General features: G+C 33.2%; 6 protein-coding genes and 1 pseudogene across 11 annotated transcripts; 2 read left to right on the top strand and 5 right to left on the bottom strand.

Annotated features, from left to right (window-relative positions):
• Positions 1-336: 336 nt before the first annotated feature.
• Positions 337-4934, bottom strand: LOC129901407 (DNA repair protein XRCC4). The gene is made up of 5 exons (XM_055976560.1): positions 4687-4934; positions 4476-4618; positions 3413-3541; positions 978-1100; positions 337-764 (listed from the first exon to the last, which is right to left on the bottom strand). Exons 1-5 carry the CDS (start codon positions 4823-4825, stop codon positions 534-536), a joined length of 765 nt encoding a protein of 254 aa, XP_055832535.1. The 5' UTR covers positions 4826-4934; the 3' UTR covers positions 337-533.
• Positions 4935-10194: 5260 nt separating this feature from the next.
• Positions 10195-15062, top strand: LOC129901445 (protein WVD2-like 3). 3 transcript variants are annotated; one of them, XM_055976622.1, is made up of 8 exons: positions 10195-10335; positions 12268-12753; positions 12993-13078; positions 13186-13273; positions 13482-13553; positions 13700-13810; positions 14028-14325; positions 14683-15062. In XM_055976622.1, the coding sequence occupies exons 2-7, from the start codon at positions 12274-12276 to the stop codon at positions 14316-14318; spliced, it is 1128 nt and encodes a 375-aa protein (XP_055832597.1). In that variant the 5' UTR covers positions 10195-10335; positions 12268-12273; the 3' UTR covers positions 14319-14325; positions 14683-15062. The 3 variants fall into 3 exon arrangements, with proteins under 3 accessions (XP_055832597.1, XP_055832598.1, XP_055832596.1); XM_055976623.1 differs by having other exon boundaries at positions 14688-15062; XM_055976621.1 differs by lacking the exon at positions 14683-15062 and having other exon boundaries at positions 14028-14542.
• Positions 15063-46243: 31181 nt separating this feature from the next.
• LOC129899426 (uncharacterized) lies at positions 46244-54072 on the top strand. Of its 2 annotated transcripts, XM_055974393.1 has the most exons (7): positions 46244-46813; positions 49926-50012; positions 50927-51086; positions 52558-52734; positions 52840-52923; positions 53209-53290; positions 53404-54072. In XM_055974393.1, exons 1-7 carry the CDS (start codon positions 46386-46388, stop codon positions 53841-53843), a joined length of 1458 nt encoding a protein of 485 aa, XP_055830368.1. In that variant the 5' UTR covers positions 46244-46385; the 3' UTR covers positions 53844-54072. The 2 variants fall into 2 exon arrangements, with proteins under 2 accessions (XP_055830368.1, XP_055830369.1); XM_055974394.1 differs by lacking the exon at positions 49926-50012.
• A 447-nt stretch (positions 54073-54519) lies between these two features.
• On the bottom strand, positions 54520-59076 carry LOC129899104 (uncharacterized). 3 transcript variants are annotated; one of them, XM_055973912.1, is made up of 3 exons: positions 58912-59076; positions 58661-58723; positions 54520-56549 (listed from the first exon to the last, which is right to left on the bottom strand). In XM_055973912.1, the coding sequence occupies exons 2-3, from the start codon at positions 58713-58715 to the stop codon at positions 55012-55014; spliced, it is 1593 nt and encodes a 530-aa protein (XP_055829887.1). In that variant the 5' UTR covers positions 58716-58723; positions 58912-59076; the 3' UTR covers positions 54520-55011. The 3 variants fall into 3 exon arrangements, with proteins under 3 accessions (XP_055829887.1, XP_055829890.1, XP_055829889.1); XM_055973915.1 differs by lacking the exon at positions 58912-59076 and adding an exon at positions 58145-58257; XM_055973914.1 differs by lacking the exon at positions 58912-59076 and adding an exon at positions 58077-58257.
• A 1157-nt stretch (positions 59077-60233) lies between these two features.
• Positions 60234-67461, bottom strand: LOC129900012 (protein STABILIZED1-like; annotated as a pseudogene).
• On the bottom strand, positions 60469-63703 carry LOC129900011 (probable protein phosphatase 2C 33). The gene is made up of 5 exons (XM_055975002.1): positions 63449-63703; positions 63242-63359; positions 61680-61837; positions 61142-61497; positions 60469-60661 (listed from the first exon to the last, which is right to left on the bottom strand). The coding sequence occupies exons 1-5, from the start codon at positions 63701-63703 to the stop codon at positions 60469-60471; spliced, it is 1080 nt and encodes a 359-aa protein (XP_055830977.1).
• Positions 67462-69130: 1669 nt separating the features above from the next.
• Positions 69131-70276, bottom strand: LOC129900013 (probable F-box protein At1g65740). Its single transcript, XM_055975003.1, has one exon. The coding sequence runs from the start codon at positions 70274-70276 to the stop codon at positions 69131-69133; it is 1146 nt and encodes a 381-aa protein (XP_055830978.1).
• Between the last annotated feature and the right edge of the window lie 1813 nt (positions 70277-72089).

Below are 72089 nucleotides of genomic sequence, written 5' to 3' on the forward strand. Positions count from 1 at the left end.
AAGTAATCTATATTGTATAATCAGTGTATATTTTCTATAACTTTTGGCAAGATATATTGTATAGTCACTATATATTTTCTATGATTTTGGCTATTTTTTTTTATGTAAATAAAACATGATTATATTTGTTGTAAACTTATTAGTTTATTATATATATTTGAAATTGTCCCTAATTTTTTTAGGCTCAGATGAAGCCCTTGTTAGAATTTGTACTGATTTTCTTACCTTTCGAAGTGAGAATGACATTAAAATTTCCAAGCTCATGAAGTGTGCGTTCAGTATGTAGCTCATAGGTTCGTTCTCATTGCTAAAACATTTTCCAAACTTGCAGATAAATTTGCTCAATTATGCTCTCGACTTGAACTATATGCAGAATTTAGTACCAATACCTTGGGCAAAATGTCTAATGTTTGAAATATTCACAAGTTCAACAGTGTATATACATCCTCATTCTCTATGAAAAGGAAAGTTAAATTAACAGCTATTAGAAAGAGAGGATGATCAAAAAGATTTAATGGTGTTACTTAGATATTTTACTTTCTCTTTCGACCCCGGCCCCTTCTGGCTGGAACATCTTTGGATGAAGAAGTGCCAATATCTTCCTTCTCCACCTCTTCCCCACTTATTTCCTCCTCACTTCCCTCATCAAAGGTCTCAGTTCTGTCGGTAGATTGTGCGTCCTCTTCAACAGCGGTTCCCTGTTTCGAGAGCTTATCGCGAAGTTCTCTGAGTTTTTTCTTCTTTGAGTTCAGAACTCCAAGAAACTGGAAGTAAGAGGAACACGGGTCACGACTAATCATGGAAGAACTTTTTGGGGTGTTCAGCTACCAAGCCTAATTAAACCATTCCAGAACAAAGAGTAGCAGAAAGAGCTTGGAATACAAATACAAGGTTAAAAGAAAAGAGAAATCATAATAAATCCGAACAAACCCGTGAAAATAATAAACAGAGCTTAATGCTTGGTCTGAAAACAGCACCTTTGCATATATTGCAGATTCAAATTCTTCTTTCTCTTTGCTGAGTTTCTCGCTTTGTGTTAAACATTTTTCTGCCTCCACCCTCAGCCTCTCAAATGACTCAGTTTTCATGACAACCTCATCCTATTTATATCAAATAAACTCGTCAGAATTTGAATCAAATAAACTTATGCGAGTTTTCAAACTGCAGAACCATGTACATAGCTCTTCAGATGAAACAAACAGACAATTAATATTTTTCAAAACAGTATCTCAAAGTGAACTTCTACAACCTCGTTCCATTTCACTCAAATAAAAAAAACTGTGAATGCATACCACACTGCAGAACCATATAGATTGCTATTTAGTTGGAAGGAAACTTAAGTGACAAGATTTTCTAAAGCAGAGATAACAGATATCATATAGCTTGCTGTTTAGATGGAAGGAAGAAGAAGTAACAACATTTTCTAAAGTTGACATATCAGAAAATCAAGATGAAAGGAAAGAAGACATTCAATTTAGAATGTTGAAGATGGGGTTGCATCAGGGATCAGCTCTTAGCCCGTTTCTATTCGCCTTGGTGATGGATCAATTGACGAGACAAATACAAGGTGAGGTGCCTTGGTGTATGTTGTTCGCGGATGACATAGTCCTGATTGACGAGACTCGCAACGGAGTTAACGACAAGCTGGAGGGCTGGAGACAGACGTTGGAGTCTAAAGGATTTAAATTGAGTAAGACCAAGACAGAATACTTAGAGTGCAGGTCCAGTGGCCTTCCGCGTGAGGCTGACGGGGAAGTGAGGTTTGGTACACAGGCCATTCAAAAGAAAAGAAGCTTCAAGTATCTTGGGTCTATTATACAGGAAGATGGGGATATCAACGACGATGTTTCACACCGTATTGGTGCAGGGTGAATGAAATGGAGGCTAGCCTTCGGAGTGCTGTGTGACAAGAAAGTGCCACCAAAACTCAAAGGCAAGTTTTACAAAGTGGTGGTTAGACCGACTCTATTGTATGGGGCGGAGTGTTGGCCAATCAAGAAACTTCATGTTCAGAAGATGAAAGTCGCGGAAATGCGAATGCTGCGGTGGATGTGTGGGCACACTAGGATGGATAGAATTAGGAATGAAGATATCCGAGAGAAGGTGGGAGTGGCATCGGTGGAGGACAAGATGCGAGAAGCGAAACTGAGATGGTTTGGGCATGTGAAGAGGAGAGACACAGATGCCCTAGTGCGGAGGTGCGAGAGGTTGGCTATGGACGGTTTCAGGAAGGGCAAAGGGAGGCCGAAGAAGTATTGGAAGAAGTGATTAGACAAGATATGACACAGTTGCAGCTCATTGAGGACATGACCTTAGATAGGAGGCTGTGGAGGACTCAGACTAAGATAGTAGGCTAGGTGGCTTATCTTTTCTCCATATTAGTCGTAGTTTTGCTCATTTGTCTATTAACGTTTGATTTCTGCATTTGATTACTACTTACATTTGTTGGTCCGGTTTACTTTGGGTATTCTATTTATCTAGAGTAGTTAATGCTCTTTCTTTCCGGTATTTCCTACCCTGACTGTCTCGCTCTCATTATTCATATTTTTATATTGTTTTCGATATACTTGGCTCTACTGACCTATGTCTTGTTTTCCTTGTTCTTCTCCTCTTGTTCTTCTCTCTTAAGCCGAGGGTCTTTCGAAAACAACCGTCCTACCTTTCAAGGTGGGGGTTAGGTCTGCGTACACTCTACCATCCCCAGACCCCACATGGTGGGATTATACTGGGCTTCTTGTTGTTGTTGTTGTTGTTGTATATACTAACTTTTCCTTGCACTGGGAAGAAAAATAAGGGAAAATCAATAACGGAGAGGTAGGCTAACACCACCTACAACAAAAAATGTCTTCAAATTGTTCTCTTTATATATGAATATACTCATAATGGGGATGAACTTAGTGATCTCCTGATAGAAGTCTCATATGGGACAGATTCACATTTTTTTAAAATGCTTAGGCATATTGAGATTGAAAAGCATTGCAACGCAGTGTCCACTAAGAATGACACATAACAAAATACCAATTATATTCACATGTCACGTTGTAGGTGATCTATCATCTAGAAGCTGCAAACCAAGATGATTCCACTTTCATGCTCCAAGATAAAAATGGGCACAAAGCTCAAATCAGCGGCAGATCTTAGGAAACCAATCATTGCCGCAATATTAAATCCATAGAAAGTATGAAAGGGAACTGTAGGCACAGATACTGAACTATTACATCCTCCACCAACATTTCTAAGAACAGATTTCCAAACATTCATGTGCGTAAAAGTTTCTTATCACGTAAGTTCACTGATTATCAGCGAGTAGATTTTAAGACGACAGATTGATAAAAATTCAAGTAAACTGAAAAAGTTCGTGGAGTAAATTGTAACTTTAACTAAGAGTCAGCACAGCAATCAAGATCCTTACACTCAGTCTAATATTAGCATCCATGAGGAAGTCCAAGATATCAGCTGTAATTTTTTTGCTATTAGGAGATGGTTGGCACTTCCACCTCCATTCCAGCTTTGTGCCTTCTTTCTCAAATGTCCATGAGAGCTACAAAGATCAAAGGAAAATAATGGGATACGTGGAAAGCCCATCACACCGTTTCAAACATGCAATAATAAAAGATATATCTATTACATCGACTTCGCCTGGGATAATTTTTTTTCTCTTCAGAACATTCATTAAGCAATTAATAGCAAAGATGTGCTAGAGTTGAATATAAAGCTGTGGAACACCACAATAGACTTTAAGAAGCAAGAACAGCAAATCTAAGCAGTTAGTGCACATGGCTAAGATCACACTTTTAGTCAAGGCTCCAAGCTTATTACACCCTCTTGTGCTATTGCGTATTTGCATTTACAGATGGAAATAGTGCGGTTTTGCAGTTTGGACAATATAGTTAAAAAGAATCATACAACTCTTTAGCTATGTTATGAACACAAATGAACTGGGTTTGAATTTCAACTCTGATTGACTAGATCTATCCAGAATAGGAAAACCCAACTCATCTATGTAGATTTAGAGTCGATCAGAATAGATATTATATATGAAAGGTGCCCCCCACAACCACCCTGCTAAGAATTTTAAAATGACTGTTTCAACCTGCACCGCCCTTGCTATCCTGCTCTTTGCACTACAACTGCTAGCTAGCGTGTTCCCCAACCCGTCCTCCGTAGGACTTATCTTATAAGGCTAATGCAACATCTCAAATCAAATTGACTAACTCATGAATCAAAAACAACAATTGTTCCTATCATATGCTCAAATTAACATAGAAATGATAAATATCTCTTTAAAAAAAAACTGCAATATGGGGTTTCATTAACAAGTCAAAGCACGCGGCGGGTCACATGATTAAGCTAAAATCTCATCTTTAGGGTGCCTTTCTGTGCATTTAAGAAACTACTCAAAGCATAGATTGTCACTTTAGGAAATAATCAAATGTGCAATAGACTGAGTTTAAATAAAATCAAGAAAAGCTGACCCTTTTATGCCCAGTACCAGCATCATCAAACCCATAAATAGAACCGGGCTGTTGAAATCCTAAATACTTTTCACCCAAATCAATATACTCCGAAACGGGTTGATCCCACTGAGATGCTCTCTCTTCAACCTCTTCCTCCGACCCTGCAGAAAACCCCCATAAATTACACAGCAAAAAAAGAATTTTCAAAAACAGAAAAAGGGAAAAATACCATGGCAAGTCCAAGATTGGAGGCCATCAGTGATGAAGAGGTCAAAGTAAGAAGAGAACCATGTGCCTTTCACGAATATTTGTTCCTTATTAGGAATTTCCAGTTTGAGGCATGTGTGTTTCGGACTTGCTGAACCCATTCACAGCAATGGCTTCTCCTTCTTCAACCAAGCTTTCACAAAATTGAAACTTCCCCCGCGCCTTATTCTTTGACTTCTAGTTTTCTACTGCGCAGAAGGAACCTTTCAAAAAACTTATTTTGTGTTATAAATATAGAGAAAATGTCATAAATTAGGTATAAAATACTCTTTTAATTATACATTTATCGAATTTATTTCTTTAATTATTTAAAAGTTATTAAGTTGGTCCCTAAACTATATATTAACTATAAACTTATCGATTAAAAACTTATCATGTTTGGTCTCTGTCTAATTTTTATACAAATTATTAAGATTTATATTAACGAAATTCATGCCTCCATAATATTAAATCTTTAACCCATTTTTCCAGTTCTCTCTCTCCATTATTTTTTCTTCAAATTATTCTTATGAAAAGAACCTTAACCACAATGATTCAAAATAAAATTCACAAGTAAAGAAGAAATACATCCCGACATTATTCAACAGAGGATATAATAAAGCATATTATTGCTACTAATGATTTTTTGAATATGCTAAAACTATTATAAAAAAAAATATTAACTGTTATGTGTTAGGAGAGATTTAATTTCGCGGAAGCATGAGTTTTATTAATATAAACCTAAATAATTTATATAAAAAATAGACAGAAATCAAACATGATAAGTTTTTGAATATTTAAAGGACTAAAATCGATAAGTGTATAGTTAAGAAACTAAAAAGATAAATATATAGTTAAGGGATCAAAATTAATAATGTTTTAAATAATTAAAGAACTATATCTGATAAATATGTAGTTAAGAAACTATTTTAGACCTACTTCAATAGTCAAATGACCATTTATGACTTTTTTCTCTCTCTCTCTAATAATGAAGGTCTATTTTGTTTTTTTTACAGAATAGTTAGTTAGTTTTTTTCAAATTAAGTTAAAAAAAAATATTTATAAAAATAAATAAGAGAAAAAACATAAAATAACATATAAAGTTGTCCCGAATTCTCGACACCTTAGTAGACGTCTTATTACCCCTCACAAACCACTTTGAGAAACTTTACTTTTAAAAACGCCACGTGTCAATTCTTTCTCTACTATTTAATTACTTTCTCCTTAAATACCTCATCTTCCTTACTTTCAATGTCTCCATAACCACGAATATCAGGAGCAATAGCTCTGTAATTTTTGTTAGTGGCGCCATGAATACCATAAATCAAGGAAGCCATGTACAAATAGAAATGCAGGACCTTCACCAATTTCTTCTGTATGCATTTTTATTCCATTAACGGATATTTTTGTGCTGTATTTTCTCCATTTTACTCTTATTTTTTCCTCTTTCCCTTCTGCTTGCTAATTGAGATTCGAGGGGAATCAATCAATGGGGAACACTCCCCACGTCCTAACATAACTAACACTGAAAGCCCACTCAAAATCTACTGAAAATTATAATCGGGGAGAATTCCGGTGACGGATCACCGGCGAAATTTTCAAGCAACGAGCAATGCCAAAATCAGCACTAGAATGAACTTAACACAACACAACAAAAAGGCCCAATTGATAAGCTTCCTAACAATTCGAATTTGCAAATTATAAGGGTTAAGGATAAGCAATCTGGAGAAGTCTCAGGCGAAGGAATTGATAAGCTTCATGTTCATACTATTGAAGCTGCAAGCTCAGCGTTTCGGGTCGGGTTAAATCTGTATTTTATTAATATTTAAATTTAATTAATTAATTAAAATAGGGGTGTGCATCACGCGCATAGGATTGATGAGAAAATGGATTAACATGGACAAAGGTATTTAATATTTTTGCGGACTAATAAGACATCTACATAGTTAAGATGTCTTTTTGAGAATTCGGGATAACTTCAAGTATCACTTTATGTTTTTTCTCTAAAAATAAATTGATTATCATTCATTATATTTCATCCATCAAGAAAAAATAAGAAATCCATCGGTGGCCCTCTAAAGTTGGCACCAACTTTCACTTAGACACTTAAATTAGGCTTTGTTCATTTTAGATACCTCAAGTAAGGCTCCGATGTATCATTTTGACACTTTGTGCTGACTTGGCACATTGCGTGTGTTGCACACATTTTAAGTGCGTGAAAAACGTTTTTTTTAAAAAATATATTTTTTTTTGTTCTTTCTTCTTCATTTCTGCCATCATTTCTTCTTCATTTCTTCTTCTTCTTCTTCATTGCATGTTCTTCTTTTACAAATCCATTTTACAAAACACAATCTTTCTCCATTTTCTTCAGCACTCATTTGCCCATAAACCACAAACTCCCCTCCCCCAATCTCTCCAGAAGATTCAGGAATCGTTGATAGATTTGTTCACATATTCACTAAGCCTCTTGATTCATCAAAAAGCCAAGAACTTGATGAGTTGGGTTCAAAGGTTACTACTTGTATTGTTGAAATTGTTTTTACAAACCTGAGAAATTGGAGAATAGCTCATTTGTTTTTTAATTGGACTTCGAATTTTGTTGTGGGTTCTTTAAGGTTTGAATTCTTTAACAATTTCAAAGAAAATCATTTTACATTTGTATTAATCTTGCCGAAAAAAATGGAGGTTCGTCGAATTTTTTGATCCAATTTGATTTATATAATTTTTTTTCCTAAAACTTGGTTCTGCAATGTCTTCTCCCAAAATTGTCTATAGACCAAATGAAAATTACAGCTTTCCAGCATTTCAAACTAAAAAAATGGACGTTGTGCCAGATAGAGATTCACAAAAGCTAAACACGACAAAATGCAGCCTCAATAACAAATTCCTCACCGATGACACAGTGTCAGATACACTATGTCTTCCTCCTTAGGCTCTTCCTTAACTTCTTCAACTTGTGTTTGTTCATCATCTTCTTCCTCTTCTTCTTCACACTATCGGCCTAAATCTTATGTGACTCATCATCAACAACGTTATATTCCTCAGATGAAATCAATCCATTTTGAGAAACTGGATTTAGGAAATTCCCAAAAGAAAAGCTTGGGTAAAACCCAACATTCGATTTCGAATCCGATGTTCCTCCTTGAAAAAAACATGGGATTTGACCAATCCTACTAGAAGAAGGATGATGGAACATAGGTGATGTAGGTGTAGGTTTAGAGCTGAGGATTGTGGTGATTCTTGCGGCTGATATAAATTGATTTTGCAGAGATTTCTGAAGAATTGAAGCCATTAGAGGCTAACAATTGCTAGATTTGATTTATATTTTTTTTTCTCTTTAGATAATAGTTGTTAATTTTTATTTTTTAAAAAAAATATTATTTGGATAAAAAAATGCAACGTGTCATTAAATTATTGATTATTTTTGACACGTCAGGCGAGTGCATTACACACACTTAATATATTTTGGTAATTATCAAAAAAGTGTCAAAATGACACATCGGAGCCTTACTTGAGGTGTCTAAAATGAACAAAGCCTAGTTTAGATATCTAAGTGAAAGTTGGTACCAACTTTAGGAGGGCACCGATGGATTTCGCCTAAATTTTCTCTATACCTTTTTGGCATTTATCGACATGGATATTTTGCCTTGAAAAGTGAAAACTCAGTTTGAAAAGATCTCAGGAAAAAAATTTAAGTTTTTTTTGCCCCAAAAGATGTATTATTTAATCGGAGAAATGATCTATTGGCAATATTGTTTCTCTCAATATTCGCAAAATAATAATGAAGTAGATATGATTTCATGATGATAAAAGGTTACTATATTTTGATATCTATGTCTTTGTTAATAACGATATTAGTTGTCTATGAATTTGAGGGGCGACTTAATTGATTCACTTAGTTTATGCTTCATATTTGTTCCAAAAGAAACAGTATTGTGAAAATAGATAATGATATTAGTTTCATATTCAGAATGAGAATTTGCATGAAATATATAATCACTAGAAGTGATAGACTTTTTATAATTACAATTGAAAATATATTAGAGAATTTCTCTATGATATATGCAAACCTCGATTTGCTCTCAAAGTAGCAACATCTTAAAAAATGTTTTAAGCTATCATAGTTTAATATAATTAAAGAAAATTTAGATTATTATGTTATAAATGTTATTCAAATGTGATCTCTGATTCCTCTATTTATGATGTTATGACACTGATCATGACGGTTATGAAAAAAGATTAAGAAGGAAGGCTATCTTTGTGGGAGTTAATATCATAACAATTATCATAATAGTTAAAAATAATAAAAAAATTATTTCTAAAATAATGAACATCCATAATAATAGTTTCATAACACTAAGATTAAAATTATGTACATTTTTTACTAACATATAAGAATCTGACGAGACTAAAGTACTTTGGGCAAATGTTGGTATAATTAATGGTCCACAAAAATTTCTTATGAGATCAATTGTTAGTGGAACCTCCCTCTTAAATATATATATATATATATATATATATAAAGAATCAAAAGAGTTATTAGAATAAAATGAAAAGGGTGGGATTGAAAAAATAAAATTAGAAAGAGGTTGTATGACTTTATCAAAAGGGTTAGCAAATAGTAATCAAAGATTGGAAACAAATTAAAGCAATGATTTATTTTCGACCTTCTAACTATTTATGGTTAAAGAGTCAAGTTTCAGGAATTTTAGCTGTAATCTACTTGGGTTTGTCAAGATTATGCTAATATTATTCATATTTTCTTAATAAAATTCTTATACGTTAATCATAAGGTTTTCCATAAATTAAAAGTATTTGATAATTTATATATACACAAATTTTTTATTAAAGTAATATAATTTTTCAATAAAAATAATTTAATCGAACCTCCATAATAAATAGATTGTCCCTTACCATAATGCGGATACAACCCTTGCTAAATATGTGTGTATTTCAACCAATAAAGAAAGCATTAGAAATACATGTATTATTTAAATATATGTTTCTGTAATTTAATTATAATGTATATTTTTGGTTTATATTAAAAATATATTATATTTTGATTATTTTTAAAATTATATTATCATCAAATATAAAATAATTAGCATAAAACATCAATAATTAAATGATTTGGAATATGATAGTTTATTAAATTTGCAAAGATTCACGGCAAGAAGGGTTAGAAGTGTCTATGGTAATCAATAGAAGATTAATATGTTAAATAAAAAATTAAAATAATCAAAATCAAAATTCAATATTTAAGGATTAAAAACACAAATTTTATGCGGATTTTGAAAGGTAATTTGACAATGTAATCTCGTTAATTGCTTTCATTATAATAATCTTTTCAATCAAGTGATAATTGGTCTTCCCTACTCATTTTCTTAGCTATTCTTTTTCTAAATATATATACCAACTTTGTTATTATACCTTTCCTTTTTTGTTTGAATCCATAAATAAAAATAGCATAAAAAGCTCCCCTTTTTTTCTTGTTCTTTCTTTTACCTCCTTCTTTCTGCTATATAAATAGCCTAAATAAATAGTTTCTTCTGTCTATTTGTATTGTAATAAAAATTACTGCATATATTTTCAAAGGCAGGAAACAGTAGCAAACAAATCGATCTTTTCAAAGGTAAGATTTCTCAAAAATCTTTGTATTGATATTGTTAGTTTGAGTACATTTCTTTTTATTTTTGTGAGACTATGATCTGTTTACATTATTGGATTTTGATTATGATGTTATGTACATTCTGCGGTAGATCTATATGGAAAATCTATTACATTTTCAGCTTTATTTTGTCTGGTTTTAAGGATTTGAGTTGTAATTTGGTGGGGTTTTTGAAAATTCTTGAAATGTGTTCTAAAAGAATATCAAGATGTCTGATTCTGATTTTCTGTATAAGAACTTGCATTCAGCGCGACCTACAGGGAACGGGAAATTCTTTTTATTGCGTTCCCTGAGATAGGTTGTCTTGGCTCCGTAACATGGATCTTTTGCTCCCTTTTCACTATTTGTCCATTTTTTTGTAAATTCATGTTTCAAAGTGAAGATATTTCAAAAGTAAGACATAGTTGATACCTACTGTACCTTTTCATTTTTTAGATAAGTTTTCATTTTCTATGTAATGCATCATGAAGTTTGCATAATATCTGTTCTGTGATTGGCATTTATACAAGACCCCCTTTCACACTATGTTTGTTTAGGTTTCTGTATGACATCCCATTGGGGTGCGGCCCTTCTTTGGACCCTGTGTGAACATGGGATGCTTTGTGAACTGGGATGCCTTTTTTTTTTGTATTTAATGTATAAATATATAGTTTCTGTTTATAGTTTTGGACTCACCAATGCATGGAGGTGTTATGGACTCTACTTTCCTTTCTGAAGCTTTGTAGTATCTATGTTCTCCTTGTTTCATTAATTATTGAGAAGCAAAAAGTTCTGGCTATTTCTTTTATTTAAAATTAGGACGCCAATCCATATATCCTAATTCGACACTGTTCAGCATTATTTTTAGTATTACAAGGCTTCTCCCATGCTACTTTTGTTAGAAATGTCTGCTTGAAATGATCTAATTTCAAACACACAATATCAATTACCAGATTCTGGAGAAAGTGACTCAGCAACTTCTGCTGGAGAGAGTCCATGTTATACTGAAAGCAAATGTTTCTGTGCAATAAGATAAAACCACTTCAGCTTCATCTGTATTTGTTCATTAAGGAATTGGACGAAATTAAACTTCTAATATAACCTGGATCTTGGGGAAATTTGGTTTACTTTCATGAGATTTCATTGTGTAACAATCAAGATTTTTAATGGATATGAAAGGACTTCAATCATTAATTATCGCAGAAATTATGTAGAGCATTTGTTTTCTCGGAACAATATGATTTGTCCGCCTTGTTTGACAATGTACATTTGGTGCATAAGCATGCTGGCTCCTAGTACCTAAGAGTTAATCTCAGTCCTTTTTTGCTACTTCACTGAGAAGCCTAACATGCTTCTGGAGATGGGCATCTTTCAGTTCATTTTATGCACAACTTAGTGAGTTTTGGCGAGGATAGATGTTCCTCTAACTGCAAAATTCACAGTGAACTGTTGCTAGATTTTGCCTATGATTATTTATATAAATCCAAGTTTCCATGCACTTGCTTATTCAGTATGCATAAGTTGTTTAAACAAACAATAAATAGAAACCTTGATATCAATATATCATCGAATATGCAGGAAAGAGGAAATATTCAATTGTTATTTTGATAAATAACTATTTGACTATCATTGAGAGGTCCTATTTCTAAAGCAGGAGTCCTTTTGATACTAGAACTTACTATCAATTTTTTTTCCCGTTTCACCAACTGCATTGAGACCATTCAAACATGTTTGGATAAAGAAATCTATGTAGTTTTTGTGCAGAGTTATTAACACATGAAGAAACTAGCAATTTTTCTAGGAAAACAAATAAATCAAATTACTTTACCAATTTTGATAATGGACTCAAAAGATACTGTAGCATGATGAAGCCCTTGGCTGTAAATAATGCTTTCTAATTTTATTGATTTTTTTCAGAGGTTGATGGGATTAGAAGTTACAGACACCTGTATGGAAAAGGCGCAAGGTGATACAATGAGTTACTCGGATGGTGTTTCTCCAGATTCAAGTTACCTGAGAGACGGTAATCAAGATGTGTTGCAGTCATCTGAGTATGGGGTGCAGAGAACTGATATGCTGAATGAGAATGTTGAAATAAAGGAGCATGAAGTGAAGGACTGCACAGCTGAAATGTCAGTTGAGAGTAAACAGGAACAAGATCGGCCAAGCTCAAAGGTAAAAGATGATAATGGGAGATCAAGAGCTTCAGTAAAATCAATAACCAAATCTGTTGCTGGAAGCTGTAAAACAAAGTGCACTGTTCCCCAGCCATTTGCTCTGGCAACTGAGAGGCGTGCTTCTCATGGAACACGTCCTGTTAGGAATGATGCAGGTGACGTGAGTGCTGTACAGAAACCATCTGAAACAAATAATTTGCAAGCCCCAAGATCTGTACAAAACCAGGTTATTCCCCCATGCTTCATGTGCTTTTTGACCACTATCTACTGGGTTATGTCATTAAAGGGAGAGGATGAATCTAAAGCTCTTGATCTTGCAAAGGACAGTCCTCATGTTTTATTTTGCTTCTGCTTTTGGTTAATGAGAAAACTCACTTTTCACTGAGAAGTCAATGCATAACTATTGGAGTTAGGGTCTATAGATCAAACAGCATGTTCATCTGTGGCTATGATATTCTCTTTCAGGTTTCTTCATCAGTTGCACTTAAGAAGCCACTGCAATCTGATAACAAGAAATATTCTGATGAGGAAGACTCGTCAATTGCCTCTTGGTATGATCTTTCTCCTTTGTCTAACTTGACAAAGTCTTCACTTTCTCTGATGTGTGTCCTTATTGAATTCTGCTTTGCCATTTGATGATTTCCTCAACAATGAGAAGTGATGTGGTCTCAGCAAGAAAATCCAGGGTCACTGTAGCGGCAGCCCCAGTATTTCGGTCCTCTGAACGTGCAGCAAGAAGGAAGGAGGTAGCTGTCGATTTGTGCTTCTGCTTAGGACTATCGAAACTGCTAGTTCTAAATCTTCACCTCATTGTTTCCTACTACTTGTCCCCTCTAAATGATCAAAACAAAAAAACAAAATAACAATAGAAAAGGAACTTCAAGTTCTCCTTGAAGTGAAAAATCTAAAGCTTGGCTAATTCTGTCTTGCTTTCTGTTTTTCCCCTTCTTGCAGTTTTACTCAAAATTAGAGGAGAAACAACAAGCTTTGGAGGCTGAGAAAATTCAATGTGAGGAAAGGACAAAGGTACGTGCCTGCCTTATGTTGCTGTCACCTGATTCTGGATGTAATAATGGAATGCAGATCAGTCAAAGTTATCCTACAGGTACTGAATCAATGAATGTGTTATCAATCAATATAATTTTTGATTTCGTTTCATCTTCCAAACTTAGGAAGAGAGAGAAGCAGCTATGAAGCAAATGAGAAGGAATTTATTGTTTAAGGCAAACCCGATGCCGAGTTTCTACCATGAAGGACCTCCACCTAAGGCTGAACTGAAAAAGGTACTTAATTCTCATTACCAGTAACTTACAGTAACTTCAACTTTTAGTTGAGGATTACCATAATTTTAATCTGCTGTGTCATTGTGATGTTTTTTTTCCCTTTTGTGACCTTTGATTGTGTTAAAGAAAGTTCACATTAGGTTACTGATCTGGTGACATCCCCTGCAGTATCTACTTAACCATCTTATAATTTAATTTCCTTTTCTTTGTCCTGCAGCCACCACCGACTCGTGCAAAATCACCAAAATTTTGCAGAAGGAAGAGCTGTGGTGACACAGGTGGCTTGGATAAAGATGTAGGAGCTTATGATCGAGGAAGTCAGCATGTTCTTAGTTACAATGCAAATACCACCTTTGCTTCTAGAAATATTAAAGACCGTCTCAATAACCAAAGGGGTTCTGCTACTTACAACTTTAACGATGAGTCCAATCATGCAGGGGAAACAAATGAGTCATACATGACTGAGATGCAAGACGAAATGAATATGGATATAAGTGTTCATTCTTGAGCCTTTGGTGAGTTATAATTTAAGAAAGCGAGAGCCATTATCTTCTTGTATTTTGCCTGTTGTGACAGCTCTAAGGGTTGTCCATTGACTTCTTATTTAAACTGCAATACCTTTTTTTGCAGTAGTCTATGTAACATTGATTTATAAGTGTAAATTTCTGTAAGTTATCCCATTCCTGTGTAAAGAGACTAAAAATTTTATATAATTTTTAGTATATTGGCTAACGTGCTCTTCTTACTTATTTAGAATATCCATCGTTTGTATTGCAATTTGAATAGTAGCATTTGCATATTATTGCTGCTGTCTTGCCATAGTAGTGATTCACTGTTATTTGTTTTCGTCTAATCTTACAAGTCATTTGCAGTCCAGCCTCATAGCATGCTTGACAATGAGATTCCAAAAGGAAGGTTGTGAAGAAAGTTGGATGGTTTTTTTTCCATATCAAGTGCGGGAACGAACACAAGGTGAGTGGTTGTACTTAGTGAGGGAATACAAAGTGAGAGGCACAGGGTCCATTAAGATGTGCTTTAGTGGTGCAGAAAACTTATGTTTTCCTCAATTGGGTAGGAGTAATGATGTAAAGTTTGGAAAGCAAAAGGGGAATATGTAAATGGAGCGTAAAGCAAGTTACGCTCAAGTGTTCGTGTAGATATTCTGCAAAATATGACTTTTGAGTTAGAAAGTGACTTACATATGTGGAACCAAAATCACAGTCAAAAAGGTCCAAATCTTAAAATTTGTGTATGCTTTTCAAAATCTTGAAGTTAGTGTGACTTTTAACTTGGTTATGTTATTTATATTACAATTTCATTTTTATAGTATTGGATTTTTTTAAGAGTTGACTCTGGCCTATATTATTTATCCTATTTCATCTTCTTATGTCACTTACTATTTTCATTTGGTAGGTGGGATGGAATAAACAAAGATATTCTTAATTGAAAACATAACGGGAGATTCATGAATTTAAAATGGAAAAGGAATGTCACATTATTAATGTTTAACAATGCTATAAAGCAGGTAATTACTAGTATATTGTTAATTAATAGGTCATTATTTGAACTGTTTTTTAGATCTTGTAGTTAAGTTGGGAATTTCATCTCAGCTAAATGCAGTGCTGTTACATTTCAATGTGGACAACAATGAACAAAGCCATTCCCCTCCTAGTCATCTGCCAAACTTTCTTGAAAAGGGTAGCACTTATAACAATATATAAAATTTAGTAAATAGCAATATGATATACAACTCCCTCAGTTTCATTTTACTTAAAAGGGCAGCCCGGTGGACTTAAGCTCTCACTATGCGCAGAATTCGAGAAAGGGCCCGACCCCAAGGGTCTATTGTACGCAGCCTTACCTTGCATTTCTGTCAGATGCTGTTTTCAAGACTTGAACCCGTGACCTCCTGGTCACATGGCAGCAACTTTATCATTTTACTTAATATATACTAAAAAATATTTTTTTTATTTATTTGTGCATTTTAGCAATTCAAAAGAGATTTACTATGTTATTTTGATATTACTTTTATCATTAACTAATTATACAAGTAAATAATAGTCAAACTTAATTCTAACAAACCCCTACTAAGTAGTTTCTCAAGCGAGTAACTAAATGCAATGGATAGATTAATACGTCAGATGTGTCGATTATTTGGATTCATATATTAAAAAAAAACACTTGTCAATATAGACACTATGAAAATAAGGTAGCAACGAAAAATTTAATACTCCATCCTTTTAAAAAAAAAGGACCTATTTTTCTTTCTGGTCTCTTTAAAAAAGAATAATCCTTTTTCTTTTTTTGGTAAATTTCTCATAATCTCATTTCAGAAAGTCAGGTCGAAGGCAAATGGATTTCCTTGCTTGGGCAATAAAAAAGTCTATGATTCTCATCTCATAAAATTTTAACTTTTCAAATAACATATTTAAAGTCACAAAATTAAAAAACATTTTGATACATTTAATAGCTGATTATTGGCATACAAACACAGCTCTAATTTTGTGTGTCAAAATCATAATCATGGGAATATATGGCATAATTAAAGTAAAGAGGAAACTGCAAATCATCTGAGTCACAAAAAAGGACAAACCCCGTTGCTCACGTCACCTATATAAAGAGCCTACCAACTTGAGTTATATACGATGTAATAGTTGTGATTTCTCTATTCTTAAACAAAAATTTTAGGGTAAAATCTCTAAGAATGATAAAAATTCTATTAGATATATCGTCTCCAGAAATAAACTCTATAATATGTAAATTTGTATTTAATTGAGCTCTAAAATGAACATCGATTTGATGAAAAAAACAATTATATATATATATATATATATATATATATATATATATATATATATAAATATATATAAAAAGAGCCTAACTATATATATGTGAAAATAAAAGTAATGAATGCATATCCGATCCGTTAAGCAACCAAAATGAAGAAGCTCTATTTCTGTCTGTGTCTCTACTATTTACTTCACGACTATATATAGTCCACCCCCTTAATTCCCTCCATTCTTGTTCCAAAAGAAAGAAAGAAAGAAAAAATTTGTTGAGGGGAATGCTGTCTGGTTCGACATCATTCAACCAATTAAAGTCGATCGCGATGATCGCTCAATTGAATGATTTCGGACCAGGCTTCATTCCCCCCAACTCAAGATTTTTTTTTAGCTTAGCCTACATATTATGTAGCCATTTTGCCTATAGTTTGAAGTTCATGATGATCCCGGCCTTTTTCCTCTCTGATCTCTCTCTCAAGCAGAGATCTAAGATAGTTCTATTATATATATTCAATTGAATTCATTATTTTTGGATCATCAGTACATTTATTCTCGCTCTAAATTATGAATTCGTCTCTATGCATATATGCAAACACACATAGGCACATGGTTGTTTCTAGCAGGTGATCAAATTCTGCAGCTATCTAGCTACTAGCATTAGAGCAACCTCTGATTTTAATTATTTTTTTTATTCTTCAAATGTAGTCTTTTGTGATTCTTTTTCTATTTGTCAAATTAGATTTTGGGCCTAACTTACATTCTAAAAGTCAGTTCAAAGAGAGGAGTATTGTCCAAACCTTATAAGAAGCTTAGGAACGATGTCAGATTCATTTCATTCATTACTATCGATGTGTAGTGTGATAGTAATAGTGGTTTTTTTCATCATGATTTTTTTTAACAGATTTCCGAAAATGAAAAAATGTAAAGAGAAATATAGTATTTATTGCTTAATTATAGCCATAGAATTTTGGGTCTTTTTTTGTTTGGCACTCTTTTCTGAAAAAATGGATCACAAAATATAGACATACGCGTTTTTTCTTTTGTGAACAGTACAACTTTAGTCCTTTATCTTTAACCAAATTCGTTGAAAAACATATCGGTGTGAAATTATGACTAAGTGAAGATTGAAAGAATTATTATTATTATTAGAATAAAACAAAGTTAGGTTTTCACCTTTTCATACAGTTGTGGAAAGATCTTTTAAATGGAGTTTGCTTGTAGAGAGTTGCAAAGAATATTGTATGTTGTTTGATTTAAGGCTTTCCTAATTATCTCTATTGCACTTTATGTAGTTTTTGCATGAGAGATGAATTATCAATCAAACCCCTTTTCATCATTAACAATATTTTTGATCTTTTATCTACAGTTGCATGTGGGTCACTTTTTTGCATGAAAATCCTATCCTACCATGTGCCTTTGCTCCATACCATATTTTTCCTAACCCACCTTTCAACCACTTGAGGGTAAATGTTCACTTATATGCAGTATAATTTTTTTATATTCACTATTATTGATTTTTTTGATAAAAAGTATTCAACTAAGCATCATTAGCTTTATGTGGCTACACCACTGCTTTGGAGCTTTGGCTATTGTAGGTGTTAAAAAAGCTATATGAGTTTAATTTTATGTTTTAGGCAAGTAATCTATTACCATATGTTAAAACACGTTAATAGCTTAATTTATATAAAGGAATAATTACCAAAGAAGGAATTTATATAGATTTGGCCCCAAGTTGTTATTACAATATACTCCCTCCGTTCAATAATATTTGTCCACTATTGATTTTGCACACTTCTTAAAAAATTATAAATAGAAGAATAATTTTATAATCAGATGATTCAGATCACCTTTTGATTATAATAAATATAATGTCTTGAAAAATATAATAGGAAAATGATTATAATTAATGATGAGGATAAATTAGGAATTAAGTGTAAAATTATCTCTTGTTTTCATAAATTGGACAAATATAGTTGGACATCTATTTTTAGTATAGTGGACAAGTAAAGATGGGGAGAGGGAGTATATTTAGGAGTTTTCTTACGCAGGAAAAAAAACCTAACTATACAAATTAGGCACCTAAATTACTCCTATATAACAATATTTGATATTTCACCAACACAACAATAGAATCTTTACAAAACTGAACCAAAAAAATTCAGAATTAGGCAAAAATAAATAATGCACGATTCATTATCAAATTGGATATTAATTTCGTTTTTTTCTCCATTCAATTATTTAACTTCCACAAATATCTCAATTATTAGTTAATGTTTCTCTTTCATAAACCTCAAAAGAAACGTATTATAACCAAAAGTAAACTATCTATCTCCTGTTAAACTTGTTTCAATAGAAGAAACTAGAAAGCAACAATGTGTCATTTACAAGTATGTATCAATTAATTTAGTTTCAAATTATTTTGTTATAATATATAGTTTGATTTTTTTTTAAAAAAGAAATGTCGTTTTTTAGTCTGAAAATTTTCTTTTAAAAGGTAGTTTGTTGAATTTTTATGTAAATCGATATTGTTAATCATAAAAAAAATAATTATATTTGTAAACTAGTTTTGATGATTAATTCGTCCGTTGATTGGCAGTATTGTTATTAATTTGTGGGTTGTATTGTAGGGTTGATTGGTAGTAGTATTATAAAACGGAAAATGTTAGTTACACTGTAGGGTTGCACATATAAACAAAACCAAAATCTTACACCATATATAAAATTAAATTGTATAAATTAATTTGATTATACCTACAAGTTTGATAAATTCTTGGTTAGTTCATACTTCATAGTTTATGTGTTGGTATAAATAATTTATTTTGCATAAAAGATTGAGCAGTATACCATCATTTTCCCCAAAATATACACCAATCGTTACACTATTCATGTACAATATATAATTGTTATATTTATTTATTTATTATTTGAATGGAAAAAATACAGGTATTTGAATAGTTATGTCCCTTTAGGATTATAAAAAGGATTCTTACAGGAGAAACAAACGCATCTTTTCATTCTATGCAAATTCAAAAGAACAAACACTTTTTCTGTTTCTTCTCTTTCTTCTTTCTCCAATTCTTGTAAAGTTTCGAGTGAAGATTCATGTGAAGATTTCTTCTACGAAAAGCGTTGGAACTATTTTGTGACAAGGTACGATTCATAGACTATGGCTTTATGTGGTGTAGTTCGTATTAGTATGTGATTACACTGTTAGACTAGTGAAATATTATTCAATGATCCTGCAAACTATGTGTTTGATTAGATTCTTCATTCGCAACACAACATAGATTTTTTATTTTCCTAGTCATATTTTGATTTTGAAAATTTCTGGTCGTATAAATTTTAGATTCTGTGTTAGTTTGGTTTTGTGTCGTGCGTTATTTGTTCATCTGTATCATATTAAAAAAAGAAAAGAAAAAGGGAGGAGACTGAGTTGACCCATACGGCAGAAAAGAAGAAAAAAAAAGGTGGCTGGCACAGTGAATGTTGTTGAAAAAAAAAACAAATGTGGTTTTTTTTTAAATGCCCTCAAATCTTGTCATGTTAAATTTTTTTTATATGGTCCCTCAATTGAAGTTGCAGTCAACATCTTTCTTGTCCATTTTTTTTATGGAGTGGTTTATATTATAAAGAATCAAGTAAGAATTTATAGCCTCACTCTGTTTTTGTTTAACAGTGATTTTTTTTATTAAAAGGATTAAAAGAAAAAAGTTGCTGCACTGTTTAAAATATATATACATATATATATATATATATATATTGAGGCAATTTGATATTTTTAAATATTTTTTGTTTGCTTCTGCGTTTTTAAGTCTTATTTGTTGAGATTATTAAAAGTAACTTTTCTCAATCCTTGTAAAATTATTTGCAACAAGAAAGTGGGTTTGTGTTAACTCCATATTTTTTGACAAGGTAATTCTTTGTTAGTTGTCAGATTAAAATTATATAAAAAAGAATGACTTGTTGGTGATTTTATCGTATGTGCTACTATTTCGTAAATAATAATACTCAGTAAGTCTCTCCTTTGTGGAGTACTTTGAGTGGAATGGCTGCACATATTTGTCCCAAATTATCATAAATTTTGAGAATAGTCGTAATCGAGTTTTTTTTAAATCCCACACAAGACTTCTTTTATATAAATTATTGTGTAATTATTTTGTTACATGGTTAGTGCTAATCAGTTTTTGTATGTGTTACAGAAAATCATGATAATGATAAGGACACCCAGACGAGTTTCCACAAAGCAACAGAAGGATAGGGTGAAAACTTTGATTGACAATTTGGTTAATCTTTCGCCAGAATCCAATGTTCAAGATGATGATCTTACAAGATTTGTGAAACACATAACGAAAATTAACAAGTTAATTCAAGAAGTTATGTGGGCCGAGAGTTTATTAACCGTGGAGAAGAAATATATGGCTTTACAGTGTGCATTGCCTGATGATTTTCAAGAAATTACTTGACAAATTTTGGCATAAGTTACATCTCAAAAAGTCGAGATCTTACAAGGCATTGGTCCAACATTTTATGAATAAATGCATGACTTGATAGTTAAGAAGACTGTATGTCATTCTCATTGGTTGCCTATAAGATATAAATTATCTATGGACTTGCATATAGATTTTATTTTATCTATTTCTGTTCACAAAGAAATATTACAATGATAATGTGTATATTATTTGTATGTTGTAGTTGTATGAATTTAAATTTATATTATTTATGCAATTACATTCTTAATTGAATTTTTCTATATTTGTTATAGAATCATGCACATTTAATCTTGAATTATGTGATTTAAGATAAGTGGTTCCTAGATGATTGATTGTGTTAGATTTATGATATATTAGAATTCGGATGATGATTGAGAACTTAGTGAACTTTTGAATCTGAACCTAATGTGAAATGAATATTGACATAGTTAATTATCTCAACAACAATTACGTATATGAATTTAGGCTATAATTTGTACATAGTTGTCTCACATAATTTTATACTTGTTTAATTAGTATGTCAACTACTGCAAAAAATATTGTTGTCGAGCTTAACAAAAGTGATAAGCTTAACAGTGATAACTGTGAAATATGGAACATGAAAATCAATTATGTTCTGAAAGAGCATGAAACTCTTGAAGCTCTAAATGTGTCTATGACACTTTCTGAAAATGGTAATACGCTTCAACATGTGAAAGTCTCAAATAGCCCTAAAATTAATCAACAAGGAGAAAAAAATATTTCTACACCAAAGATTTATAGGAATATGGCTAAGCTTAAGTGCTATAATTGTAACAACAAGGGACACTTTGCTCGTGATTGTCCTGAGCCTAAAAAGGTTCATGACGTTATGAACAATTTACATAGTGATGTAAATATTTCTTGTTCTGTCTTTTTAACCGAGTCACTTCCTATGTAGATTGTAGACTCGAGAGCCACTGAACATATAGCAATGGAAATAGATGCTTTCTAGATTACCGACAGATCCCACGAGGATCCAAATGGCTGTATGTAGGAAATAACTCCAAAGAGGAGGTTAAAGGGACTGGTACCTGCAAACTTGAAATGCGTAGTGGCCAAGCTGTGCTCCTACATGATGTGTTATTCGCTCCATCAATTCGTCGTAATCTAGTCTCTGTCCGAATGTTGATTAAGTTAGGATTTAATTTATTCTTTCATGAATATGATAGGGATCTGTATTTGGACAAGACAAAATATGAAACTGGTTATTTTTACGATCGATTCTTTGTATTGGATGTTTGTCAAGGTCCAAATAGTAATGATATTAGTTTATCCTTATTTACGTCTTCTAATTGTGAGAATGATGTAAATACATGGCATGCTAGGCGTGGCCATATTGGTTAGCAAAGAATGAACCGCTTAGCTAAGGAAGATTTGCTTGGCACAATAGATAAAATAGAATTATCTACTTGTGAATCTTGTCTAGCTGGTAAAACTGCACGAAAACTATTTGGGAAAGGTATAAGAGATGATACTCCATTGCAATTAATTTATTCTGACATCTATGGTCCAATGAATGTAAGGGCAAGACATTATGCTATTTACTTCATCACTTTTGTTGATGATTTTACTCGATTTGGTTATGTAATCTAATTTCTCACAAATCTGAAGCTTTAAATTGCTTCATTAAGTTTATGAACTTAGTTGAGAATCAATTAGAAAGAAAAATAAAAGCTCTAATAACCGATCGAGGAAGAGAGTATTTGTTTGATGAGTTCAAACGATTATATGAAGAAAAGAAAATTCAAAGACAGTTAACTACTCCTTATACTCTACAACAAAATGGTGTTGCGGAACGACGAAATAGAACGTTGTTAGAAATTGTTAGGTCGATGATGACGCAAGCAAAATTGTCAATCACTTAAGAGGTGATGCTTTGCTCATTGTTACATTTGTACTTAATCATGTCCCTTCAAAATTAGTTACAACTACGCTATATGAGTTATGGACTAAACAAAAGCCTGATTTGAGCATTTTGAAGTCTTGATGTTGTGCTTCTTTTATTCATAAACCTTCTTCCCAATATGAAAAACTAGGTCCAAGGGGAAGAAAATGTATCTTTATAAGATATTCTGAACAATCTAAGGGTTATGTGTTCATAGGTGAACAAAATAGTGGCAATGTAACTAAAATTGAATCAAGTTCATAGAGAATGATTTTTCTAAGTAGGGTAAGATAGGTCAAGACTTATCTCTTTATGAAAGTATGGATCAGACTGTTTCCATTGTCGAAGTTCAAATAGATTTGAGTAGGAGTCATTTTAACGATAATGGATCAATTCCTATTTCCACAGATACACCATCTGAATCAAATCCATTTGATATTGCTGATCCGAGTGGGAGTAACATATCAATTGATAAATTAATTTGTCAATCTCAACCTCGATGAATAAGTCATCCACAAATTTTCTGTCATCGATTTAAAATTGAAGGATAAGCATTTATAGTTACTCCGGATGATGAAGAGACAAGAAATATAAATGAGTCTCTTACATGCCCCGCTAAATAAAAAATGGTTAAAAGCAATGGATAAAGAGATAGAGTCGATGAAATCTAACCAAGTGTGGAAATTGGTTGATCTACCTATAGGCCGAAAAACAATTGGAAATAAATGGATTCTTAAAATCAAGCGTAAGGCAGATAGTAGTATCGAAAGATTCAAAGCTCGCCTAGTAGCTAAGGAGTACACACAACAGGAAGGAATTGATTATGAAGAAATTTTTTTACTTGTTGTATGCTTTACTTCAATAAGATTAATTTTGTCTATAGTGGCTAAGTTGGATCTTGAATTGCATCAAATGGATGTGAAAACTGCATTTCTCAATGAAGAACTAGAAGAAGAAATCTATATCGAACAACCGGTAGGTTTCATGAAAAAGGGCGAAGAAAATAAAGTATGTCGACTTCAAAGGTCGATTTATGGCCTTAAACAATCTTCTAGACGATGGTACTTACGTTTTCATAATGCGATCATATGTTATGGATTTGTTATGATTCATGAAGACCATTGTGTGTACATCAAAAGATTCAAAGATAAGTTTATAATCTTATCATTGTATATAGACAACATATTAATAGCTGCAAGTGACATTGATTTTGTAAAAGAAATAAAAGAGTGGTTATCATCTACTTTTGAGATGAAAGATATGGGTGAAGCAGCATACATTCTTGGAGTTAAGATTTCAAGAGACCATTCGAAGAGATTGTTATCTCTTTCACAAGAACCTTACATTAAGAAAATTCTTGAACGCTTTAATATGCGAGACTGCAAACCCATAAACTCTCCAATTTCTAAAAGTGAAGCATTGAACCGAATGATGTGCTCTCAGAATCCACATGACAAGGAACAAATGATAAAAGTTCCTTATGCCAATGCAGTCAGAAGCCTTATGTATGCTATGATGTGTACAAGGCCGGATATTTATTATGCCATTGGGTTAGTTAGCAGATATCAATCCGATCTAGGACCACAACATTGGAAAGAAATTAAAAGGATATTGAGGTATCTCAAAGGTATAGTCGATTATTCCTTATGTTATCAAGGAAATGATTTACAACTCAAAGGCTACACTGGTGATGATTGAGGAGGAGATTTAGATGAAAGAAAATCCACCTCTGGATATGCATTCTTTCTTAACAATGGCGTCATATCATGGAGTAGCAAGAAGTCATGCATGTCCTTGTCTACTATGGAAGTTAAATTCTTAGCACTTTCATCTACTGTACAAGAAGCTATTTTGCTTAAGCATTTTCTTGTTCACTTGGGTGTGTATAAAAATATTGTTGAGCCTGACACAGTCAATTGTGATAGTCAGACTGTAATAGCCTACACAAAAGATCCAAAGCACCATGAAAAGATAAAACATATTGACATAAAGTATAGTTTTGTAAGAGACATAATAGCACAAAAAGAAGTGAACGTGAAATATATATCTACACATCAAATAATAGCACATTCCTTAATAAAACCCATATCATGTGATGCTTATGAGAGACATGTGAAGTCATTGTGTTTACGTAGATGCTAGTGTATTTATATTTGTCTTTCCCAAACATGTTCATGTAAATTTACAATATTGAAGTTAATGTTGATTTATGCCTAGTTTTCATTCATATTGGTTCATATACATATATTATTTTTTATGTAGTATGAATAAAATTCTAAGGATAAAAAAGTATGTCCAATAGACAAAAAGATTAGCCTATTCGCACAGGCAATCGCCTCTATTGTCTAAGTGACAAGTAGAGATGAGACAATTATAAATTAATTATTGTCAAAAGTGGTGTTAATAGAGAACTGAAGGTTTATAATTAGAATGTCGTTTGTTAGTTTGTGTTTAATCATATGTGATTAAAAGTGAGTTAGTCTATTTCTAATGCTAGATGTGAGTTCTGAAGAATAAAATGATGAGTAGATTTGTGAACTCAAAGTTAGACATGTGTTGTCTGAACTATCATCTGCACAGTATTTATTAATGAAAGACATATACTTCATGGGAAAGGAGTTAGTACTGTGATACATGTTTCATACCATGTATGCATATAGTGATCCATAAGGACGATATAAGTTTAGTCTCTACTTGCTATCGTGTGAAGCCCTGACACATTGTACCCTCATGACTTTAATTAGTTTCTTGAGATTCAATTTGGTGTTTACTATCTTAGTATGTTGCCAAGAGATTATGTTTGATTCGGTTTGACAGGACATTTCTAGAAAAGCATATCACGTTGGATTAAAAAATTCATGAGATGAGAAAGATTATTGGATATTATCATATCAATTGTGTTCATTGACGTCCTTTATGTATGTCTATGAGACAAATACATAATGATGAACTCAAAATTAAGAAAAAGAGATTATGAGAAGTATGAATGTGATAAATGATCTAGGGTACTGCATACTATAATCTACTCTAAATTTTATTGATCGAGATGTTGTATATTCCTAATAGATGTATAGCAACGATGCACTGGTCACATGGTCTAGTCGTAATATGAAAGTTACAGAATAGGAATGAGAGTTGACCCACTATGTGTGAGTGGGATATGAAGAAAATTGGATTGGGTCACCCATGCGGGTCAACCCAAATCCATATTAATATATAAATAATATATAATTATTATATTTATTTATTTATTTATTGAATGGAAAAGACACAACTATTTGAATAGTTGTGTCCCTTTAGGATTATAAAAAGAATTCTCACAGGAGAAACAAACGCATATTTGCATTCTCTGCAAATTCAAAACAACCGACACTTCTTCTATTTCTTCTCCTTTGTCTTTCTCTAATTCCTATAAAGTTCTGAGTGAAAATTTCTTCTACAAAAAGAGTTGGAGCTATTTTGTGACAAGGTACGATTCATAGACTGTGCCTATATGTGGTATAGTTCGTATTAGTTTGTGATTACACTGTTAGACTAGTGAAATAATATTCAATGATCCTACAAACTATGTGTTTGATTAGATTCTTCAATTTGATATGTTGGTGTTACTTTGTAAAATAATACCATAAATATAATACTTTGTCATTTAATTTTTTGACGAAAGAAATTTTTACTAGCACTGGTGATCTTTTCATATATGTTGATATAATTATTTATTAATTTGATGATAAATATTGATTGATACTAGATGATATTATGGTGTAAGGCACTATATAGTTGGAATATATAACAAAAATCAATTTTATAATTATAACTTTTACTTAGTGTGAAATTTAATTATTTGTTGGTGTAAGTAATTCGTTGTGGTTAAAAATAATTGTATACCAAACTTAATCCACAATGTACATTATTTAATACACTTATTTTGTAAACTAAAATTATAAAATGATGCTTTGAATTTATAGTGTATAATAGGAATGAAATTTGATTATATTTTGGTTAAGTTATTCATTATGGTTACAAAAAATATAGGAAAAAACTAAGTTCATGCCTCATAAAAGTAAATAATTACAAACAAATACTCCTTTACAATTCATAACCCCCCCAGCCTGAGACTCGCGATCAAGATACCATCGCAGTATCAATATACTGACATGGTATCATTGACGTTTTGTTCAATCCTTAATGATACCATCACAGTATATCTGTATACTGTCATGGTATCATTGATATCTGTTTTAATTTTTCAGCGACATCACCATGATACCATCATATACTGACATGGTAACATTAGAGATTGTTTCATATAATCAGTAACACTCCTCAAATCATATATGATACCATAGCAGTATGTGAATATCAATGATGCCATCACATAATATCATATCTAATAGAATGGTATCATTCACTAACGAGTTGTTCTTCAAGTATATATCATGTAGTGACATGATACAATCACAAATATTGAATGATACCATCATAGTATATATATATATATATATATACTATGATGGTATCATAAAGGTTTTTCTAAGTCATTCGATATTACATGAATGATACTACTAAGGTATATTCATATATTATCATGATATTGAAAATCCTTAATGAGACACTTTTAAAATCTTCAATGATATCATAACAATATATTTATTGTATATGTTATGGTATCATTAGGGAATCAAGCATTTAGGAAAAATTGCACAAATATTGAATGATACCATCATAGTATATATATACTGTGAAGGTATTATAAACGTGAATTGGGCCTAGACTAAAGGTGGTACAAGGGGTAATTAGTTTGGCCGAATGAGTACTGGAAGGAATTATTTAGGGGTGGGGTATGAGGTGATAAATAGTTTCAAAATTTTATCCATTTTGTGTAGTTTTTCCAAAAAAAATGATCACCAATGTTAGCCCAAAATGTGTAACTTTTAATATACTCATTCCTTTTTTTTTTTAACTAACATATATAAAATTGAAGAGAGAAGTAAAAAGAGATTTGTTCATAAGAATTAAAATAAAACTGAAGAGAGAGAATTGTTTTTTAAATGTATTTAATTAATAAGGAATGTGCTTAATGGTAGACATCCTATTAATTAGATAATAGATTCTCATCCCCAAAAATAGAATCAAAATCTAAAAAGTCAACAAAAAAAAGTATGTGCGTGAGAGATAGAGAATATTTTTAAAATAATTATATTAACTAAGAAAGAGAAAAATAAGAGAGAGAAACGCATCTATATAATTGTAATTGAATTTTCAAAAAATAAACAAAATAAATTATGAGTCCACAAAGCCCACTAGCCCCAAAAAAATAGCTAAAAAACATGTATAGCCTTAGTTTTAAAAACTTCTTCATATTTATAAGGAATAATTTCAGAGATATCCCTTTAAGTTTTTCTCTATAACACTCATTTCTTTTGTGGTTTATAATATTATGTCTACCTTCTCTAATTTGATTTTTTTCGTAACATTCTATAAATCTATTTAAAATAAATATAAATTAATTACATTTTGACAATTTTATCCTTCTTTAATTTGTATTAATTTCTTCATATTAATGCATATTATTTTTAAAAAATAACATATTTAATAAACACTTTAAAAATAAACCAATACAAATAAATATTATTATCATCCTTTAGAATCGATCGAAAGTCCTCTTCACTCCAAACTTTTACGTTTTCATTCAATTTCTCTTCATTTTTCTTGGTGAAAATGATGGGTTACCATGAATTAAATCGTATTAGTTCACTTTAGTTTGCAAGGACCTTCAATTTTTGTTTGATAAAAAGAACATGTGTATCTATATATAATATATAATAGTACCAACTTATTTGTGCTAATTTATTTTTAAAGTATTCATTAAATATTTTATCTTTTTATAATATACTTTAATATAAAGAAGGGCAAACTTATCAAATCGTAATTAATTTATATTTATTTTAATAAATTTAAAGAATATTTATAAAAAAAATTAGAATAAGAGAGGTAGGTGTAATCCCATAAACCACAGGGGAGGTGAGATTTATATTAAAAACTTAATGTTGTAAATAAAATAGAGTAAATTTATATTATATAAATTAATATCTTAAACACAATATTCTGATAATGGTTCCATATCAATATCTATATTGAAAAAGGCAAAACCGCGACCATTAGGATCTATTTGGAAAGCCACCTGATAATTGTAATTGGTGTAATTACTAGGGTAGTAATTACTAGCCTAGTAATTACACAATCTAGTAATTAGGATGACCTGTTTGTTTGCCACAATGTAATTTCTAGTGTAATTATAATTGTTCTGTTTGGTTGCACAAGTGTAATTACAAGGTTATATTAAATTTTAAAAATAAAATTTAATTTTCTAAATTTAAAATTTATATTAGACAAATAAGGATATTTATAAATGATATTAAATTAAATATTAATTAATAAACATATGTTCTTAACTAATATTATAAAAAAAATAATTTATTTATATTTTTTAAATTAATATATTTTAAATAATTTAATCAAATAAACTAAAAGTATAAGATTTTTATGAACATTATGAAATGTATGTTTGACAAAAATGTTAATATTATAAATATAATGTCATAAAATTATTAAAACACTTGACAAAAAAATAATCTATCAAGTTTAACTAAAACATAAATGTTTTCCAATGTTAAATATCAAGTCAATAGTACTAAAACAAATGAAATTGAAAATATGGCATAAATCCTAAATTCAAAATAAAAAATTTAACATAATGCTCTTATATCAAATTTTAACACAAAGTACATAAATATGATTTTAAAAATTAGAATAATAACAAAATTATTTTAAAAAAGAAATGGAATAATAAATAAAAAAATAATATAAAAAATTGCATGGAATGAAAAAGTAAAGATTGAGATTGAGAATGAAATGAAATATAAATTTTAAAAAATAAAAACTATATTTTGAGAAATTATGAATAATAAAAATATTTTTTAAAAAAATAGTAGAAATAAAAAATAAATTAAAATAAAAAATATAAATATAAATTTAATTTTTTTTTAAAAAAAGATTCATATAATTACATGATGTAATTACACCAATTCTTTACCCTCCTTTGGGAATTGAAAAATGTAATTACTCTCCTTCAATTACACTCAATTTCTCTCTTACCAAGTAATTCCTTGATTTACCAAACATGCCAAAAAGTGTAATTACATTCAATTACACCAAATCTCAATTACATTATAGCTTTCCAAACATGCTCTCAGGGATTTTGAGTAGTTTGCTTTCATGATTATTTTTATACAGTTTAGCCAAAACTATTATGAAGGAGATCCTAATTAATTAGTTTTGGTAGGGAGAAGGGAACAACATTTTTATATTTATATTATATATATAATATATAATATATAATATATAGTAGTTGTAGTCTGGGACCATATAAAATTACCTAGCCTCTTGTATAGTACATTGTAGTTGTATCCATATATATAGCAATATATTGACATGATGAATTTAATAGAATAGTTTGAAGGTAGCTCAAACGTCACTTCCTGAGAGTGGAAATTTGGTACTGCAATTATGGAGAATTAATTGTAGAATTATTCAGATAATAATTAATAACTTTTGCTGCTACTAAGTGTGGTCCATTAATGGACCATATAAACTATTTTATCCGTTTCATATTGTCATCTTAGCAAAAAAATAAAAATTACTAGTATGTTTTTCGATCATATTTATATTTTATTTTTTTAATAATATTCAATTTTTAAGAGATATTTATTAAATAAAAGTATTTTAATAAATTACATATTATATTTATTTATTTATTTTATTATGAATATGATTTTTGCTAAGATATCGGCTCATTTATCTATTTGGAGGGTATAGCATTCATAACCTTCAAGTTCTGCATTCTTCTCTTACTGGTTGCCGTCATTCAATAAATTTATGTAACATATTGTACTTGGTACATGCATGTGAATGATCTATTTCCACGATCAATAAATAAATATTTATTTGGTGGTCTAACTATAATTTGTCTATCCCAAATTAAATGCATAAAAATGAGAATAATAGATAAAAAATTTCGTAATGATTGAGTATAGCATCCATTATTGTGGTAAAAGCGGCCAAATAATGAATCTATATGGTAATCAGTATGAAGAAAAAAAGGACAAAATATCCAATTAGTTTACTGTTGATTTACAAGAAAGTTGCTCAAATCAAAATCAACGTGAATGATGGTGTCACTCACCATATGTAACTTTACTTTATAATGATGCATATATATATATATGTTGACGAATTTTGTGACTTATTTTTTTCGTACAAGGAAGACAATCTATATTACTTATTCGATCGCACCAAATATTTACGTCAAATTAATATTATTTATGATAGTTAATTTTATATATATATATATATATTATGTTGAGGAGTCAAAAGAATGGAAGAGAGACAACTTGAGTGTGTGTGAGGCAAAAGCAGTCCATTTGCTGTATAATGCCCAATCACGAAATGAAAATGGATTGGTTCAAAACACTTTTAAGTGAACTTTCTTTTTTGCAAGTGACTTTGACTATACTTACTAATGCAAAATCTGAGGGGTAAAACGGAAAAAAAGAAGAAGCATTTAAAGTGTAATTTTTTAAAAAGATGAGAAAAGTATATTTGGAAGCTTGAAAGAGAATTTATGTTGCGTCTCAACAATAAAAACTAAGATTATGTTTGGATGCACTTATAAAAGTAACTTATAAGTTGAAAATTATTTATAAGTTAAAAATAAATAAATAGGTGTTAATAAATAAATAGGTGTAGTCAAACTTTTTTTTTTTAACTTATAAGTTGTTTTCAACTTATAAGCTGTTTAAAATAAATTTATTCAAACAAACTCAATTATTTAGTGGAGCTTATTTTAAGCACAAATGACTTTAATTTGGCTAGTCAAACATTCAAAAAAACAAAAAACAGCTTATAAGTCAATCCAACGGGCTCTAAAAAGCTTTGATTTAACTTCTCCTTTTTCTTTATTTCTATATCTTACATCAGCATGATGTGGTACATGACATAAAGTCATAAATCAATAAACTCCTGAAATTATTCTGAAGGCATAACTGAATGTGTGCCGCTAATATAGATTCGTTACTTTACTTTGGACAAATTATTTCAAGAAAAAATAAAAAAAAGAGGAATTAAATCATGAATTACATGAAGCGTAGCTTCACAAATGAAATTTGATAAGATTTTTGGAATAAAAATTAAATATTTGTGTATTGATTATTTTGATCTCAAACGTCAAGTGAACCGTGAATTGTGAAAAATATTTCTAGCTGAGAAAACATGAAGCTTAAGGTAAAACAAGACTTGCTAACTTGGTAAATGGGAGTTTCTAACAAAACTTATAATATTAACATGTTCCACAAAATGCCTTAGATATTGTTCTTATTATTTAATGCAAGACCCTAAAAGTTGAAAAGTCAAACAAAAGAAAAATTACAAAAAAATTCTGCTTTTTGATTTGTACGAGGTTCTTTCACGGACCGTATAAAAGTTTACGGCCCGTGGAGACCAACTGTAGAAAGGCCCCTGTGAGATGTTGGCCAAGTGACTTTGTACAAAAGGTCTTATAGTCTTTACAAGGTCCTACGGACCGTAGACACAACCGTAGAAAGGCCACTATAAAATGACAAAAGGAAGAGGGTTCTATGGACCCTCATACGGACAGTAAAAGGAACCACGATTCGTAAAGGAGTTCCATGAAAATGAGGTTGGAAGTTGGAAAGTAAGGTCGGGTTCACGATAGGATCTACGACCCGTAAAACCCCATCATGGAAAGGGGGGTTTCAGTGTTTGCTTAAGGGTGTCTTCATGGGGACATTCTACAACCTGTCATCATTGCACAATTTGTAAACCCCTCCGTCAAAGTTCACCTCACCCAGACCCTGTTTAGTTTTATTTCTACGGACGCCTATACGATCTATAGAAGTTTATACTAACAGTATAAGTGGCCCGTGAAGTCGACTCGTTAGTTTGATGCCAATGGTATTTGTTTTTTTTCTATTTAATTAATACCTATATTTGGACGTTTTGGAGTATATTCCTAAACTATAATTGATTCTCAACCCTCATTCTCTCAATTACTCTACCAACCAAAATTCTCTCTCTAAAAGAATTCTCTCCAAGGCAAGAACTAGCTCTCAAGTCTTCAAGCTTCCATTGAAGGAACTAATTCAAGCTTTTACTCCAGGTATGTGGAAATTCACCAATGGATTCGATTCATCCATTGGGTCCAAAGGAATTTCAAGTCTTTAATTTAATTTCATCTAATTCTAAAGGGTTACATGTCAATTCTTCATGGGTCCTTTCTATATTTGATTCAATTGATATTGTTTCACTAGATTAAGCATGATTTTACATTGATTTCACATGGATCCATGCAAAATGTTATGATTTCCAACAATGAACCATGAAATTATGATCAAGGATTTATGAATGAAAAGTTATGAACTATATAGGTTTTCAAGTATGAATGAATTGTGAAAGGTTTTCTCACAATATGAAGAAATCATGATTTAGATGCTTAGAAAGGTAAGTGCCTCTATGAATATGGTATGATCATGATTTTCAAGGAGTTATTCTTATGATGTATTTTATGAATATGGATTGGTACTCGTTTGCCTTTCCTAATGTTAATGATTTAATATTCCGTTGGGATTAACTAACCACCGAGAGGACTTTGCGGTGGAGACTTGGTAAGAGAGTCTCTAGTAGCAACCCCTAGTCCCAAACTACGTTGCCCCCATAGGTTGCCTTAATTGGCCCAGCTAGTGGATCCACACATAGCACATGTTATGATTATGATACGGAGTCTACCTTGGCAAGTAGTCTCTCTCTTCTCGATGTGGGATTTACATCGAATTTCATGTTATAGCTCACATGGTCTTAAATGTCCGTTAAGGTTAGTATCTCACAAAGTACTATATTCTTCTTATAAGCTCTTATGATGTTTTTATGATGCATTGACGACCTCATTAAATGTTTTCAAGTTTTACTTCATGCTTTTCAAGATATTTTGTCATGAATCACATGTTTATATTGATTATGTCTGTTTATTCATGTTTATGCATATTTATCACATACTTAGTATATTTCATGTACTAACACACACTTTTGCCTACATTGTCTCATAATGTGGGATACGACTCTCATTCTTCCACATGAGGCTAGCTCGGAGATGTATTCTTAGCTTTGATTGGTGAGTCCTTATATTTTGGGGGCATAACCACTATGACTTTGCTTCATATTTTAGACTATTTCTTTCCTTATGTTTTGGTGAGCTAAGAACTTATCCTACGCCCCGTCTAAAGTAGTAGAGTCATGTCTAGACTTATGTGTCTGCTTGGTTCATTGACTATTATGTTCGAATTCTCTTATTATCGGTATTTCATCTTTGAGACGATTTTCGCATTTCAAGTTTATCTTCTATTTCATGTTTTGAATTTTATGTTATGTATGCTAAGAGGCTTGGTTGGAGTCCCTCGAAATTCTAATCGCTGTGTCATGTATAGAGAATAGCTTGGATCGTGACATTTAAGCTTCAAGTCTATTCTGTGTTCATTCAATTTTGTCCAGGGATGTTCAAAACTGAACTGAAATAGATAAATCGAATCAATTTTTTTTATTGATTTATCGGTAATGAGTTATTGGTTTAGCGGTTTTAGTAATAGTTTTAATTTTTTTTATTATCAGATTGTTGGTTCTTAACGATTTAAGGTTTTTTTATTAACGGGTTAACCGATGACCCGATAGTAACTTAATAATTTATATTTATTACCATTCAGTGTATAAATTATGTAACGTCCCTAATTATATAAGATAGTATTCACACTTTGAAGGAACACTCTTTAGTAAATATATTATGTTTTACTCACTTTTTATGTACTTGAAATTTTGAGAGATTTTAAAATTTGCTTACCATAGATTGCGATTGTAGTTTAGGGAATCGTATTGGGATATTTATGTAAACTACTAATTAGAATTACCCTTAAAATAAAAAGGAGCTTATATATAGATATATATGCATATATGTATGCATTTGGGCTGCCCACTATTACTTTTTGGGCAACTATTTTTTTATTAGGAGATGCCAAGTGCTAAATGTCAATTTGGAAGACTTCTTTTGCACCTCCTCTCACAATTTCAGTTTCTTCAAGATAAGTAAAAACTTTGAACCCTCTTATCTTGGATAGAGGGTTCAAAGTCTTTACTTATATTGAAGAAACCGAAATTGTGAAAGGAAGTGTAAAAAAGTCTTCCAAAGTGACATTTACCACTTGACATCTCCTAATAAAAAGGTGATTGCCCAAAAAGTAATAGTGGGCAGCCCAAATGCATACATATATGCATATATCTCTCTATATAAGCTCCTTTTTATTTTAAGGGTAATTCTAATTAGTAGTTTACATAAATACCCCAATACGATCCCCTAAACTACAATCGCAATCTATGGTAAGCAAATTTTAAAATCTCACATAATTTCAAGTTCATAAAAAGTGAGTAAAACATAATATAATTACTAAGGAATGTTCCATCGAAGTGTGAATACTATCTTATATAATTAGAGGCGTTACAAATCACTCCACTTAGTTTTCATACTTTTATTTCTTGTTGTCTCAAACTCTTGGTTAGTCTATAATGTTTTGCATTTGCTTTTGAGCAAGACACAATTTATTGTCACGACCCAAAATGGGACATGAATAGCACTCACACTTAATCTCCTAGGTGAGAGAACCAACGAATCCAAACCCCAACTTATTAGTTATTCAACTTATAAAATGTGATAATAATGCCGAAGTTCAGACTTATGAAAGTAAGAAATAACAATCCACAAGAGTACTACATAACGTTTCCCAAAATTTGAAAGTCAACACTTCAAGAACATCTAATTCTAAAATGCTAAGTCTAAAAATATCAAATACCAGAACAAATAAATAACTTAATGTGTCCGACAACTAAGGACATCATGTCATGTCCTAGAGAATCCAACACGAGCTAGAAGGAATAGCTCACCTTGGAACCTGATGTGCTGGACACTAGCTAAAGCTGAGGTCGAGTTGAAGTCGATGGAACACTTACTACACTTCATAAAATAAAACAAAGAAAAATACAAGTAGGGGTCAGTACAGGACAACATGTACTGAGTAGGTATCATCGGCCGACTCAAAATAGAAATCAATATGCATAAAGTAAGTAGGGAATCAACTATAACACTTAACAAATGGCAAACAACAAGATCAAGATCAAGTGACAACACAATGAAATAGTTACGTAATCAGTCAACAATATCCAAAGTATACATGAAGACTCAGGCTTCCGCACCACGCTCTTTTGGAAAATGAGTTATTTGAGATTGGATAACATTAAGTTATTTTAATATGTTTTCCTTTAATATTATCGTGTTGAAACTTGACATCCGATCTAATAATATCGTGTCGGAATGTGATACTCAGTCCAAATATATCATGTCAGAATGTGACACCCAATCCAAATATACCGTATCAAAATGTGATATTCGATCCAAATATACTGTGTCGGAACATGATACCCGATCCAAATGTACAACCAAAACCACCTCCCCCCATTATTGTTAACGCAATATGTACGGCTTGCACAAAACATTTACTATATATTCATAATTATTGGAAGAAATTATAGATATATGACAAGAGCTGTAAAATAGCTTCATTTTGTTCTCCTAGAAGTGTCGGAATGTGACACCAATCCAAATATACCGTATCAAAATGTGACACCCGATCCAATAATATCGTGTTAAAACGTGACACCCAATCCAAATATAATTAATTTATCATTCTTTCTTATCACTTTCCACTTTATTAACAATATTTCATCAAGTCTTCTTTATTTGAGGCATCACTTTTGATAGGGTAAGTTCAATATTATGAATTTCACAATCTTGAGATTGCAGACCAATCACAACAACATGTCAACCATTCAAACCACAACAATGAAATACATAGTAAACTTCACACATTACTTAATGACTATCAATTTCTATTAAGAGTCTATCTATAATATAAAATAAACCATAACTTACCTCAACCGAAGCCAAGCTGGCTAATTCACCAATGCTTTTCCTTTTTTTAATGCCTCAAAACATTTCCAATCTATCAAATGTACAATATTCATAAGCAAACGGGTCCGTAGACACCCATATTACTATGTGTCTAATCTAAACCAAAAATTCACCCAATTTTATGACCAATTTCTTAAACCTCAAGCCTAGGATTAAGTCATAACTCCTCCAAATAACATAACTCTAATGCTATTTATATAATATAATTCACTCAATATTTAATTACCTATCTCAACATATCAACACTTGAATCATATTCTCATAACCGAAATCACATGTCCAACAACATCCAGGACCTTAACTTCCCTGCAAACCTATTTAATATAAATAATTTGTAATTTGTAATAATGATACATCAAGTGCCAATCATTCTCAATTGTTGCCCCAATCAGTAATCATTAGTTAATAAACTTCAAGACCTTTTCCCCCAAAACCCTAAACCAAAATGCTATTGCTACTAAACTTTGAAATTTCAGTTTCCTCTCCAACCTTAATTATTAAAATAATAAGTTTTCACCCAACAAAAATATACACAACAAAATTTGAGTTTGCTTACCTGAGGCAGTTTGGTCGCTCTCCTACCGCTTCTGAAGGTAAGTTCTCTTTCTCCTTTTCTCTTTTCTAAATTAATTAAGTATTAAAAGTGACTAATTCCACTAACTTACTTTAATAAATATGTGGAATAAGTGATATAGGATATTAAATAAATTACCATTTTAGCCCATTAATTAAATTAGTTATCTAAAATTACTCCTCAACTAAATAACCGTAGTTATCGATTAATTCAAAATACCCATTAAAATTTTACGGGATGAGTCTTATATAAAATAAAAAGCTCTAGTACACAAAATGACTTAATAGGTCGTTATATTTATCAACTCATATGCATGGTTCATTTGATTTGTCACCTTATTTCTAAGTTATTTTCATTTTTTTGTGTCAAATCTTAATGGTTAAACCGACAAGTAAACTAATAATGATCAACAATCGATAAACCGATAACCGATAAGTCAATGGCATGTCTATAAATAGATAATTAATAAGTCAAACCAATAAACTTCAAAATCGAACCGAACCAACCAATACGCAACCTTAATTTAGTCCCAAGTAAAAAATGCATGAATCATGCATGCATTTCTAGCGAGTTTGCATAACTTCCATGATCTATTTGTCTTAGCTTTCGAAGTAATACATGTCTACATGAACAATGAATCATCCAGTATATCATATATATTTGTGTATATTGATGAAAATATATATGCGATATACAATACATAATATATATGATATACATTTTGCGTTGATGCTTTTTTGTTATTTTTCTCTGAATTTTGACTCAAAATCGATGCAAATCATTAAATCTTAAAATTTTATATGTAGATTTTCACGTGTTTCCCATGAACTCCAAGTATACCTAATTAAAAAGTACAAAAATTATTTTTAGATAGAAACGTAAAACCAATCTGTTATTTAGTTTTGATGATCAACAAACTACAGGACATGATACACGGACTTGGTCGACCTGGTCCCATGAGCAAGTCAAGTTGCAAATCGGCCAGCTGTAAAACTGTCATTCTCTATTGGGGTTGGTAGAGCCAACAGAGACAGCAGACCTGGAGCCAATCAAATGCATCCTAGGTTATGGATCTCCAAGGTGTATATAAAAACCTTGGACAACTAAGTTAGCAATTTTTTCACTTCAAGATTTGACAATGAGACACCTTTGGTCTTTGCATGAATTGAGACAATACTTGTACTGTAAAACTTATGTCTGGTCTGGTAGTTGTTAAGTACAACAACCTGCCAATAAGCCTTTGATATGCAGTGACATTTGTATATAAAGGATCATCTATCTTTCTTGTGGCTTCATCATAATCAACATATGTCAACTTGATATTTGCTTCTAGAGGATTACTTGCTGGCTTTAAACCTCCAAGACCACAATCAAATATTTATTCTAGTGCATATTTTCTCTAATTGAGAACAATACCACTCTTGGATCTTAATACCTCAATTCCAAGGAAGTACTTCAGATCACTAAGATATTTCATCTTGAAGTTGCTATGTAGTGTGGCCTTTAATTCTTAGATCAATGTGTTACTACTTCTTATTATAAGTAAATTATCCACATAAATCAACACAATAGCAATGTCATTACCAATTTTTTTTGTAAGGAGTGAATGATCATATGGGCTTTGAGAGTATCCAACTACGGTTAAGGCTTCAGTTAGCTTGAGGTTCTATTGTCTAGAGGTCTGTTTCAGGCCATATAGTGACTTCAAAAATCTACAAACCTTATTCTCCCCTGCCTCTGAAAACCCTAAGGCAATTCCATGTAGACTTCTTTAGAAAGATCACCTTGAAGGAAGGCATTATAAATATCCATCTGGAATAAGGGTCACTGATGAGATGTTGTTACATTGATCACAGTTCTTACCGTAATCATTTTAACTACTGGAGAAAAGGTTTCATAATAGTCAAGTCCCTCTTATTAGTTATAACCCTTGGCTACCAATCTAGCCTTGTACCTTTCTATTTCTCTATTGGGTTTGTGTTTAACTTTATAAATCCACTTTGAACCAATAGGTTGTTTGCCAGGTGGTAAATCAACTACTGTTCATGTATGATTTTGTTCTAATGCATCTATTTCAGCTTACATGGCATCTATCCACTATGGATGCTTAGAAGCATCCTTAAAGTTTGTAGGTTCCACAGCTACTGAAAAGATTTAATATAATGCTAAAAAGAAATGGTTAGATGATCATAAGATAAGCAATTAGCAATAGGATACAAACAAGTCATATTGGTCTTGTTGGGGACTAAGTAGTCCTTATGCCAGAGTGGGGGTTTTGAGATTCTATCAGTTCTTCTAGATGGAATAAAAGCTTCAACAGGAGAGACATTCTCTAATGGTAGCTCAGGCGTGATATCTGCAGGGACATGAGCATTTTGTGGCAGCATAAGAGCTTCATGGATGTCAAAATTAACAACCTGATCAGCCTGAGTGACAGTCTCTAAAGTAACATCTGGCACCTCCTCTTGGGTAGGATTGATAGGTTCCACCCGATCATTATTGAGCCTATAAGTGAGTGGAGTAAACATGTTCAAATGCATAGAAAAATCATAGCTCTGTGCTAGCACATCGATAGAGCTAACTGCTGCCTCCTTAAATAGGAATATGTGTTCCATAAAGGTGAAATTCCTACTTACAAAGAAGCAACGAGTCTCCAAATTCTTGATCTTGTATCCCTTTTGAGTTTTTGAGTACCCCATGAACACATACCTCTTGGCCCTTGAGGCAAATTTATCCATTCATGGTAAGACTGAGGCAAAACACAAATATCCAAATACTCTCATGTAGTTTATATGTGGTTCCTTCCCATATAACATCTCATATAGAGACTTTCCTTGTAGAGCTGCAGTAGGGATCTTATTAATTAAATAAGCTGCTGTTTTAACACAATTTCTCCAAAATCTAATAGGCATCCCACTCTGAAATCTTAAAGCTCTTATTGTCTTTAGTATATGCTTGTATTTTCTTTCAAGAGTACCATTCTGCTGAGGGATGTATGCACATAAACTTTGATGAATTATTCCAAGAGAAATAACTAATATGTTGTATTTAGAGTTAAAGAACTCTGTTCCATTATCAGTTCTTACAACTTGCACTTTAACACTAAATTGTGTATTAAGTAGAAGTAGGAAATCTTTCAAAACAATATACACATCAATTTTATTCTGAATCAGACATAACTAGGTAAACCTACTGTAGTCATCAATAATTGTTACAAAATATTATTTTCTATCATAGGTGGGAACCTTCTAAGGTCTCCAAACATCAACATAGATAAGCTAAAAAATATGACTTGACTTAGACACACTAACAGAAAAAGTCAGTCTAGTCTGCTTAGCCACTGGACATATTTGACAATCATGATGTGATTTGGTACCTAGATATTTTCTGAGAAAAAGAATATGCTCCATTGCTTTATTAGAAGGATGTCCAAGTCTGAGATGCCACAACTTATTCAGACCTGTATGCTTTAGTGAAGCTGAACCAACCATAGTAATGATCTCATTCTTTAGTAAGTACAATCTATTACTCAGTCTACCAATCTCAATCACCTTGCCACTGTAGATGCTTGCAACACACAAAAATAAGAAAAGAAACTCACATTGTAGGATAAGTCCTTGGTGAGCTTTGCTACTGAGAGTAGATTAAACTTGAAATCAGGTAAATAAAGAATATTTTTGACGGTCAAGTTCCCTAGAATAATTGAGTTTTCTATGATTTTTATATGTGCTTTACCTCCTGTTGGTAATTGAACTTTTCACTCCTTACACTTTTCAGCTCATTCAACACTTCTTTATAAGAAGTTATATGATGAGTTTCTCCCGAGTCTAATATCCAGTCATATGTAGAGGATTCAGTCATCAAGAAAACATTACCTACCAAGTTTGCCGTGCAATAAGTTGATTCCCTATTGTGTAACAAGTTTTTAACTTGATTATGCTTCTCTTCTGTGAGTTCATATTCCTTCTTTTGTTTCTTAGCGGATATATTGTTGATTTGAGATCTGAAATTTTCAGTTTGATCGTAGGATCTTGATCTGAAACCTTCATTATTATTCTGATAAGATCCACTTCATGATCCCTGCAGCTTCCTTTTACTCTTAAAATCAGGAGGATATCCAACTAGTCTATAACATTTCTCTGTCACATGATTTTTGTAACCACAGATTTCACATGCTATATTGCCTGAAATTGGCTTTCTTTCTATAAATCCTCGTGCTTTTCCTGCCATCATAGTGAGTGGTTCCTTATATGTGTCCACTACACCTAATACTCTTTGGCTTTCTTTCTGAATTACAGTTGCATAAGCATGATTCACAATTGGCACTTCAGCCTTAAGCAATATATCACTTCTAACATGACTATAGGTCTCATTTAGCCCCATTAAGAACCTCATCAACCTTTGTTGATGTAGATGCTTAGTATAGGGCTTAGCTTCAGAACACTCATATGAGGGAGAGGGCACTAATATATCAATCTCATCCCACAAATTCCTCAATTTTGAGTAGTAATTTATTACAGAATTTGCACCTTATTTTAGAGTAGCTACCTCTGTTTTATCAAATCTCTCTTTGAAGTCATCCCACACTTGCTTGGCATTTGATGCATACACTATTGTTGTTATCAAATTGCTTGCTATTGTGCTACTTATCCATGAAAGCACCACTGCATTACATCTTTTTCATTGTGCTGTCAATTCACCTTTGTTCAAGCTTTTCAAGCAAGTTCCATCTATGAAACCTACTTTATTTTTCACCAACAGTGCTAGCCTCATTGATCTACTCCGAAGTGATCAGTGCTACACTAGGTGTATATGAAGACTGCAGGGACAACGGATGATTATACTCAAGTGTTGCTATTGTTGGTTCTGTCACGAAGGTTGATTCCACCATGGCTAGACCTTGATTGAGAAGAAGAATAATAATACAACTTCACAGAAAGCTTGTCCTAGCATCGCTTACTCTGATACCATATTAGATTTCTACACACTGATGGAGCTGAGCTCCATTGATGCTCAAACACTAAGAGCTTCTACATGAAGGAACTGCAGAGAATAGAGAAAATAAAGAAGAATAGTTTTATTCATTGTGAATAGAAATGTATATGTACAACTTCTTTTATAGAGGTCACACACACCATGTGAATACATGTGCTTTTGTAACTAACTTGCCGGCTAAGCATAACTAACTCCTAGCCACACTTCACAGTAGACTAACTACCTTCTAATAGAATTAGATAACTACCTTGCATCACTTTCATTATTTGTTTTAATAATATCTTATACCTCACATCAAAAATTGTTATGCCTTATACCTTATAATTCTCATTTGGTGTGTGGTATAAGGTTTAACAATTTTTGGTTAATGAAACAACACAATTAGAACTAGCATAATATTTTTTTTAGGTGATCATCCGTTAATCTAAATTATCGATGTTAATAAAAAATTCAAAATACTTAGTTTAGATAAATATAAAGAACTTAATATACACAGAATTATATTTACAAGACAACTTTAGGCTTACTTTCAAATTTAAGGGGCCATTAATGTTTCTTATTCTTAGATCTTCTCTTATTTTAATTATTATCATCTGTAAGTTTGCTGTTTGCTGTTTGCTTCATAGATATAACTTGCTCATTTAAAAAAAAAATTAAGTTTGGGTCGTTGGCTCAAGGCTGGAAACAGATAATGGGTCATGTTCTATCCATATAGTTAGCCTTTTGAATGAATTTGGTAATATTATTTAAAAAAAAAAAACAGTATTTAAAGTTTAAATTGAAAAAGTGTTTAACAATTAAAAATTATATTTATGTATGCATTTAACTTGAACAAATATATGTAAAATCTTTTGAAAAAAAATTAATTTTCCTTGAAAATAGTCAGAATTTAGAACCAAATAAACATTTTAATGTATTAAAACTCCGTTACAAATTTTAATTATTCAGATTATTTTGACTCATTAAGTAGTTGAAGCATTAATAAAAAGTACATTTGATGATTAAAATATGAGTAATTAAAATTTGAATATAAAAAATAAATAAACTTAATGATTGAGATATGAGTGATTAAAATTAATACCTTTGTTGTGTGTAAATAAATGAAATTTGGTACGTTAATAAATAAAATATCAATATAAAATAAAATTACCATTAAAAATAGTATTGGTGAGGGACCAAGACGAAAAAGCTTAATTTTTTTTAATTTATATATAATATATATTAAATTTCTTTTAATATTGTTTTATATTTACTCGTTTATGTTTTGTATTTTTAGTTGGTTGTCGGTGAGAAACAGACAAACAGTTATCAGTCAAAAAAACGTGAGCATTTGATCCATCGTATATCTTCAAGCGAAAGAGCATCTTCTTCGCTAAGTTCCAAAATTATATCCAAATTCCAAAATATAATAAAAACACAACTTAGATTCTCGTTTGGATTGACTTATAAGTTACTTATAAGTTATTTTTACTTTTTTAGGATTTGACTAGCCAACTTAAAATCATTTTGTGCTTAAAATAAGCCCCAATAAATAATTGAATTTGTTTAAATGGACTTATTTTAAGTAGTTGAAAACAGTTTATAAGTAAAAAAGAAGAAGTTGAGCACCTATTTTTTTTTGAACTTATAAACAATTTTTAGCTTATAAATTACTTAAAATAAGTCAATCCAAACAGACTTAATGTTCAACTTCTACTTTCGAAATAGACTCATTTTCTCTTTGAAAATATATACAACATCTGTGTCTAAAGAAATGATATTTTTCAATTAATTTAAATTTTTTTAGCTAAGTAAATTCTATGTGATTATAAATTTTAAAAATATTCATTTCTTTTTAAATTTCGTGCTCAATTAAACATGTAAATTAAAATAAAAGGAGTAAGTGTTAACGATAATTGGAGAATCAACAAATGATAGAATTGGTTGAACTCCAAAGAGTAGAAACCACAAGAGATGTTGAATAAACATGGTTCAAAATACCTTTTGAATATGGTGTATTTTAGTTTAAGTACATTTTAAATGTTATCGCACAAAAAAATTATAAATGAACAAACAAGTTTCCACACAAAATTAAATAGTTACCACTCATACCCCAAACCTATTAATTTTTTTAGGCCGGATAATTATAAAAGTTTTGCAATCTTAGACAATAAATTTTATAAATTTCTAGTGAAAATTCAGATATTATAAGGAAATAAGGTGATTTTTCAATATAATAAGTGTATAAATATTTACTATCCTCAAATTAGCAACAATAATTTTAAATTACTTTTTTTCTTCTTACTCAATCCAGAAGAAGAAAAAAGGTTCTAACAAATATACGCATTAGACAAAATGTCACAATTAAAGTTACAATCACAAATAGAATCAAAATGAACTTTTTGGCAACGTATAATTATGTTTCCAATCACACATGATGTTACAAGGCAGAGGATTGTCTCTTAATTACATATTTATCACGTAATAATGATTTAAGTGATAATTTACTGTGTACAATTTTTATATTTATCAAAATATTTAATTTGGACAGTTGAGCTAACTTATGTTTCAACTAAACATTTCACTTCCTAATAAAGTGCTTCACACTTTCAAATTAAATTTTAAAATATATTTTGAAGTGTGATCTTATTTGTCAATAGTTAAATTATTCACACAATATAATTTATGTTTTTTTCGGATGCGACTAGACTTGTTACACATTTACACTATTAAATCTACTCAAGAAAATACTTCATAAGTCATGGTTAGACTAAGAGCTCTGTATTGTTTTTTCTTTCCTTATTGGTATCATATTTATATGCAAAAATCTTTAATCGATTAGTTAGCTTTAATTTTTTCTTTTTCTAATTTTTATTATTTTCATGATTTTTTTTGTTAATTATATTAATTGTGTAAGTCAGATCTCCAGGATAAACTTCCACCTCCAAATCCCAATCTCATTCAAAATTATATATATATATTTCCAAAATACTTGCCACATTTTGATTCGAGAGTCAAATTATATAAACTCTTATTAATATTTTAAAATATATATATGTTCATCATATTTATATGAGGAAAATTACAACTTATAATACTTTTCATATGGCTTTCAAATATGTAAAATTTAATTTTAAAATCTAATACAACATTTTCTCAATCCTTTTCAAGTATTTTCATGTTTTTTAATTATGTTAATTGTTCAAGTTTCCAAAAATTGTTAACTTCCGCCTCCAAATCTCAAACTCGTTAAAATTATATATTCTTTATGTTTTAAAATATTTTTCATGTTTGTTTTCGTGAATTGAATTATATAAATTTTTATTAACATTTTTAAATATATATTTAATCAACTTGATATAAGAAAAAGTTATAATTTATAATACTTTGTATTTTGTCATAGAATCATGGTTTATAAGGTGTTTTTAAAATTGTTTTAATAGTGTACAGGTGTAATAATATTGTCGAGTTTATCTGAGAGTTGAGATCATGCCACGTGTATATTCGTACAGAACAAAACAGTATCGGTTTCTATTTTCTCCCTCTTTTTTTTTTGTTTTGTTTTCTTCTTCTTCCTCTTGTCCAAAATCTAACTCTTCAATCTGCTGAATTGATTCTATGTAGGTTCACTCCAATGCAATCTCCAACTACCTCTTCAATTTTGCTGTAAGAAATAAGGACCCAAATATTCTTGTAGTCTCATCAAATATGGATGTGGAGAGGTGGGTTGGATTTGTTGAATTGATGAACAAGCCAGCTATAATGGAAACATTCGTCGACATTTTGGTTTGCGTTGTACCGATTTGGGTTGCCATCATGATAGGCTTGTTGATCGGCTGGTCATGGCGACCTCGTTGGACCGGACTTGTATTTTTAGGACTCCGGTCTAAAATCAACCGGTTTTTTTGGACCGTTCCTCCCGGTTTTGGTGCTCGACGTCTCTGGTTAGCCTTTACTGCTCTTTCCGCATTCTCTGTTGGTAGGAAACTCTGGTTTAATTTCCACGGGAGGACACGTAAGCCTGATTCGGCTTCGGGTTCGGTGTCGGTGGATCAATTTGGATCGTCTTCAGTGGTTTCGGGTCCAGCTCCGGGTCCGATTTCTTTTACGCAAAGGAACGATGATTCCATCATCAGGTATGTTCTTAATTTGATCTCATTTTCTAATAATATATGCATGTTTTCATTTCTAGGGTTTCGATTTGAATTACATGTAAATGTGTTTTCGTGATTTTCAGGGATAATTGCATGTGTGATACTGAAACTAAGGTTGATTGCTATTTGTTGATAATTGCTAGTAATAGTCTTGTTCATCTTATCATTTTCCTGTGAAATTTTAGTTTCATTTAGTGAATACCAGTTTACTGTTTCAATGATCTTTGAACGATCTATACTGTTGCTTCTAAATGTAAGTGGATTCCACCAACTATAGTTTTCTATTTAATGGGAATAGTAGGTTATTCTACTGGTTGCTTATGCATTTAAGTGATTAAATTGGAGAGCAGATGGAAAGAGTTCCCTAATAGGGAGTCAAATCTGGGGATCGATTATGGTGTGTCTATGCTTCTTGTTGAAGAAGACCACATAGGCTCGATGAAGTTTCTGCATTGAGTTTGAGCTGATCATAGCTGATTACAGTGCTTTACGCCACCTTATAATTAGCTTGTACATTGTTCTGCAAGTGTTTCTGGGCCACTTACATGCACCTATCATATGAAGATGATTGAAAGTAAGCAATGCATTTTTGAGAAATGAACTTGAATTTGAAGAAAGTGCAGAGTTTTGAATTTGAATTGTGAAAGTTATGCCATATGTATTTTATTCCAAAGTGTGATAGATATTTTGGTACGTCCCAAACTTGAATGCATGTCACATAAGTTGGTATAGGCAACATGTATGGTAGTGTTCGTCAAAAGTGAATATTGACTAGCTTAAATATTGTTCTGTAGTTTCCATTTCATAAATGTTTTCTGCTAAATCTGATTCTGAGCTTTAATTTTGACACACAAAATGCAAACAATACAATCATCTAACTGAAGGTAATTTTAATCTCTAGAACTCTAACTAGAAAGGAGCAAGTTTCATTCAACTATATGTATTTTTTATCTGTAAGATGAGGATCTGAGCTCGGCCTTTCTATTGTTTAGAATGAAATAAAATTGTGCAATTATTACTCCCCCTCTTAAAAACAATAATGGTGTTTATAAAATGAGGATCAAACCATCTAAATTTCAGTGTGAATTCGAGTGTTAATTCCTTTTTGTTTTGTTGCAAAGTTTATGTACTGAAACCACACTTCTTTCACTTCATTTGCTTTGCCCTAATCAAATGTCCTAGCAGAATTACTATTGAAGTTTGTTATTTAAATAAGGTTCCTGAGGTAGTTGACATGAAACTTCAGAAGATTTATATCAACTCACGTGAGACAATTCATTTAGGGGCTTTATAATATTGAGACTTCACTCCTTAAGAAATGACTCATGTGGGACTGACAAATTCATGAAGGGGCTTTAGTATAATGGGAGTTCACACCTTCTTGAGGAATGATCACTTGCAAACTCAATAGTTCCTGTTCTATAGATCTTTGTGCTACACTTGTACTTCTAGTAGCCCTTTGAGTCTTTTTTTTTTCCTGAAATCATTTGACCATCCCAAGTCAAATGGATCTAAGAGGATTTTGAAATTATTATTCATTAGTAGTGTTATCAAAGGCACGCTTAAGCCTTGAAGCGAGGCTCAAAATGCGTTGAGCGCTTCACCTCGCTTAATGTGCGCTTCAGTGTCGTCATCAAGGCACTAAGACATACTTTTCCTTGTGAATGAGCATTTCTGAATAGGCGATGCTAAACCATTGATATTTTACTTTATCGTAAAAACAATCAATTTATTTGTCCATATATTTGTTATTCATGCTTATAATTATTAGTCTTGGACTAAACATATATATATGTATGTTTTCTCCATTTACGCCTTTTCTCAATAAAGCCCATACTTTATTTTCGCTTAAAGCCCCTACGAACCTTAGAGCTTTTTTGCGCTTTTGATAACACTGTTCATTAGGTATTGGTTCTGAAAGGTCTTTATAACCTAAGGTTGTGAGCCTTACAAAATATTGAACTTTGCATATGTTAAGCAGTGCAAGCTCACATGTAAAGCTTGTGACATCTTTATTTAACGACAAAAAAAAGGAAGAAAACAAACTCATCCCATTTGTACCGTCAATAAAGCATTTGCGTGGAAATGCCACAGAGGTCAATATATTCAATTTGTGATGATGCTGGGAGTTGTGGTATTAATGTTAAAAAATAATTACCTTCTAATCCATGTTAAGTCTATGCCTTTCAACTGATGTACAAGTGCTTGCTGATTGTTAGATAAGTTTGGTCTGCGACTTGTGTTTACTTCTGTTGTTGAATTAGGTAATTACAAGTTCGTACACATACTTAACCCCACCCCAACCCTCCCCCAATCCTCAATAAAGTTACAGTTCATGAACAGTTCCACTCTTGCTGAAGTGAATTTTAAGTGCATTGTGCTATACAGCTATTACTGTGTCGTATGTTATTTACTGTAGATATGGCAAGTGGTACATGTGTGTGCTTATTTTTAACCCAGAATCATTTACCGCTTTTTGCCTTTAGCTTGTGCTAATTGTAAGATGCATGGAAATTATGGTAGTGACTTTAGGGCCATTTGTTTGGGTAATCGGAAATCTGGGGGAGTACTTTGTGACAGGACTCTACTTCTTGATACATGAGGGTGCAGTCCATATGATCCGTACAGGGGACTGTTCTGTGTCATGCTATTTGGATATTCATTCATCATGAAGTAGAGTCTGGTCACAAAGTACTCCCCCGAATTTCCGATTACCCAAACAAATGGCCCAGATGCACTTATGTCAGCAAATTCCCTAATTTTTAATTCCAGATGCAAGCACTATCATTACACTCATATCTCTGAGTTTCTGGATCGTAGCAATTCTATTGCCTGGTCCATGTGTAATTGCAATACTTCTTCTATTAGCCCTGGAAGATGCCCAGAACCGACAATCATGATTCCTTCAATAATCATCCGTTTCTACTCAATCTCTCTGCCTTATCCCTCTCCCCGAATATCCTCAGTCAGTCAGTTTGCTCTCTTATTCACCAGATACTAGGTCCAAATAACCAGTACCTTCATCGAATGATATTTTGTTTTGATCTGTGCTATTGTCTTTCTAATAATTGAATGCATACCTGCTTCTTCGCAGATACCTTGCTAATCATGTGAACACATCCTGGGGAAGTTTAGAGTTGGAGACCCTTGATTGTACACATACTTTTCGAGACATGTTCTGGTAATAAAGATTAGGAATAATTACGTGTTGGTGTCGATCTAAGGGATTTGGTTCAGCGGAAAGATGCAGCGCATTATGTGTGGGTAGGGCATACTTCACGAGTTTGAACCCTGCCACCACTGGCTGAAGCTTGGTATTTAAGTGGGAGCTGGGCAGAGGGCAGAGGGGTGGTGCCCATACTCCCCTGAGTTTCAAACTTGAGGGACAACTGGGGTTGGGTCAGCTAACTTGGAGAGGATTTCTCAGTTACAAAGAAATTACGTTGTCTGTAGAATATGTAGCTTTCCTTTTTTGTTTGATGCGATAAGTAATTTTCTGTAATCGAATTAATCTGGGAAGAAATCGTAATTGACGACTGTCATTGTTCAATGTTTACCAGAAATGGAACTGTTCAAATTTACCAGTAGTTTAGTATAGTTTCGTGATGCATTAAATACCATCTTTATCTGCAAATCATGGTTCTCAAGTATACACAAATTTTAAAAGTTTGTCTTCTTCATTGAATTGACCTTTTTCTGTAGTATTTGTTTAAAAAAAAATGAAAAAAGTCCTTACTCCTTATAAGGCTTGGACAAAATCCCCCCCTTGGAGCTAGCTTTTGGGGTGTGAGTTAGGCCTCAGACCTAATTTTACAGTATTTAACAAGATAGAAAAGAGTAGTTGTGTGAAAATCATTTAAGGCTAATATTTAGAAGAGGATTTCTATATTTTACAGTTCTGGGGAAGAAGTTGGTTGATTTAATGTGAATTATATACAACTTATTACCGGTCTCCTTAGTAATCGTGCAGAGTGTTGAATGAAAATTTCAATTCTGTAGAGTGCTTTCTTTACTGACACAAATTTTCACCCTTTTAGATGATTCTTGTCCCTTTATATGGTTAGAGACATGACAGCATCTACTCCATTCCTGTAGGCATATTACTGGATCGGAAAATGAGGACATTGTGACAGAGAAAGATCTGGAACACTTTCTACATCTACTAGATGGCAAAGATGGAGAGATGTCATGGCAAACCATGATGGACCGCTCTACTTCAAACTTCACATACCAAGCTTGGCGGCATGAACCTGAGGTCAGGTTTACTGAAATATGTTTTTCTTTAGCATTTCTGGTTTCTAGAACCATTTTTCTTAGGAATTGCTTGATCCCAACCTTTACATACATCACAAAACTTAATATGCTGAAAGGCTGAGAAGGTGTTTGGTTAAGCTTATAATCTAGTTAGATTGGGGTTATAAGCATTTTTTGGCTGATCTACGCGTTTGGTAAATATCAGAAGTGTTTATAAGCCAAAATCAACCTAAAGTCACAAGTTGGTCATCCTTAAATTGTGATTTTTCACCTTATAAGCACTTTTAGTTTGACCAAATATACTATTTCATCCTTTAGTATTTTTCTAATTCTCAAAATACCTTTCCCAAACAAAACCCCTAACTTTCTCTTCACTCAGTATATGTCGTTCACCATTTTCTTTAAAAGGATACTTCTAAATTTAAATTCTTTTTTAAAAATTTGTCAGGTTATTTTAGTCATTTTAGCAAAAGAACAACTTATCAACATGTTTTTTACTAAGTTACGCGGACTCTTCATTTTTGTTGTCAAACCCATGTCCACATGAAATGAGTGCGCGTTTCGGTCAACCCACATCGGATATTTTGACCAGAGTCCATGGAAAAATTTGGGGGTAAATTAAGATTTTGATTTCTCAAAATAAAAGTAATTTAGTAGATGACTTGATATCAGTTTGCCTTTTTTGTTCAACTTCTAAAAGCATGAATTAGTAACATAATTTCCCTTGTTTCGTAGAACTGATTGGTTTCTGGTGACACAATCGCTGCTCTTAAGCAATGAGTCCCTTGCTGACACAGCTTTAGATGTTTTAGCAACCTCAGAATATATTCATTTTTGCTTGCTGGATACATCTTCAGTATTGTTTGCCAAATAAAACAGGGGGGAGATTTTTAGGTTAAACTTCCTTTAACTTGATTTATGATATGTGCTTTCTTCCTCTGTGGAAACGGGGAACACTTATTTGATTTCTACTGTATTCATTTTATTATTTTGACATGGCAAAATAACATCATAGACCTAGCTTAAGGGAGACGTGTCTGCTTAAATCGTTGCTTGATTTTGATGTTTTTGTAGGTGTAAAACTGTATGTACTTTATGGCTTTTTTGATTGGTTTATTCCTTTTGCTACTTCTAAATCCTCATGTGGATTTGAAATATTACAGTTGCATTACTGGAAAAATACGGAGTTATTTTTTCATTTGTTGTGATTATCCGCGAACGCCACCGTTTTTATGCTCTTCAGCTAGATACCAATATCCAATATTGTTCTTACTGGAGTATCTATAAACTATTCTCTTCTTTGAATCTTTTTAAGCTGTATTTCTCAAGCCATAATTGCTGATGTATTGCATGATTTACAAGGTGACTTTGTCTATGACCAAAGGCTCTTTATCCATACGATTAATCTAAATCTTCTTTGAAAGTTCTCTGTTCTCTCTTAGTGATTCTAAAAGAACCATTCTGTTTGTCAGATGGGCCCAACAATCTACCGAACCAAAACTGTTTTTGAGGATGCAACTCCTGACTTAGTCAGAGATTTCTTCTGGGATGATGAGTTTAGGCCAAAATGGGACCCGATGCTTGGTTATTTCAAGATATTGCAGGAATGCCCACATACGGGATCTATGATTATCCACTGGATTAAAAAGGTCTGTTGGTCATCGAAGCTATCTCAGTTTTGTTGTGAGAAACTCCTTATGATTCATTTCTTCCATTAGGTTCTGCACTCACGTAAATTTATTTTGCTTCTACAGTTCCCGTTCTTCTGCAGTGATCGTGAATATATCATCGGTAGAAGAATATGGGAATCCGGGAAAACATATTACTGTGTGACAAAGGTGAGCATTAGAAGATCACATGTAAATTTAATTGTTGTTTGAATTCTTCAAATATAAGTTTTAAGTGACTGCTCTGTCTAGATTTTTTCATTAGTGCTTCAACCTGACATTTTCAGACCTTTTGGACATATGAAGCTGGTGTGTCTAAAATCTTTTAATAGTTTGTAATTGGACCAAGTTATCCTATATTACATGTTGTTTAGTTGGGTTGTTATAACAGCTATATATTTTTCTGAACCATGTAGTTACACATTATATTCACATTTTTAACATGATCTTCCACAGAGTGTACCATACCCAGCTCTGCAAAGACGTGACAAGCCTAGGCGTGTGGACCTGTACTTTTCAAGTTGGATTGTTAAGCCGGGTAGGTAGCACCATCACCCACGGGTTTTTAATGGAACTAACTTTAAAAAATTTCCTGTTGCCTGTTGCTTAAGTTGAACTTTACTCAAGTGTAAACTCGTGAAATGGTTGCAGTGTTATCAAAGAAGGGAGATGGACAGTTATCGGCATGTGAAGTCACGCTTCTTCACTATGAAGATATGGGCATCCCTAAAGATGTTGCTAAATTGGGAGTTCGTCATGGAATGTGGGGAACAGTCAAGAAGTTGCACAATGGCTTCAGAGCATACCAGAATGCAAGAAAATCAGAGGCAGTGGTTTCTAGGTGTGCTATGATGGCACGAATCACTACAAAGATCTCTCTTGATGAAGGTGTTGATGCTTTGGAGCAAGTTTCTGGCGAAGAAGATAGAGCTGTGGAAATCCAAGGACAGAAGAGAGATGGTGGTATTGACTGGAAATGGGTGGCTATAGGAACAGTGGCTGTAGTTTGTGGCCTTCGTACAGGAATGATAGGAAAAACTGTGCTATTTGGAGCAGGGCAAAGGATTGCTCGCAGAGGCAGAAATGCTTAGTGAGGACACTTTATAGCAATTCTACCTTATTATTGTTGTATGTATTATTCTTTATTGGTTTTAACATTAAAGCCTACAACCAGCAGCGTGGAGAAAATAATTACTCCATTTGCTCTTGTCGACCGTTCCTTCACGGATCAACAACACTGCGCTAATGGTGACTTTATTTGATTAAGTCGAAGAATGGCGGTTACCCACAGAAACAGGGGTGGTGCTTGGTTCAGTTTGAGTCATTATCTTGAGAAAAAACGACTTATTAGTTTGCACTTTTAATGAAACAAAACATTCAGCCAATAGACATTGGAAGCAAAAGAGTCTTGCCTTTGTTTGGGAGCAAAAGAAAGTCTCGTCTTTGTATCCAACAAAAGAAAATAGCCACCAACCATCTTTGCATTCACTGTGTGACACATTTTTGCAAGCATCGACCCTTAATAGGGCAACTAAAAAGAGGATAACGAGATTCTTCCCCCAACTAACAAAGAGATCTTGCCACAAAATTGAGCATAGTTTTGCAAATAGCCCACTTGTTTCTCAAGAAGAGATGGGAAACATGCGAATAAAAACAAATATAGCAACATTAGCAAGAAGGACAAGTTATATTTCTACAAATTTCCCGCAGGTTGTCTATGTGCACGCACGCATGAGGGAGGTGAAGCTTTAAACATCAACACAGAAGTAGGATGATCAAAAAGACTAGAATAAATAATTGTCATTACACACGCCCTAGATCCACACCATAAATGGAAACAAAAAATTTGACTACAGCTCTTCCAACATGGCTTCTCTTCTGCTATTCTAACTGAACCTTTCAAAATTCAATCTTCTATTGAGAAGCAGTGGCTTCACTTATACTCGGGAAAAGATGATTGTAACTGTTCGGATTCAATCTGAATATAACAGAAGAAACATGTATGAGCACTATCACACCTACAGGACTCGGGAACTAATTACTCCCAAGAAAAACCGACTCCTTGCACTTTACAAATAATAACGAACCACGAAAGCAGGAAATCATAGTCATAAAACAGTAATACTGTGGAAACTGGCAAAGGGTGCAGCAGCAGGAAATACTGTAGAAAAGGGCTAAGGGTGCATCAATAGGTCTCATCTATGAAATTCATCTAAGATTTTAGTATCCAATGAAGAAGCACATGTCCAAGTACTCGACTCACTCCCTCATGCCATCATTGTCAGCTTCCTCCTCACTTAAATCAAGATCAGCTAACAATTCCTCCAACGGGACAGAAGGAGCATCATCGCCATCAGTTACAGATGCCATTTCTGATGGCTGATACTCCTTGTTACGATAAAGAGATATGTTGAACCTCAAATCTGGATTCTCCTCTAAATCTCTTAAGAATTGTTCATACTCGGAGTTCATCTTCTCTTCATGATCTCTACCTTTTACATTGTCATCAATCTCCATATTGAGAGATTGCAGCTTCCATGAACGAGGCTTCCCACGCTTCTTCTGCCATTTCTCTTCATAGCTCTTCTTAACCAATATTACATCTGGGAGAACAAAGCCTTTGTACTTGTCCAGCTCACTATCATTACTATTAGTAGCATATAAGTCATATCCAAATGCATAATCCCCAGGATTTAGAAGATGTCCCAGATGTGTTCGTACGTTGAAAATTGTGTCATTCTTTCCAAAATCAGATATACGAGCTACTTGGGCATCTGCCAAAGTATACTTGGATCCACCAATATTGACCTCAGAAGAAACAGTCTCAACATCTAGAACTATATATTCCACAAGCTGCCTACTAGAAAGTAGGGACTTAAAAGACGCCCTCCAGTATTGTTCCGAATCCAAAAAACAGTTCCTGAGAGTAAATGGGTCAAGTAAAGCAATGTGGTTACTCACCTTGGTGCAGATCACAAGTGGCCCTAGATTCCCCAAACTATTTGAAACTTTTGGCGGAAGACAAATCAAGTCCTCACGACAAACTGGGGAGATTTCAACTGAGAAAGTATACTTATAGTTGTAATTGTTGCTCTTGGGATCATGAGACACTAGTTGTTTGTCATTACGGCTCCGACTGGGAACAACTTTTCCTATGAACTCCACAAATTTTACAGCATGACTCCGATTAGAGAAAAACATATCAATTCCTTGATCCATTTGCTTAATCATTATAGCACGAGAAGCCGCATCATGCTTAAGAATAAGCTGTTCCAAATAGAAGAAAGTTCGCCTGTGAGTAACGTGCTGCCGTAGTTGCACTGCAGCCACCCACTGATCAGGATTCGCCTGAACCCTCGTACAAGATTCACACATTTGGTCTTGGATAACAAATTCAACTGTGTAGGCCTGCTCAAGAATAGCTCCGTGAAGAACCTCTTTCTGAACCTTCAACTTGACTTTGATTCTCTTGGAGTGAGGTTCAGTCCAAATGAACTCTGCCTGCACTAAACGGACTTTATTCAAATTCTTTAACCTCTTCACACAGAATGTCAATAGCTCCTTTGATTCTAATTGGGCTTTAATCCATGTCCTTGGAGGCTGCAAATAGCTATCACATTCAGGGCAATGACATATGATAACATGCTTCTGGAGACCTTCTGTTATGTCAATTTCAGACCTCAAGCAGTTGGCACACATATTGGCAGCATTTGGTTGCATACTTATACCACATTTGCAGCATAAAACATTTCCAATTGTATGATGCACTGTAAACATGCCCGTTTCTTGTGCCATGGCTGGTAAGAGACAGATAAGACAGCAGTAAGCAGAAAAGGACCAAAAAGATTATGAGATATGCATAAACAATTTAAGGTTACCAAAGCAAACAACAAAACCACCTAAAAAGTATCTCATGTATTGCAAAGCCAATGCTACTGACAAATCTAGTTCCCGTAATCCCAATGCTATGGCTTCATATAAGTGAAAAAGAAACATAAAGGTGGAATCCTTTCTAAAGCCATGACAAGAGCTTTTCAGTTTTCAGTTAACCTTTAGACCAAGGAAAGAAGAAGCACTAGTAAGTGCAACTCTTGAACAGAATTGATTTACAACAGGATAAAACTTCAAACTTCACCCACATTTTAGATTTCTTCTATCTTTCCTTAGACAACAACTTCAATAAAAAGGAGAAAACCATGCACAGGATTGAACTTTATGCTTTCTTTTCACTTCCTTTTAGAAAAAAAAAACATCTTCATCAGAAAATTGTACCTAGACAGAACCAAAGATCTTTCCTTTGTTGACCCCAAAAAGATAAGATCTTCCCTTTTTAGATTGACCGTTTATTTCAAATTTGAGGCCACACAAATATACAAAAAAAAAATTGCATTCTTTTATTGAACAACAACATAGAATAATAAGAGATCTAAGGCAACTGAGTAAGACAAACAAATATTATCATTTCTTGATCTGAAATATCAAGCAACACAGAGAGGTGAATATTTTTGTTCTATTACTCAAAAACCTCTAAAGGGGAGAAAGATCTGCCTTTTTTATTTCATCCAAATGTGAAATCAAATACCATGACTTGGGCTGATCCTAAAAAATGCACCAGTTCCATCGATGTCAACATCACACCTAAGATGGATCTCACGGGACAAAAAACCAAGAAAATGAAGTATTTTTAGTTTTAAAAAGAAAAACCAGAAACATGAAGCATTTTGTTCTAAAGGTCTGCAACACTCCGGTAAAACAGCAAAGATAATACAATGTGGGATGTATGGTAGTAGCCGGTTGCAAGTTTGAATCCTGGCTGGATGTATTATACTCACATGTCACAAGTTTGAATCTTGACTGGTATTTGGAATCCATAGAGCTCCAAAACCGGAAAACATGGATTTTTCAGGTATTAAACAACGATACGGCTCAATTTCAAGCTACTTGAAATCGGCTATATGAATTACTCACCATTCATCCCGATTTAGATTCTCTGACATTAGAGTTCCTCTATATTTTCTAGTGGCATACAAACATCTAACAAGATTAAAACACTTGCAACGACTACTGGACCTAAAGTAAGCTTACAAATATGACTAAGCATTAACCAATATCTTATTAGCAATAAAACAACTATCCTCTCCTGAGGATCAAAAAGAAAAACAAACAGGGAAAAAAAACACAATGCAAAAAGTTGAAAACTTGCAGAAATCAGTTATTGAAAAATATTTATTTAACCTAAAAACAAGGTAAATGAGAATAATAATGGAAATTACGCATCTGAATTCAATTATGGCGCTTCAATAGTTTCTTTGAAGAAAAGTTACCTGACGACAAGTGTCAAGCTATCAGCTAGCGGGAAATGATTTTAGAATTGAAGAGGTTGGGCACAAACCTATTTCGACATAAACTCAACACTGAAACCAAAACGCTTTATCTTTGCCAACCACACAGCAGCTAGGTCTTCATTTGGATGACCAACGAGTAAAAAGGATCAAAATCCCTAAACTGCACCCCGCAGATGAATCCACATAAGGCATGGTGATTTACACACCTTGTACTAGCTAATATCTCACGAAAGCTCAAATATTTTAGACAGAATAGTCATAAGTTAAGCTACTATAAAAAATTTCCTCACCAAATATAATGAGAAACTCGTTCAATTTTGGTCCAAAGCAATCCAAGTAACAGTAATTAAGTGTATACATGCTGGCTACAAATTAATACTTTCATTACTTCAATGTTCATCCGCTCAAAAATATCATAGCTAGGTCAACCAAATATAAACGAGTAACAAGAAGAAAAAACACCAAAAAAAATTGTAACCAGAGAAAACTACAAATTAATAATCAGAATATGATGTACCCGAACAACAACAAACACAGGAAAGCGAGGGAAGATAAGAAGAAACCTTTGGGAAGTGAAGCATCTTCCTTTGTTTTACCAACTATGTCCATAGGTTCCATTTTTAACCCTTCAAAAAAAACAAATCAAAAATCCTGAATCCAGATTCAACAATCATAAACTCATATCTGCATATAAAACCAAAAAAAAAAGAGGAAAGATCTAGAGCTTCGAATAATCAAAACTAACAAATCCTTCAGAAAACGAAAAGGAAAAGATCTAGAGCATCGAAGATAAAATAAATAAAATTATACTTACCTTACGAAGAGTGGCTTGCACGTAGAAGTTGTGAAGGTGTGGGAATATTACTTTTACAAAAGAGTAAAGAGACAAATGCCTAAGTTTTGAGCTGATGGCTGCAGATTTATCACGACGAATTTTGTATGTAACCCTAACTACAATTAGGTTTTTTTTTTTGTTTGTTTGTTTTACTGTTTGTGAGTAATTTGAAGTAAAAATACTTATTTGTATTTTTCAAATTATTAAAAAAATTGGAATTTAACTTCAAATTTAATTTCAAAATTTTATGGCCAAACATGCTTTCGAGATCTCAAGTCCGAAAAAAAATCATGGTTAAATATCTACTAAGATATTTTTATTTTATATGGAGTAATATAGTATTGTTATTAAAAGAACAAAAATATTAAAATAGTATCTTTAAGCTACTCACTCCATTTCATACTACTCAACTCCTATATTAAAACACATGTTTCAGTTTACTTTTCAAATTTATAAAATCAAGATTAGTTTATCATTGATTACATAAAGTATTTAGTAGTTAAATTTATATTTCCAAAGCATACTTAATAAAATTAGCTTAATAAAATAAATATTTTCTTAAAGAGCGTATTGAGTCAAGTTAAAAGAAATAGTGGAATAGTTTGAGTGGAAACACTTTGGTTTGAAAATTAAAGATTTTGAATACATAAATGAATTTGAATTATCATTAACATTATTAGAAGAGAGATTTGCAAGTGTCAACATTCGAAGTCTTGATATCATCTCACTATGTGGACCAATTTAGCAAATAGACATTTCTTCAAATGTTGTCACATAGATGTTATGATGGTGTAGAAAACTGAAGACGACATCAGTAGTCCTGTTTATAGTTGTCTTCATTCATGTTTTTTTTTAATAATCAACTAAAGTTCTTTATACAGATTTTACGGAGCTAAGTTATAATAAAAGAATTTTTTCGTCTGCGGAGTTTCGACTCTTTTATTTGAATTTTTTTGTGTCTGTACTGAATAACTCACAAAATCAAATCATGTTCCACTAAGATCCTACTTTTCTGCCGGAGACATGAACGTCATGGCCAAATCTTGAAACTTGGATTTGTTTTTGAATAAAGAGTTCAGATTCGTGAGCACATTTTCATGTTTGGACTTGATGAAGTTGTGTTTTAGCAGAACAATTCAAGTTTTCGACCAATAGCTCTTGCTAATTTTTTTGTGAAATATAACTCTGACAAATCTTAGAGGGAAGAGGGAAAGTACATTAGTTGATGATATGCTTTTAGCTTGTAACTATTGATTCAGGCAAGGCCACATATGAATGAATGAAAATGTTACAGTAGAGCGCTCAAGGGTGTGGGGTAAGTGAAAAATGAAATGGTATACAAATCATGGGAGATCAGGATTCAAATTTCAGTAGAGAGCAAAAATACATGAGATTAACCATACAGAGTTGAGAAGTAAAAGAAAAGTAATTCTAACAAGATCAAAGTTTCGGCTAAAAATACAACAGGCTCTCATTCTGATGATGGTGATTCTGCTCTAATATATCCTTTTTGTGTTGTAAAATCTGATGTTGTAGTCACATAGCATGATGAAAATATTGAAGTTGGATCGAAGAAACAGCTGCAGTAATTTCCTTTGCTCGGGGATCATTGTCTTCCCAAGACACACCTTCCGTCACTATCATAGCAAGAACATTGAGCAAACTCTTGCTTGAAGCCCCCAAAGTGACAGCATCAAATCCACCAGCACCAGGAACACCGGCCAACAGACTAATCGTTGTATCCAGAAGGTGAGTTTGTTATTCAGGTTCTATTTGTGAATTTGACACATGGTTAAAAAGATGGGATAACATAGAAATGCAGCTGACTTCTAAGAGCTATTGATTTTATCAAGTCATATTCTTATGTTAGTTTACTGTGCACAGTAGCATGCCAAAGACCTACTGATTGATAGAGAAGAAATCAGAGTGTTAAAACTTTTTTGGTGCAGGATTTTGAAGGGAATTTTAAAAAGATTCTCCTCATCGTAACAATTCAAAACTCATATGTACAGTTGAGAATAAACGAGACAGTAAAAAATAAATCAAACGGAAATTAAGACCAAGAGAACCATGGTAAAAACTAACACTTGGACACATGACGTTTTTACTAGTCGACTGACCATGGTTAACTGATTTAATGAGGTGAAGATATACATTAACCATAGTTAAAAGTGAGGAAAGTTTGCAAACACATGACGTACGAGTTTACTATTTCTTCTTCCTCCTCCAACTTGGTAATGTCATTACTGTGATCACCCGAGACTTTTCCCATCTTAGGTCCTGTTCCGAGGCTTCCTCTTTGATGCTTGCTGAAACCTCTTCACCTTCTCGAACAGTACTGGAACGATTCAACGCTGGTGGACTGGAGACACCATCCATATCATTGCTAACTTCACTCATTTCCATTGAGATAAAAGCCTTGTCCTTGTCTTTTGTACTAGAAGCAGTAGAGAAATTATTCGGGTTTGAATCAAGGAAGAGGCAGACAAATGCACAGTCATTGACTCTACAAGTTGGGTACGGTAATCTTCCAGGCTCAAACGGCTTCTTCAACGAGTGATCGAGCTGCAGATGAACGGGATGAAGCTGAATCAACAATCTCTACTACTTCATCGTTTGATAGGTCGTCCCAAACCTGTCATACATATCAAATTAATTCAACTAGCAACGAGATTGATGTTGAATCCAAGTAATGGCAAAACAGGAATTCAAGTGTCGTACCCCATCTATCGCCAGAACAATGACACTGAGAGGACACCAAAATTCTTGAGGCAAAAATCTCCGAAAGCACGAGTCATGGCAAGCCCAGGAGAGTTGTTATATGGCATCCACACTCTTGCAACATCCGGCTCATCTAGAAGAGAAAACACTCGCACTATACATTTGCGAATCCTCTCAGCCTCCGCTGCAAATTTAGAAAGCAGAGTTAACAAAACAATAAAGCGAGACAAGCATCAGTAGAAATCAGTCAAAGTCACCTATCAAAAAGGAAACGAATTCTGCTTCCAAGAATACCGTTGTGTGGTCACCATAACTCAACCATATTTAATCATAGACACAAAGGAGGTATAAGTTAACTAGCCTAGTCACTTCTCATGTCAAAGAGAATTCGAAAAACTTTTTGAACAGCGAGAGGTAGAGAAAAATTTATATAAGAAAACTGACATATTTCACAGAAACTACACGTAAAGGGATTGGGAAGTTATAAAGGGATGGTGGGGGAAGCTTCCATCTCCTCTTACTTTTAAAGGACAGAAAAACTGAATAAATGGGTAAGTTTGTCTAAACATCTCTTCAAGAGATTCATATAATGGAGATTGAGTATGACAATGAGACCGTGCAGCAAGAATTTCGATAGTTATCCATCACGAATTAGTATTTTCTTTGGCACATTTTCGCATTTGTATTAGGGAGTGGACTTAGACCTAGAATCACATGGAGCCATGCAGGTAATTGGCCCAGATGACCTACAATAAAAATCCATTCACACTTGGCTAGAAACGTACAACATTGAAAGCAAAGGATCCAATATACATGAGACCAATTAGCCAGAACAAAGAGTCAGTTGATATGGTGAAACTGATACTGCCCCTCATGTTCACAAGGAGTCTTTAAAATTTCGTTTAAGATTTTTGTGTCAATGTAGAGATGTATGTGAGAGCTAGAGAACCTCCATTTCAGGACAACCCCTAGTTTATCTTAAAAGACGCTTTATTGGGTATTGTTACGGAATGGACGATAAGAGTACAGTTGATATAGAGGTTTAATATAGGCAACGTTGAGGTTTGAGACTAGAGTTGACATACTCGCCTAAAAGCAGATGATCTGCCTAGCTGTTCCTGCTTAATCAATCCCCTCATAAGGAATCTTACCCGTTGATAGATGAGATCCTAATCTTTCTACATCACTTTAACAACGTCACCTATATGTTAATTATCTCAAATAACTAACATTTATGTTTTCTTGATTTAGTCAGCAATCTGAAAAAGCTCGAGTGAAAGCTGAAATTTGAATCAGCCGCACAAGGGTCAAACGGGAGAAAATGAGGAATAACACTTAAGAGGATAAACATGTTCTTTTCTTGGGGAGGGAGATGCATGAATGTGTAAGATTGCAATAATGTGGTGTCACGTCAAATCTGATGGCTATTTGCAATAGTTTAACTCAGAACAGTTGATATAAGATTTATCGACAGATAGATAGGTTCATTAAATGAACAGAAGCAAAGTGGTAATTTTGTTGATCAACACAATTTCGGAAAAAAGAAAAGCATCCATATGTAAGCAGCAAGATATAGACATATATGCACCTGGTAAATTGGGCTTAAGATCTACGGTCAATTGCACTGCAGTGAGAGAATCATCCCCGCGTCTCGTAGCCAGCACAGCTCTAGAGTTCCCAATGTTACAAATAACAAAATTCTTACCCTACCAAAAAACAAAATAACAGATTTCATCATTAGAATAAATCCGCAGGAAATCTCGCTAGCTTAAACTTTCTGACTATGACAACAAACCTGTTTAACCATGGTTACTTCTGTTGTTCCACTACAGAAGCAATCGATATTGGTATAGCTACTGAGTTCTCTATCCATAACCTTATAAGCCTTCAAAAATAACTCCTCCAATGTTTGAAATACCTCTAGGTACTTTTCAGTCTCTTCAACATCAATTGAGAATCTCGAATCCTCAGCAGAGATGGGGAAAGCATGCTCGGGATATAGGCTACTCCCCGTGTTGAGACTGATCTCTCTTAGAACGTCTTCACACATGTAGAGAAAAGAAAACAGGAACAATATCTAAAACCTTTCCTATCCTGTTAGTAAGTAGTGCCATAAATGTATCTAGAAAGAGTATTCAGGAGCCAAGCATCTTGAAATATTGCATTCGTAATTTATCTTTTTCCACAGATATACACTTACAACATAGACGTCAGAAAATAAAGTATGCGTTCAACTTTCAAACGGCATTTCGTGTAACTTTGTACTTATCCATGACAGTAACCAGAAGTAGTGCGATAAAATAACAATCCAAACAGAGTATGAGTAGCCAAGCCTCTCATAACATCACATTCACGTATGACTTAAAAATTTGCCATTTACTACTCAAACTTCACTAGTGAAGTACAAAGTAACATACATAGAAGGTATATAAGAACTTTGATAAAGCATAGAAGGCATGTTAAAATAAAGCTACATGAGATTATAGAGGAGATACAGTAAACTCAAGACAAGCAGAAAAGATGCGGAAACTTCATCAGTTTCAGAATTGAACCTTTCATTTTCGACATCAAAGCCATGACAATCTTCCTTGCGCACTCTTTCACAAAAAGGATAACTAGATCTAAAAGTGAATAAATACTCCTCCTTAACACTTGAAAAAATAGAATTTATTGAAATTACTGGACGGAAGTATAGTAATAATAATATTAGAGAATTAGAGGATCCGGCATACTCATTTCTTCTATAGTATCTAACTCTAGGATATTCTTTACCATATGAGAAGAGTCCAGCTCTTGATTGCTTCTTTTTTCCATTATTGTCTTTAGCTGTCTTTAAAGTTACACTGGGAATTACCTCATACCAAAACAAACACACAAAAGTTTGCAGAGTGAATTCTAGTTACCAAAGTAAGAACATTGATTGAACATTTTATTAAATGGAATCATCACTTTTGTCCCTTAAAAAAAAGAAAGATACATAACCTTTAGAATTTTCCTCACACACTATAGCATATCAGTTGTGGTTATTTTCAGACAAATTCTCCTCCTCCTTTATAGTGTGGCTACCACCTTCTTCAATATTGTTTCAGTTGGCTCATGAGAGTTCTCTACGGCCTTCACTGTAGCTTGCCATTTTTCACCATACTTTGGCTCTGCAGCAACACATCTCTTCAGTACATCACTACTCTGCTCTTCTGCTCCATGCTGCTGTTCATTTTGAAATACAATGCCCAGAAAGCACCGATATCTGGTGCAAGGGTCACTGCCCTGTTGAACCAATTTCTTGCTTTGTCTACTTTCCTCTCCTTCCAAAACTGCTTAGCCACAGAAGCAATAACATGAGGATCATGATCACACTTCTTAAAAGCGCCAGAGCTCTTGGTTTTTCTTTGAGGCCGAGGCGCCATCTCAATTGAAGCAGCCCATAGAATGCCACTATTGGGGCACTCCTGCAATGCTTTAGCCATCCGAACATCAGCTTCCCTTTCGTATCCATGCCTAGCTTCCCGCACAGCTGCAAGCCTTAGCTCAGGGTTTTGAGGATTCTTCTTCCTGGCCATGGTAAGAACTGCTCGAGCTTTGCTCAGCCCATTCACCTTCTCCTCAAGAGAAGCTAGGCATAGCCAAAGGGGTATACAACTGGGACAATTCTTAATGCCAGATTCAAATGCATCCTTTGCCTCGTTAGAATTACAAAGTCTTTCTTTCAACTGTCCCAACATCAACCGAAGTTTGAAAAATGAGGGGAAGCACCTCAATGCTTCATCCACTAATATCCTCTCCTCTTCAACATTTCCAAGCTCTCTCTCCACAATGACTGACTTCATACAGACCCGTTCCAAGCCTCCCCTTTCACGTTCCTTAGCAAGAAGCTTCCTTGCTCTCTGTCTCACGGTTCTCAAACTCGAGCTTGAAAGCAGCTAGCCATATCTCCTCAGAATCAGGAATTGCAGCGAATGCTTCCTCCAGAATTGCTTGAGCTGCAGGAATATCATCAGCAAGCCACTTCTCCTTGGCACCCATCAACCATAGAACCTCAGCCTTTGGAATGTAGGTAACAGCTTTTCGAAGCACAGTATCAAGCGATTCCCTGGTGCCATGACTTTTTTTGAGCTGTGCAGCTTTGAGCCAGATGGTTTTCTTAGTTTTAAATACAGTAAGAGCATGTGCATAAATGTATTTTGCCATTACAATAGAACCCCTTTTCTTGCACTCCCCTGTATCAGCGACCCGGGTCCTCTTCCTATCTTCTTCCTCAACACCAAACCCAACAGTGTAATTATTATAGCTTGGCAAGTCCAAAGAGAACCTGCTCTTTCACATCCTTTAGCCTCCTTCATCCAAGCGTCCCTGTCAATCTCCAAACCTTGTCCCTGCAAAGACCTGATTGCCCTTTCAATAATTTTCCCAACTGAACCAGTATTCGCATTGGCTTCTTCAAGCCTAGCGGCAGTGATCCAGATGGCAGGCTCATTAAACAGATTTTCTCTAGCCTTCCTAAGTACCTTCTTAGCATTGTCATAAGTTTCCAACTTCGCAAGAGCAATCCACAGCTCCACATGCAATGGACAGCATTCCACAGCCCTCTGAAGCAAAAGTCTAGCATCATCTTCGTGATTGGCCAACTCCACAACAGCTTTCCACAACCTCACTGAATCAGGGATATGCTCTAGACCTTCCCTCAACACACGGCTCTTGTTTTCTGTAGCATCCTCCAATTTTGAAGCCTACATCCACAACTTGACTGAATTAGGATTTTCTTTAACACCTTGGACAATCACTGCCTTAGCCTCAAGGGGGCTCGCCAAACGGCACGCCTCCAACCAAACATCCTCATTCTTAGCACACTCTTGACGCCCTTTCTTTATCAACTGTCTTGCCACCTGCATCTTCCCTGCAACCTCCTCCAGTCTAGCAGCTGCTATCAAACCAGGAGGATGCTTTGGATTCGTCTGAGTAACTGACTTAAGCAACAATCTACCCTTCCTCCAATTTTGAAGCATGCATCCACAACTTGACTGAATTAGGATTTGCTTTAACATACCTTGGGCAATCACTGCCTTAGCCTCAAGGGGGCTCGCCAAACGGCATGCCTCCAACCAAACATCCTCATTCTTAGGACACTTTTGACACCCTTTATTTATCAACTGTCTTGCTACCTGCATCTTCCCTGCAACCTCCTCCAGACTAGCAGCTGCTATCAAATCATGAGGATGCTTTGGATTCGTCTGAGTAACTGACTTAAGCAACAATCTAGCCTTGTTTATATCGGAAATCTCAGCATCACTTGTAATCTTCACACTCTTCAAATCAGTCAAGTATCCCTTAGGATCCACTACCATTTGCCCAGTAACGGAATCCAAATCCTATCCAACCTCACAGAAAACACAGTTCCTCTCCCTTCACCCACCCAGTCAAATCTGCAACCAATGCAGTTACATGCTCTTTCTCCTGCCTAGCCTTGTCCAAAAGGGTATCAGGAACAGGCACAAAACTCTCAAACCTCTTCTTCTTCTTATTTCTTAACAAATAATATCCTATTTCAGGTATATTATCCCACTCATCACTAGATAATGTATCTAATTTCCTCTTTAAATCAGCAAACTGTTGAGTAATTCTCGGATTCGAAGATCTATACTTGTCAATCTCCTTTAACCTAGCTTCTCTCCTGTCTATCCTCCTTGAATACATTCTCTGATCAATCGATTCCCAAATTGTATCAGCTTCTTTATCATCCTCATCATCAACAGGTGCAGCAATTAACCCCACATCATTGCCTTCAAATTCATCGAATCCCACTACTGCTGTTTGTCAGGCAGTTAAAGTTAAGTTCTTTTACATTTCTGTCTGCACCTCAGACTAACAGAAACACTCCATACATTATCTCATACGTTAATACTGTCTTAGTTTGTGCAATAGAGAAAAAGAAACCATTTGCATAACATAGAACAAGACAAGTAGGAAGCTAACAATTGTTGTGGCCCATATACAGAGGGCCAGAGATCTCTCTGAAAAGCCAACTAGGAAAGGACATATGATAATCTTTCTTCCTCAAGCTACGCACATTCATAAAACAAAGCAGAGAAATCAAATCTTTTACTGAATCATCAGCATCAAGCAAAACCATTTTACATGTCCACTACGAAAGCCACTGATTTGAGCACTTACGAAGGGCCTGATCGTATGACCACCATGCACACATAACTTGTGTGACACAAGTTTTAGCATACTTACTTAAAAATAATAGCTCCTAACCAACATACAAGTATTATTTTAGACCATAAGTGTAGGTGCATTCACTGCTTTCGACTTGAATAATACAACAACATCATATCCAGTGTAATTATCCCACATGTCTGGGGAGGATAGAGTGTACACATACCTTATTCCTACCTCGTAGAGATAGAAAAGTTGTTTTCGGTAGACACTCAGCTCAAGTGGGGAATTTCAAAGCAGTTTTAAAATAAGAAAATATGGAAATGAAAGCAGTAACAACAAAATAGTGCAAATGAAAAGCAGTACATAACATTCACAAATTCGTCAGCTTGTCTATTTCCATATCATTTTGTGGCCTTCTGAAAGTGAGGTTCCAGTATTAGTTGCACCATAGATCTCCAACTGATGCCTCCTTTTGCAATGATATCCTCTACATATCTGGGTATGTCTGTTTCAATGGACCTTGAACCAATCAATTATCCTCCCAGAAAAGAGTATTTTTTGGCGCTTTCCTTTCAAGTGAAAGACCTTATTATTACCATTACCTATTTTGAGTTTTATCTTCTCCTTGAGCTTGGGCCAAAGGTTCCTGATGTCTTCCACAAACCAATACCAAGTGCAAACCATCTTTGAGAGACTCAAAATATACAAATTTACTCCTCAGCCTCCAAAATGACACATCTAGGTTCGGTATTTCTCATTACCGAAAGACTCCAGCAATTGCACAATGACTCATTATTGCATTATCAAAGATGAAACACAACAAACAACTAAAGGATAGACAGGAATATCAAACTATAAAGAGTTACATTTGAATACTAAGTATCACCAACATATATCATTAAGATAAAGTACGACAAACATTGATTATTCTTTTTCTTTTGCGAAGTAAGTTAATTTTAACACCAAAGAAGCATTAGATAGCAGAAAACACAGCCAAGTAATGGACATTCACTCCCCAGACTAGCAAACCAACAGTACCTCTAAAACATGTCAATTCTACAAACTAACTAGCAAATTTCAACTACTTAAAGCATGTAGAAATTCAGTTCATTCATTCTTCTGGAAAAAACAGTCTTCATAGAATCTCTTACTTGAACACCTTGAATGATCAAAAGCTAATATAGAGGAATAAATAATTCCATAAAGTTTATCTTGATAAGGCGGAAAACATAAATAAATGGCAAAAACTAAAATACACGAGCTTCTTTTAATCTAGCATGCCATGGAGGTAAGTGCAATATTCCTCTTTTGGTCAATATCAGAATGACGGGATAACCCAAGTTGGGGGGGAAATAGGATTAACAGAAGCACTGTGATAAGAAGATTGAACTTTTCCATCTTCAAGACTATAAGTCCGCATATCTATGCCACTCCAACCTTGTAATCTGAAAATCACGGCCACACTGTTAATAAAATAGATGTGATTAGGGTTTACTCCTATATACTTAGAAGATTCAACGGACATGGATGCATCTTGTCCCAAAAAAATTGCTCTATCTCCCAACATCTTAATCTCTTTTGCTTCACTTGTCATTACATCTAGTTCCCATACTTGAAAACGATAGTCTTTATAGAAACCAGTGGATCTAGCTCTTTCTTCATCTTGTGCAACAAATAGTAGCACACCTGATACTTGAACCAGATGTAAATAGTCCCATCTAAGTATCTCCCTATTTATCCTTAAAACCAAGCGGGATCGTACAGATGGGGGAGGGTTGTTTCTATGGCCTTCTTCAAGATCGTCAACAACCCAGAGTCCGCAACAGCGAGACAGGATATAAAATTTTCCATTGAAGTATCGGAAATCGACGAATGCAAAAGGGTTCTCAATATGAACTGAAGTCCAGCAGAGGTCTCCAGGTCGCCAAAAAGACATAAGCCTTCTTGGTGCATAATGTGAGATCATCAGAAAGTAGTCGGATGTGAGTGAAGGGTTGGCAGATAACACAGCTCTTTTGATTATGGAAAAATATTCTGGCTTCCATTGATCATCCCCATCTTCTATACCTCTCAATCTACGATATGAAGGAAGGTGAATTTGGGTGCCTGAGAAGGGATGCAACAACATCATGTCACCTGTAGTAATAGTAAATTGGACAGTGAAAAGCCATCCAGGCTGCTCCGTTGATAAACAGACACAGCCTCTAGCTTGAGGGAGATAGATTTTGGCGAAAATTCTGTGGTTTGTAACAGAATAAAATAGTCGATAATCATCGTCTTTATCAGCCGCCATCAGAAGCAACGGAACCTGAGGAGATGAAGAATCGAAATTCTCCTTTTTAGCAGCACGATACCATGATTTACAAACAGCACCAAATCTAATGAAATCATCAATCTCTCTAACACGCTTTGCTATCTCAACCAGTACATCGTATTCCACTTCTGACCAGTTCCTCTTCCTCATACTTGAACTTCCAATCTTCCCTTTTATTTCTTACCCTACAACATATATAATATTTATAAACCATTCTACTCGGCAGCACCTTTATAATAATTATTTGTCCTATTTTACTTTGAATTAGGAGTATTATTTGACGACTTGCTCATCAAATTTTTTCTTATTATATTCAGTGCAATTACGTACTCTTTTCATTCGCTTCTGCTTGCCATATTTTACATATCGAAATTCAAATTACATGGATTTTGATAAGTATTTTTTTATTATATTAATATAAAAAAGAATTATAAATTATAAATTTTTTCGTATAATTTTTTGACATATAAATTTAAATTATTAAATTAATTTAATTTAACCCCACAAATTAGCTAGATTGATTCTTGTGAAGTAAATTGTGAGAAGAAAAAGTGAAAGAGGAAGGAGTATTAATTGAAAAGAAGTTTCATGTGATATGACTTTTGTAATAGAAACTCAAAGAAATAAATAGGACCATGAATGTTTCAATGGTAGACATTCCATGAATGTTTCAATGGCAGGCATTCCTTGAATTTAGTGGAGGTACACATAAGTTATTCGAACACCATAATTATATATATATAGAAGTTAATTATAAAGATTAAAATATCACTATTTAAAAAAAATTAATTTTTTTCTTACCTCAGTCCACCACCTCCTCCCTGTATCCCTTGACAATCCCTCGCTCCCAATTTCTTTTTTAAAATTTCGTTTATAATTTTTTACAAAAATTTACTTCAACTACCCCCTCCCCCCCCCCCAAAAAAAAAAGAAGAAGCCACCCACTCCTTCCCAATTTTTTTTAGATATTATTATTATTTTAATTAAAAAAAATTCAACTTCACTCCATCTAATCCTCCGCTCTCAATTTATTTTATTACATTTTTTTTATTTTATGTTAGATATATACATATATTTTTAGAAAAATATTTTTTTCTACTTGTGTACCAAATATAACAGAAATGAAAATTTTATTTTAAAGAAAATCATATGGCAAGTAGAAAATATTTTTTTAAAAAATATATTTATATATTTAACACAAAGCGAGAAACTAAAGACAAAGGTGGGGGATTTGGGTGGGGTGGATGAAGTAAGAAATTTTTAAGAAAATTTATAAAAAAAAAATTAGTTTTTTTTTTAAAAATGGACCAGGTGTGGGGGGTACCGTGGGAGGAGGTGGTAGAGTGGAGTAAGAAAAATATTTTAAATTTTATTTTTAAAAAAGAATATTTTTTTTGGGAGTGATACTTTAATCTTTAACTTTTAACTAATACTAATAGTTTGTTTAATTTTTATCAAGGTAAAATATTTTGTTCATGTGAAGTGTTGTGTGACAATTTTTTAAAATAAAAGAGAGAGTGTAGTACACATACCATCAAGAGAGTGTAATAAAAGAGAGGTGTGTTTTTTAAATTAATGACTGATAATTTAGGTATGAAACTCACGCTTTCAATAGTTTAGATATGAAACTAAAAAAAAGTAGATAATTTAGATGTGTTTTTGATACTTCACTCAAAAAACAAGGTCCAAGATGAGGTTCAAACTTTCGAGGTCGTTAAGCAAATGTAGGCAGAGTCATTTCTTTTGGTTATATAAGTATCGATTGCACTAATACTAAAATATTTTACTCAACGTTCATCTGCCCATGTTTTCATAATATTATTGCATCGAATGCTTTGTTAGTTAACAAAGAACAAATCTGAGGGCAAAATGGTTATTGTATATAGGGAAAATGACCTTTTTTAAGGAGTGAGTAGTTTGTTATAGGATGTGCACAACTTAAAAGAATCAACTTATTTAGGAA

The sequence above is a fragment of the Solanum dulcamara genome, chromosome 8 (assembly GCF_947179165.1).
Source record: "Solanum dulcamara chromosome 8, daSolDulc1.2, whole genome shotgun sequence".
Lineage (NCBI taxonomy): Eukaryota > Viridiplantae > Streptophyta > Magnoliopsida > Solanales > Solanaceae > Solanum > Solanum dulcamara.

Coding starts and splice junctions, on each gene's coding strand:
- LOC129901407 (XM_055976560.1), bottom strand. CDS start 4,825: ATGGGTTCAGCAAGTCCGAAACACACATGCCTCAAACTGGAAATTCCT. Junction 3,542..4,475: donor CTGGTACTGGGCATAAAAGG/GTCAGCTTTTCT, acceptor TGATCTTTGTAG/CTCTCATGGACATTTGAGAA. Junction 765..977: donor AATCTGCAATATATGCAAAG/GTGCTGTTTTCA, acceptor TCTTACTTCCAG/TTTCTTGGAGTTCTGAACTC.
- LOC129901445 (XM_055976622.1), top strand. CDS start 12,274: ATGGGATTAGAAGTTACAGACACCTGTATGGAAAAGGCGCAAGGTGAT. Junction 13,079..13,185: donor GACTCGTCAATTGCCTCTTG/GTATGATCTTTC, acceptor AACAATGAGAAG/TGATGTGGTCTCAGCAAGAA. Junction 13,811..14,027: donor CTAAGGCTGAACTGAAAAAG/GTACTTAATTCT, acceptor TTTGTCCTGCAG/CCACCACCGACTCGTGCAAA.
- LOC129899426 (XM_055974393.1), top strand. CDS start 46,386: ATGGATGTGGAGAGGTGGGTTGGATTTGTTGAATTGATGAACAAGCCA. Junction 46,814..49,925: donor AACGATGATTCCATCATCAG/GTATGTTCTTAA, acceptor GCTTCTTCGCAG/ATACCTTGCTAATCATGTGA. Junction 52,735..52,839: donor TTATCCACTGGATTAAAAAG/GTCTGTTGGTCA, acceptor TTGCTTCTACAG/TTCCCGTTCTTCTGCAGTGA.
- LOC129899104 (XM_055973912.1), bottom strand. CDS start 58,715: ATGGAACCTATGGACATAGTTGGTAAAACAAAGGAAGATGCTTCACTT. Junction 56,550..58,660: donor AGATGCTTCACTTCCCAAAG/GTTTCTTCTTAT, acceptor GTCTCTTACCAG/CCATGGCACAAGAAACGGGC.
- LOC129900011 (XM_055975002.1), bottom strand. CDS start 63,703: ATGTGTGAAGACGTTCTAAGAGAGATCAGTCTCAACACGGGGAGTAGC. Junction 63,360..63,448: donor AAGTAACCATGGTTAAACAG/GTTTGTTGTCAT, acceptor GTTTTTTGGTAG/GGTAAGAATTTTGTTATTTG. Junction 61,838..63,241: donor TCTTAAGCCCAATTTACCAG/GTGCATATATGT, acceptor CTAAATTTGCAG/CGGAGGCTGAGAGGATTCGC.
- LOC129900013 (XM_055975003.1), bottom strand. CDS start 70,276: ATGAGGAAGAGGAACTGGTCAGAAGTGGAATACGATGTACTGGTTGAG.